Here is a 72,089-nt window from a genome sequence, read left to right as displayed (position 1 = left end):
ATGATAAGTACTTTAAATTGCTTGTATGTTTGGGAAAAATAAAACATGCAGAAAATCTCTGCAATACATGGACATCTCCCCATGTTATATGATAGTGATGATGTGCCGCACAGTGCGAAATAGCAAAAATGGCCTGGTCTTGAAGGGGGTAAAACCTTCCGGAGCTCAAGTGGTAATAGGAGAAGACTAGAAATAATTTAAATACAATGTCCAAAGACATGCAGATAGGTTAATTTGGCATCTGTCCAAAATTGGCCCTAGTATATGAATGGAGACCTTGGATTGTGGGTTCCTTGAGAGTACGGACCAATGTGAGTGTGCAATGTACAGGGATAGGGGCAATACTAAGTAATGTGGAACTGAGTATATGATTTCACACTTTGTTGATAGATATGCTGACCAAGAAGTTACAAATAGGGTTTACATACATTTTAACCCCTACATGGGCCAGTTGTGGTTGGCAAAGTAAACATTCCATTCCCCTGCTATAGACAGATACAAGTAAATTAATTCCAGTCTACTCTTCCTTCTATGAAAACAAGCAGTGCATACATCCAAACCAAATCTGTTTATCATATGCAAATATTGACTTTTGGGTACAATGATGGGACATGTGGGCTGTGATTGAAAGCCAAAGACCTCCTACACTATGAATGAAATTCTAGGATGAGAAGTGGAATTGAAGGTACCAAATTATTCTGGTATATTTCTCCAACTCCGTCAACATCTTCTGCCAACAGTGTTTAGGAAGGTTGTAAAAGAAAGGTTTGTTTTAAGTCTGTTGCAGAACTTACTTTCAAGTCATGTAGATGCCTCAATATACAGTATGCAGTATTTTCTAGCCATCAACTAGAAATCCAACATTTTAGAGTTTATGTACACTATGTTGCTGTTTAAGTGGCATTATATTACATCTTAATTTACTGTAAATCTGTGCAGTGCAGACTACCATGCTTACATTGTGTGTAGAACATGCACTTTTTGGGTTTGTTTAGTTAAAGGCAGTAGTATGCTTTGTACCTGCCATATGGGACTACTTCTGATCAATACCGGATCCTCCACAAGGCAACCTAGGTAGGAGGCTAGGGCTCCATGAATGTTCAGGAGGTTCAGCAAAAATATTCTTTATCCTGCAGTAAACCAGGAGGATAGTACAACTGGTCAAAGCTGTACATCAGGGTTACGAGGGCCAAAGTGTCTACCTAGCCAAAGGCCACGGGTTGCAGGAAAGAAATTTGCATGATTCCCCCATCAACACAGACATTGCTGACAGGGGAATATCTCCAGCTGAGCAATTCTGCTCCCGGGAGAAGACAGTGATTTTTGTTAGCGGCTGTAGCAGCCGCTAGCGATAATTGCAAGTGAATACAAATTGAACGATTGATCAACTTGGTACATTTAGCTTGCTCACACAAGGTTAAAATCTGCTGAACCGGCTGAGATTTGAATCGTCTATGACTGACCTAAGACCCCATTCTTCCTCAATCTGTTTTCTATCAACACATTTATAAACGGTGGATTGGTGAACTGTTATTCTCCCAGTGCCATGTATAAACACAGATCAGAAAAGCACCCTTGGGCGCCCATTACATCTGCTGGGCTCAGACAAAGCGTACTGAGCTGATTCTTTACTTTCTTATCCAAGCCAGTCCCTAGACAACATCATCTCTCTGATGAAACAAGTTGGTCATGGCTACGCCGCTACCTCATCATGCATGCTTGCTGACCGGTGGTTAGTCTGGTGCTGCCACGCAGCCTGCTGCACATGGGAGAACAATTATTTTGCTGTGTTTTACTGCTAAAGGCAATTTTTAAACCTTTTTTGATTTATTTAGGAATTAGTTTCTTACTGACCTGGCATTTTTTAATTTTTTGGGCATGTTTTATAACAGAAAAAAAGGGAACATATTTTTTTCCTTTTAAAGTAAAAAACAAAACAAAAAAAACACACACTATATGAGTAAGAAATAAATGAATAAAACACTAGTTCTAAAATACCACCAAAAGCCCCATATGTCTCAAAAAATGGTACAAAATTTATTTGGGTACAGTGTTGGAAAACTAAGAATTTGTCAGTCAAACTATCACAGTACTAGATAGTGAAAAATGGTCTGGTAATGAAAGCGTAATACAGGCTGGTACTCAAGTGGTTAATCCATATCTGATCCTGACTACCATCCTCTAGTTGTTGCTGGATATCTTGCATTAGCTGTAGACTTCCAGCTGCAGGATTAGTTTATTCCTAATCCCATTCTGTTTTATCCTCATGTTCTAGTCCTCAGGCAAGTCTGTAATGTGAGACTACTTTGTTTCAGCTTCAATAATCACTCTATAAATAGGTGCAAGAAATTCCCCTTTGTGGTATACTTCTATCCAAATTTTATCAGTATGGTGTTGTTATGTAGTTAAGATGCATACAGTATATCATTCATTTAAAATCAACTATATCAATAACTGATAGATGTGTTAAATAATAAACCTCTCCCATGCAGGGGGAAAAATGCATTTATAATACATTCTGCAATCCATGCACATTCCCCATGTTTACCATTTTAAAGACCCTGTGAAAAGTATCTATTGATCTGCCATAAATATACCCAGCTCCTGTTGTGGACTGACTGACAACACACAGCATTTTGTGGATCATGGTTTCCATCCCACCCAGTTATCTGTTGCTAAACTTCTCAAACGTTCCAACTTTCCTCATCCTTACAACATACGGTAGATACTAATTATTCCGAAGTCCAAAATAAGAACTAGAAGGGCTAATTAAAGGCCTTGAGATAACACAAGGATTGGACTTTGAACAGCTCAAATTTTTTATTCTTTTGTAATTAATGAACACGTTTAACAAAACACGTGCTATAATTAACTGACCAAAAGGGAGTTAATAAGATGTTTATTGTTAGTGTTTATTTACATGTGCTAGTGCCAAGAGATTAGTATTATGCTCTATATAAGGTTACATGACCTAATATTTTTATTTCACATCAACAAACCCCTACGGGGATGTACCAGCATATTTTAAAAGTACATGAACACAAAGTAAATGAAATAATAAGCAATGATAAATTGTACACTATATACCGGTGACAAGGCCACATTAGTCTGACCTCTAATTCTTACCGTAAAGTTTGCCAGTGCATGCAGTAAGTAAAACAATGTCTGTTGAAAGACATGAAAATCAGATGACCGGAAAATAGGAATTGCAATTAAAGAACGTGCAAAATAGCTGCAAACAAGTCACTCTGGTAATCATCCTTATGACAAACATTTCACGACCACTCCTTCGAAAATAATTATACATGAAATAAAATAACAGTTAAAGTGTCACCGTAGTCATTAGTAAAAAAAATAAAACGTGTAATTATCTAGTGAGAAGAATGTTGCAAGTGAAAAGTGACACGTTAAATATTGTCATCTTTGTACATGGGGTTTGTGTTAGAACTGCTCTTCTTCCCTTTTTAAATAAAATGAAATGCAAAAATAGAATAGAAAGCAACATTTTAAAATAATTAGGAAGGATACTTTAAAGTGCATGGGTAGGTATAGGGGGTGTGGCAAAAAAGTGGGTTTATGACTTTATGATTTGCAGTGTCTTTTTTTTGCCAAAATCTGGATGTGGGTAAAGAAAAAGTATGGCCAGACCACAGATAAAGCAGTACTTGGCCAAATTGCTTTGAATATTGAGCATGGCTTAACCACTTGAAGACAAAGCCTTTCTGGCACTTTTTGTTTACAAGTTTAAATAAGCATTTTTTTTTTCTGGAATATTACTTATAACTCTCAAACATTTTATATATATATATATATATATATATATATATATATATATATATATATATATATAATATAAAATATATTTTTAGCAGAGACCCTAAGGAATAAAATGGTGATCGTTGCAATTTATGTCACACAGTATTTGCGCAGCATTTTTAAATCACAATTTTTTGGGGGATAAATACATTTTAATGAATTGAAAAAAAAAAACAATTTTAAAATTATATGTGATAAAGTCTTGCGAGCTACCAAAAAAACAAAACAAATTTTTATTTTTCGTACATCACAGGACACAGAGCCACAGTATTTACTGAATGGGTTATATAGGCACCTCTAGGTGACCCTGGCACACACTAGACAGGAATTTTAGCTCCCTATATAACCCCTCCCCTTACTGGGAATACCTCCTTTTTTTTACCAGTGTCTAAGGCAGTGATTCTCAACCAGGGTTCCTCCAGAGGTTGCTAGGTGTTCTTTCAGCATTGGGCAATCCCTGCCTCTCAGATAAGTTCCCACTCACACCATTGAACTTTTTAGCTACCTGTAAGGACCACAAGTGTAAGGACCATTCTTCCTACTGACCATCACACTAATGTATCATGAGTTGTAGATTTCTAATTTTTAGAAGGGGTTCCCCCGAAACCAGAGAACTATTTCAAGGGTTCCTCTGTGTTGAAAAGGTTGAGAAAGGCTGGTCTAAGGTGTTGGTCACGAGTAAAGACGTACTGTGCTGAGCTCCGATCGAGAAATCTTTGTGTTTTTTTTTTCATCTATATTTTACTGGCGGAGTGCTTTACAGACCCAGGAGTGTGGATCCCCTGATAGCAAGGGGACCCAGTTCCTGAAGGTTTTTTAACGAAGCCCACCGTGAAGACATACCTGTTCCATGGTTGTTAGTCTTGCTCTGTGTCACAAGCTGCATGCTTCCTCTGAGCTCACGCTCCAGGCAGGATGTGGGAAGGGGGGGGTTCTTTTTAGGAATGTCCCCCCACACCTTTTCTTTCAGGCTTGAGGCCATGGGGCAGTTGGTATGCCGCCCCGCTCCCGCTGCCATTACAGTGGCTCTCCATCCACCTGCCCTCCTCTCTCCTCTGCCCCAACCCCCCCTCCATGTGCAATCCGGTCAGATCGGAGCCTCCGCGAGCGTGGCAAAGCGGTCTTTTTTTTAAAAAGATGAGGGGGCGAAAGGGGTGGTTGGAGGAGGGGGCGGAGCATAAGCGCGCCGTTGTTCAACGCCCACAAACACAGACCATACATAGCTATAAAGGTGCACTTTTTGCAGGTGCACACAGCTAAAGGACGGACACAGAGCAGATGGATGGCATGTGAGTGTGGGTGACACAGGCATTCCCAGGCACATTTACTTGGCATCAGACTGAGCCTTGATAGCAGCAGTTGCTGAACTATTTTGCTTAGCAGTGAGTGCATTTCTGGTAGTACCTCTGCATTTGTGCTTAGCACTATGGACAGAAGGGGAGGTACAAATACCCCGAAAAATAGGGGCTCAAAGGGATCTCCCACAGGCTCTGTGGACCCCCCCTCTGCAATGCCACCTCCCCCTGAAAGACCTAGGAATGCTGGTCAGAGTGAGCCGTTGAGGTCAGGGGCTGCAACTGCTTCCAACATTTCAGCCCTTGTATATATTACTCAGGAAGTTTTTTCCTCAGCCATGAGTGGATTAGAGGAAAGATTAGTGGCCTTAATTGCATCTTCACAAAGTGGAAGAAAATGCATTATGTCCCCTTCTACCACCCAGGACCCTCAAACAGAGTAACTCTGGGAAAGAGGAGACGAATCCCCCTCAGGGGACCAGGAAGAGACTGATGACCCCTCTTCCGAGGAATAAAATGGAGAAGAACCCTCTTCAGCTTCACAGGCTGCGAAATGGCTAGTGCATGCTCTTACTGAAATTGTCCACTCCATATTTAAGTTATCAGTAATTGAGTCGGTTGAAAAGCCCACTTCTTCATAGGGTTCACTGAAGCCTCCTCAAGCTGTCCATGCTTTTCCTGTTAATTCATTGCTGGAAAAGCTTATTTATTCTGAGTGGGATCACCCAGATAATATTTTTTTTCACTCCTAAAAAGTTTTCAACACTTTATCCTATGGAATAAAAATTTACAAAGATCAGCCTCACATAAGCATACCCTCCATACTGGCGGAGATAGACCGATTTGGAGATCACAGTAATTACAAACTGAACATCTCAAAAACGGAGGCACTGAACTTAGCATTGACACATAATGCCCTCACCTCCCTCAAAAATTATTTTTCTTTTCAGTGGCAAGCACAATCTATCTCTTATCTAGGAACAGCCATCCCAAGACACATCCCAGACATATATTCCCTGAACTTCAGCCCTCTACCTACAAAACTTAGACGCCTTACGGAAAGCCGAATGGACCTTCCACTGTCCTGGTTTGGCCGCATGCATGCCCTGAAGATGGACATACTCCCCAAACTTTTATATCTCTTTCAAGCTCTCCCCATTGCCCTCCCGGCAGCGTTCTCCTGCACCCTCCGTTCGATGGCCATCCAATACGTTTGGCAGGGGAACCACCCCAGATTGAAACACAAACTCCTATGTTCTCCCATTGCTAGAGGGGGTACCGGTTTACCGGACTTTGAGCTCTATCACACCTCTACAGTGCTCTCCCGTATCTTGGAGTGGTTCCCCTGCCCCCTGGTTAAAGCCTCCACCTTTGTGGAACAGGACCTATCCTCCGTCCGATCTTCGCACGCTCCTATGGGGATATGATCGAACACATAAGTCCCTAACAGGCCTATCCCCCTTACTAAAGACTCTTTGATGATTTGGTACCGCAAATGAGAGACCTACTCATTACCCTCCGAACTAAGCCCCCTTACTCCCCTGTTTGACAACCCGGCTTTCCCAGAAGGCATCTCCATCCAGACCTTAGATTACTATGACAGGTCCTCCTGGCCTATGACTCAACAATTTGTTAGCGACTCACTAGGCACCTTTGTAATGAATCAAATCGACGCTCCCTCCAAAATTACCTGGCTAACTCAACTGTACCTGATATCCTTTTGCAAAACACTCCATGACTCTAACCAAGTTCATAGACCCCTGTTGGGATACGAACAATTATGCATGCTCCCAGAGACACCTCGTCACACCCTTTCCCTACTTTACAAACTGATCCTGACCCACTCACATGGTTCACTACCTAAGTACATTAAAACCTGGTCAGAGAAACTTGGGAGAGACATAACCGATGATGAGTGGAGTAAGGCCTTTTTCTTTACCCACAAATCGATGATCTCTAGTTACGCACAAGAGAAAAACTACAAGCTGGTATTGAGGTGGTATCGGGTTCCAACCAATCTCAAAAAAATGTTTCTCTCTACTTCTGACATCTGTTGGAGATGCAACTCCGCAAAGGGTATGTACATTCACGTTTGGTGGGAGTGTGCTTTATTCCTACCGTTCTGGACACAAATCTTCCAGATCTACACAGATATCTATGAGAAATCGCTTGCGCCCTCCCCCTCCATTGCCCTTCTGTCTCTTCTCCCGGGCTCTATTAAATCACAGAAAAACAACTTACTAAAATTTTTCCTATGTGCAGGGCGACAGCTTATCCCTACACATTGAAAAACTACTACCCCCCCCCCCCCCCATCCTTATTAGAATGGGTGGATGAAATTAACAATCTGATGCTTATGGAGGAAATGTAAGCCAAGATACTGGATAAACAGGCTAAATTCTCCTTTACCTGGAGTATATGGAGGCATTACTCTACTTCAGACAAATTAAACCGTAGAATCTTAGCATTCAAATCAACCTGAGCAATTGAACTAGTTTCATTGGAAGACCTTGGGTCTTGCATACTGAATCTTTCAGTTTATACGAGGCTCGCTGTCTCTTTGCCCTGCCCCCCCCCCCTTCTGCCTTCCCCCCACCTTCTCTCTTCTATTCTATCCTATTAGGCCTCTCTTGGCCTTCCTACATGCTTACAGGCATCCTGGTTTCCCAATTTGTAACCCCTGCATATTAAAGTTTCCGTATGGACCTTGACCCATCGGTCAGGTTCGTCATCACAGACTAGGCATTAACGTCCGTCCTCCCCTGGTACTGGATGCAGCAGGTTCCCACAGGGGCGCCCAGTCCAGGGAGAAATTTACCCGTATTGTATACATTACATGCTTTATACTGTGAATATAGATGGGACCTCCAGTGTGCTACATGACCAAAACAGAATGCTGTATCCTTACCTGTAAAGTTTATACTGTGTTTAACATTGTTGGACCAGCTAGTCCATTGTCGGACTTCTGGCTCTGTTCCCACCTTATGTTTTCTTTTTTTGACTTTACAGTCCTTAATTGCTTATATTCTGATAAAAAATTATTAATAAAATTTATTGAACCTAAAAATTTACAATGATGTGAGGTATGCCAGCAATTGACACTGCTATATCCTCTGTAAATAAAAGTTTGACTTGTCCTGTTGACAACACTCAAATGCTTAGGGATCCAACCGATAAAGAAAATGGAATTCCTGTTGAAAATTTTATTTTTTTTTCCTTGGCAGGTTCAGTAGCTCAATCTGCAGTGGCAGCAATTGGGGTGTCAATCCTTGAGAGACCACTTAAAACGGGTGCTCAAGGTTTTCCCTGAACAGCAGGCCCAGGAGTTAGCCAAGCTGCCAGCGGCTTTGTGTTTTTCAGTTGATGCAATCAAAGATTCTATCCTTCAGACTCTCTCGCCTTACGCTTGGGTTGGAGCGCCATGCAAAAAGCTCCTGGCTGGTTTCCCCTTCCACAGTGTAAGGCTGTTTGGGTATGATTTGGAAAATTATATCCAAAAAATCTCAAGTGGGAAAAGTACCCTTTTGCCAGTTAAGAAAAGGAATAAGCATCCCTTATTTAAACAGGCTCTTTCTCCAGTGCCAGGGGCATCAGCCTCCAGGCAGTCACGATGGTCTCCACCGTCATGTTCAAGAGGTAAAACTCAGAGTCAACCCCAGGGACAAAAGATGTCCTGGGGGAAGAAATCTACAAGCCAGAACCCTAAAGTCTCTTTATGAAGGGGCGCCCCCGCTCATTCGAGGTGTGGGGGGGACTGCTACAGTTCTCAAGGGTCTGGCAAGAGGATTTTCAGATAGATGGGTGGTCGCCAAAATAACTCTAGGTTACAAACTAGAGTTCAGAGAATTCTCATCTCCTCGTTTCCTCAGATCAAATGTCCCCAAAGACCCAGAGGAAAAGAAGTCTCTCTTTCAAGCGTTGGAGGGACTTTTGTCGCAAAAAGTAATCATGGTGGTTCCCATGGAAGAGCGCGGTTGGGGTTTTATTGAAACCTTTTCACGGTGCCAAAGCCAAATAGAGATGTCAGCCCCATGCTAGATCTGAAAGATATAAACCGGTTCCTAAAAATTAGATCTTTTACCATGGAATCAATCCGATCAGTAGTCTCCATCCTACAAGGAGGAGAACTTCTGGCAAAAATAGACATCAAGGATGCATACCTGCATGTACCTATTTTCCCTGCTCATCAGAAATAACTGCGTTTCAAAGTGAAAAAACGTAATTTTCAGTTTGGAGCTCTACTTTTTGGTCTAGCTACTGCACCTTGGGTGTTTACAAAGGTCCTGGCCCCTCCTCTGGTCAGATTAAAGGCCCGGGATATAACGATTATAGCTTACCGAGACGACCTGCTCTTAATAGACCGGTCGGTAGCCCGCTTAGACCAAAGCTTGGTCACCACAGTCAACTACCTGGAATACCTAGGTTGGGTATTCAACCTAGAGAAGCCTTTTTTAAAACCAGTAAGAAGACTAGGGTCTGGTTATACATACAACCCAGAAGATGGTGTTTTTACCCCAGGCAAAAATCAGCTGGTTCAGGTAGTCAGGGCAAAGAAGGGTCCTTCTATTCCCCTTTGTATGAGGTTGTTGGGAAAGATGGTGGCTTCTTTTGAAGCGTTCCCTATGCTCAGTTTCATTTGAGGCTGCTGCAAAACAGTATCCTGTCTGCCTGGAACAAGAAAGTCCAGGCACTAGATTTTCTGATGCGTTTGTCGAAATTGTCGCCACTAGTGCATCAGAGCCTCAGTTGGTGGTTGGTACCCAAGAATCTGCAGAAAGGGAAATCATTCTTACCAGTTACCTGGAAGGTGGTAACAACAGATGCAAGCCTTTCGGGTTGGGGAGCAGTTCTGGAAGAGACGACTGTCCAAGGGAAATGATTTAAAACCGAGAGGACCTTACCCATCAACATTCTAGAGATTCAAGCAGCATACTTAGCCCTAAAGTCCTGGACATTCAGGTCACAGGGTTGTCCTGTCAGGATCCAATCCGACAATGCCACAGCAGTGGCTTATATAAATCACCAAGGGGTCACCAGGAGTCGTGCAGCCCAGGGAGAAGTAAACCAGATCCTAACCTGGGCAGAAACGCATGTGCCGTGCATATCGGCAATCTTCATTCCCGGTATGGAGAACTGGCATGCGGACTACTTAAGTCGCCAGCAGTTGTTCCTGGGGGAATGGTCTCTTCACCCCGACATCTTCCTGGCTATATGCCAAAGATGGGGGATCCCGTCGTAGATCTGTTTGCGTCCAAGTTCAACAACAAGATCGACAACTTTATGTTAAGAACCAGGGATCCACTCGTATGTGGAACAGATGTGTTGGTGACCCCGCGGGATCAGATCTCACTGATTTATGCATTCCCTCCTATTCTGCTGCTACCACAACTTCTTCGCAGGATCAAGCATGAAAAGAAATCAGTGTTTCTGGTGTCCCTAGCGTGGCCCAGAAGATCTTGGTATGCATAAATAGTAAAGATGGCGGTAGGGCCCCCATGGACCCTAATACCATGTCCATACCTGCTATCGCATGGACCAGTGTTCCATCCTACCTTACAAGTTCTAAATTTAACGGTTTGGCTATTGAAACTCACATTCTGAAGATTTGCGGGCTTTCAGGCTCAGTAATATCTACCTTGATTAATGCAAGGAAGCCAGCTTCCAGAGTCATTTATTATAGAGTCTGGAAGTTTCCTGAAGATATGTTTCCTGGTGTGAATCCAGGGGTTGGCATCCCAGAAAGTATGTCGTAGGTAGAATCTTTGCTTTTCTGCAAATGGGGTTAGGGATGAAGCTGGCCTTCAGTACTATCAAGGGCCAGGTCTTGGCCTTATCAGTATTGTTTGAATGTTCACTTGCTTCGCATTCTTTGGTCCGAAGCTTTATACAGGGGGTAAGGCAGCTTAATCCACCGGTTAGAGCACCACTGAACCCTTGGGACTTGAATTTAGTTCTGTCGGCAATACTGAAACAGCATTTTGAGCTGATACAACATATTCCCTTGGTCTTTTTGACAAGGAAGCTAGTTTTTCTGGCAGCCATTTCTTCTGCAAGAAGAGTATCTGAATTGGCGGCTCTTTCTTGTAGTGAAAGAGCCATATTTAATCATTCACAAGGATAGAGTAGTATTGCGTCCTCATCCTAGCTTTTTACCAAAGGTGGTTTCAGGTTTTCATCTAAACCAGGATATTGTGCCTTCATTTTTTTCCAGAACCCTGTTCTATGGAAGAAAAGTCACTATATTCTCTGGATGTAGTGAGAGCGGTCAAAATCGATTTAGAGGCAAATGCTCAGGTTTCAAAAATGGATGTTTTATTTGTGTTGCCTGCAGGTCCTAGAAAAGGACAGGCAGCGTCGAAATCTACTATTGCTAAGTGGATTTGGCAATTAATTACTTAGGTTTATAGTTTGAAGAGGAAAGTTCCACTATTTCAAATCAACGCGCACTCCACCAGGACTCCTAGTGCTTTGTGGGCAGCGCATCACCTGGCCTCCATGGCTCAAATCTGCAAGGCTGCAACTTGGTCTTTATTCCATACATTCACCAGATTCTATCAAGTGGATGTGAGCAGGCATGAGGATATAGACTTTGGGTGCAGTGTGCTGCAGGTCTGATTGCACCCTACTTTTTGTTTGCGTCTCCCTCCCCTCAGATAGCATTGCTCTGGGACATCCCATTCAGTAAATACTGTAGCTGCTCTGTGTCCCTGTGATGGAAAAAGAAAATAGGATTTTTATAACAGCTTACCTGTAAAATCCTTTTCTGCGAGTACATCATGGGACACAGAGGTCCCTCCCCTCTTCTAATACACGTATATTTCTTTGCTACAAAACTGAGGTACTTCCAGTAAGGGGAGGGGTTATATAGGGAGCTAAACTTCCTGTCTAGGGTGTGCCAGTGTCAATCACCTAGGTGCCTATATAACCCATTCGGTAAATACTGTGGCTCTGTGTCCCGTGATGTACTCGAAGAAAAGGATTTTTACAGGTAGGCTGTTATAAAAATCCTATTATATATGTACTAGAAACACAGTGTGTGTAAAAGGTATTCAAAAGACCAGCTGCTAGCACTGATCCCATCCCTATATGCATGCACACAAAAATCAATATATGAGTGCAGTGCTAAATCATGAAATATAAACAAATATCAAAAATCATTGAATCAATCAACATATAAAGTGCATAATTAAATGTCCATGCAAAAAAAGCCCATATTAAAACAGTGAAAATTCCACAATTGGATGTTGATTGATGAACAACTAAAAATAATGAAATCCCATTTAAAACTTCCAGACCACCACCAAATCACCTCACTCATGCTCCCACCAGAAGGCTATAGGCTCACCTCTGGGAGTGCGACCCCCAACTAAGCAGGGTCAGAAAATGCCTGTGAATCACCCTAGGACTCTGTGAGATATCCAACACAGCTGGCTCCTAAACTTCTCCCAAGATCTCCTCCTCAGTATGTCAGCAGCAGAGTATATGCAGAGAAAAAGACTCCAATAGTGCTTGAATTGTTTAAAACACTTAACATGCGTTTATAATTGTGAAATCTTGTATATAAAGCTTCCAGATCACCAATGAATTACCTCACTCGTGCTCCTCCCCAATGGGTATAGGCTCACCTCTGGGAGTGCAAGCCCCAACTAATCGGGGTCAAAAAAGCCTGTGAGCACACAATCCCAAGAAATTCTTTAAGTACATAAATGGTAAGAAAGGGAGGTCAGATCATATTGGTCCCATAAAGAACGATGAAGGGAATCTGGTTACCAAGGATGGAGAGATGGCGAAGGTATTGAATTTATTCTTCACGAAGGAATTCGGGGGGATTCAGTAACCAAAACTGCGATGTTTATCCTCATGACACATCACAGGAAGCACCCTCATGGCTAACAGAGGACAGATTTAGAAATAAACTTGAAAAACTTATTAATGTTAAGTCACTGGGACCAGATGGCTTGCACCTGAGGGTCCTTAAGGAACTCAGTCAAGTAATTGCCAGACAATTGTTCCTAATTTTTACGAACAGTCTACTGACTGGAATGGTACCAGCTGATTGGATAAAAACAAACATAGCACCAATATTTAAAAAAGAGACAAGATACATCCCTGGGAATTACAGACCAGCTAGCCCAACATCAATTGTATGCAAGCTCTTGGAGGGGATGATAAGGGACTATTTACAAAATTTTAGTAATGACAACGGTATCATTAGCAGTGATCAGCATGTTTTCATGAAGAATCGTTCTTGCCAAACCAATCTATTAACCTTCTATGAGGAGGTGAGCTGCCATCTAAATAGGAAGGCTCGTAGACGTGGTGTATCTAGATTTTGCAAAAGCATTTGATACAGTTCCCCATAAGCATTTACTGTGCAAAGTAAGGTTAGTTGGCATGGACCATAGGGTGAGTATATGAATTGAAAACTGGCTACAGGGGCGAGTTCAGAGGGTAGTGATAAATGGGGAGTACTCAGAATGGTCCATGGTGAAAAGTGGAGTCCTCCAGGGTTCTGTCCTGGCTGGTACCAATCCTATTTAATTTATTCATAAATGACCTAGAGGATGGGATAAACAGCTCAATCTCTGTATTTGCAGATTATACTAAGCTAAGCAGGGCATTCATTTCTCTGCAGGATGTGGAAACCTGAAAGAAGTTCTACATGGCAAATGAGGTTTAATGTAGAAAAATGTAAAATAACACAGCTGACGGAGGCATGTAAACTGACCACAATATCAGGGCCCAGCAGCCATGATAAACCATGGTCAGTTTACAGGGGGAGGGGAGAACCAGGCAGGATCAGTCAGGTTTTTTAGGCGATAGAAGGCACCAAATTACACAGCATAAGCACTGTACCGTTACTAATGCTTTAAGGGAACAGGATCGTTTTTTTTTTGGGTAACAAATGCTTTAACACCACCTCCAGAAGGCCCTATACCTATAGATACCTAGTTTTCAAAAGTACCCACTTATGCTAGAATTGCCCAAGATGCCGGCACTGGGGACCCAAAGACCAGTGAAGAACCAGCCCAGAACAGCGCTGGATCCCTGGACAGGTACGTGTCCATTAAATGTCAGCAGCTACAGTTGTTTGGCTGCTGACTTTAAATTTTTTTAAAAATGGGCTTTCGTGAGGCAGACAAGCGTCAGAGGTGTGGACCCAGAGGAATATGCATCAACTGTTGAGCTTGATTAGCAAGTGTGTGGAGGATATTGTTGTGTCTAGAACAATCACTATTTACCCAAGCCAGAAACCCTGGTTCAATGCAGAGGATTGTTCTCTCATTTCATGTTCAGGGCTGGCGATGCATTTTACACCAAAAAGTATCATTGCAAATATAAGGAGGGTGAAGGCTAACTATGCTCTCAAAAAAATCGGAGTCACTTTTCCACCAACTACCCACAGAGCCTGTAGAGGGGTATTAAAAGCATCATGGATTACACCAGAGATGTAGAATGTATGAGGGATCCTTGTCTTCCTGATGCTCTAACACTTTTATGCTCTTTGAGGATTTCAACACCTCCTCCACATAAACTGCCCCTCAGGATGACTAAAGTTAATCACCATGAATGGGACACACGGAAAACAATTGTTACCTGTGTGTCCCTGCAGTGACAGACGTTTTACAATGTGGTAAAACGTATGTTGCTGCATATAGTGTGAATTTGCCCTAAAGGTTTTTAAATGGATGACTGAATGACTGTTTGTGCCCCTTAAGTTTTAGCTTAACCCATGATAGAGAAGTGTGGACCCATTTGTTCTTGGACATTTATCTTAAAGTGGACTTTAAATGTAGTTTGGCCATCTAACAGGGATTAATTAGCACAAATATGTACCATGACCAGCCTTGGTCATAAAATGTAGTAAGGTTGATCACCTTATACCTTTACTTGTACAATTCATTCTACTGTCAATTTTTGTATCTTGACCTTTTCTATAATAAAAACCATTTGTAAACAAAAATAAAATGTAGTAAGGTTAAAAAAAAAAAAAAAATCTGCCTTTACAACCACTTTAACATGTCTGGCACAAGAAAGTGCTTACTCAGAGTGTCCTTTGGTCCTTATAGGTAAGCAAAAGCAAACCCACTCGAGGTTTACATATGGATGACTGACCGTCTGTGCTTTTTGAGATGCTAATAAATCTATGATCGAGCGGATGAGCAGCGTGGAACTTTTTTGTCTTGGCCTTTTATCTTTTGCACTGGTATCGTTCAAAGGTCCAGGACCAGTGATCTGCATCTGCCAGAGTGGATAATATATGGTGATCTCTGTTGCATCAGCAAGTTAAGTGTGTATATAGGTTCATTTTAAGCAGGGAGGATGAATGACTGCAGACACTATATCATGCCAATAAACAAATCTCTATACATAATGCAATAACAAAATAGTAAGGAATGAGTATGTAAAAACATGAGTCATAAAAAAATAATACTGTCAAGTAAATACTGCAATAAAACAGTGAATATTTACACTTTACCTTTAATCATTTGTTGGCAATTCCTTAAATAACATCACAATCATGTCAGTGTGTTGGCAAAGATAAAATTTTAAATAAAACTACCAATATTATCAAAAATAAATAAGGTGACAAAAGCTAGTGTGTACAGGAGAAGAGTGTAGGGGGTATGATGGGCCAGTATGTCCAGGAGAGGTGTAAAGTGCAGAGGTTATGACGTGCTTATGACAGGAGAGGATTTAAGGGGGTATGATGAAGCCAGGACATGTAGGAAAGAAGCCAATATGTGCAGGAAAGGATTGTGGGAAGTATAAGGCCAGTATGTGCAGGAGAGGAGTTTGGAAAGTATAATGAGGCTGGTATGTGCAGAAGAGAAGTGCAGAAGGGATGAGGCCAGTACGTGCAGGAGAGGAGTGTGGAAGTTATAATTAGGCCGGAATGTGCAGGAGAGGAGTGTGGAATGTAAAATGAGGGCAGTATGTGTGGGAGAGGAGTGTGGAAGGTATATTGAGGCCAGTATGTGCAAGAGAGGAGTGTGGAAGATACGAGACCCGTATGTGCAGGAGAGGGTTGTTGAAGGTATAACAAGGTCAGTATGTACAGGACGGGAGAGTGGAATGTATAATGAGGCCAATATGTGCAGGAAAAAATTATTAATGTGGCCTCTGGTAATAAATGAATTATAATTACAATAAAGACTGTACCATCATCCAGAAATGTAATATTAAAAAAACTTGGGAGCCTAATTCCCAGTTAGGCCACCTGGGAGGACAATTGGACTATCATGGTACAATAAAAAAACAAACAAAACAATACAGTTGAAAATCATAACAAAAATGTATAAAGATTTACAGATGATTTTATTGATGCCAGCAAAACAATCATCATTTACAAAATAAAAGCGTAATAGCAGTATATGAATTATCACCAGTGGATAATCACAATAAAGCAGTTGATCACAAATGTCATTTTCCTCAACTAGTTTCGCGGATATCAACCGCTTCATCAGGAGGTCATCTGTGATTGAATCAAAAAACATTGTCATAGTCAAGAGGTAAAGAAATTAAATCTTTTCATATAGCATCAAACAAAGAAAAAAATTATAATGAAAATAAAAAGGAGGGGGGGGGGGGGAGGGGCTGAGCTGCTTACCCATGTTCCAGCAGAAAACCAGCGTGGAGCGCTACCACCTAAAGTATGGTCTCCCCCGGCAACTCGGGGGAGCCATAAATGTTGTTATGTCATACAATGCCAAAAAATGTCATTATAATTATAATTTTTTTCTTTATGTTTGACGCTATATGAAAAGATTTAATTTCTTTACCTCTTGACTATGACAATGTTTTTTGATTCAATCACAGATGACCTCCTGATGAAGCGGTTGATATCCGCGAAACTAGTTGAGGAAAATGACATTTGTGATCAACTGCTTTATTGCGATTACCCACTGGTGATAATTCATATACTGCTATTACGCTTTTATTTTGTAAATGATGATTGTTTTGCTGGCATCAATAAAATCATCTGTAAATCTTTATACATTTTTGTTATGATTTTCAACTGTATTGTTTTTTTTTTTATTGTACCGTGATAGTCCAATTGCCCTCCCTGGTAGCCTAACTGGGAATTAGGCTCCCAAGTTTTTTTAATATGTGCAGGAGAGAGGAAGTTATGGCTTTTGCTGGCTGAACAAAAAAAAATAACCGTCTATGGCCAGCTTTAGGTAAAGATCTACACATATTCTGAACAATAGTAAACAATGAAACAAAAAGAAAGCTTCAAAACTTGTGTACACTTTTTTTATTAAAGAAAATGTATGAGTTTATTTCTAAATAAATATACATGTAGTTAACATAATAAAAACAATAAGTGTTTTTTCTTAGATGATAGCAAAGAAATGTTTAAGGTCCCAAAACATAAATACAAATGTTTGACTTGTAAAAGTCAGGCTCAATGTGTTATTTTTATTTTTTTGCATCATATGGATTTTTACCAAATCGCTTTTTCTTTAACAAACTGATACGTGTGGATCTGCGAGGCTATGTGTATAACAACTCAGACCCAGTACACAAACACACACAAAAAAAAAAGTGCATAAAAAGAAAAAGAAAAGCAAGCAGCATATGCATTAAAGTGTCAAACCATTTTAAGATTCATTAAATACTGATCAAAATAAAAATAGTCCACACAACAAAGAAAAAGCAACAATGAGCTGCACACTTTGCGAGTGACAGTCTGAGATATGCATGGCTAACAGTGCTTGAGCCTAATGGTGCTTATGTGAGGTACGTGGAAGAAGGCAGGAAAAATAAAAAGTGGCAAGTGACTTGTGCATGGAAAGGCTTGTGCACACACATCAGTATCACAATTTGGTTTTCATCTTTGCTTAAAGCATATCTAAAGCAAAAATTTAATATATTGCAGCTTAACAGCCCTTGGATGTAATGGCTGCATCAGTTTCCAAAACGTTTCTCCTTTATTTTCTGATGATCCTGTCCTAGGGTGACCATGATTATTCACTGTGCTGCATTTACAGAGGAACATTGTCACCCTAGGCTGCTCTCCTGATGTGGACTACAAACACCTCCCTTCTCCTCATCACCAGTACATAGAGACAAAGGGTTGTATAGCTCACAAAAGACAGCTTAGAAAGCAGAAAACATTGTTTGACATTTCAGTTCAGTATACAGAAAGGTACAAGGAGAGTGATTTTCTATCAGGATCAATAGGTGGTTTTATGTACTTGCAGAAATGTACCTAGCCTAGAAATAGAAAACAAATCAAACCATCATTTTTTTCTTGGGTTTAGATATACTTTACAGCCTGTTCACATATGTGCAGGCCGGCCGCAGTGCGATTTAAAAAGGAGTCCTGTGAAATTTCAGTCTGGTTCAGGTGCGTTTTCTAATCTTATACACTACAATTGGATTCACACCTGAACCACTGAAATTGCACCGGGCCGGGGTTTGAAAACGCACTGCAAATCGGCCCGCACATATGTGAACCGAGTCTTTAAGTGAGAATGCTGCCACTTTACATTTCCTTCTGAAAATTATACCTGTCTGGCTGTCATACTGGACTTTTTTGTTTTAAAAACCTTAATCAATGACCTGGAACCTTACTTTAACATGCACTTTCTGCACATGCTTTCCAGCTCAGTGACTTAAAAGTATTGAAGTCAGTGGGTCAGATTAACAGCCAGGCCACTAGAATTTGCCAAAGGAAGCTAGCAAAAGCAGCTCCAGGATTTCTCTTATTACAAGTTTAATTTAAAATAGAAGAGATGGAGGCCGATACCCATGAAATGATCATAAATTTCTCTGACAGAATTGCCCTCTTATACAAAGGTGGTTGCCAAATATTGGGGAAGTAATGAACAGAAGAGCCCCTACAGCATATTTAGCATAAGCCTTCCTCCCAGTCTGCTTTATAGAGACCTAAATGAAGCTCAGCTCCCAAGATACAATGGGTCATCTCTTTAGCCAGTGTGAGGACTTATTACACTGATGCAACAAAGAGAGGGACATATTTTGGATGTTATCAAATATTGCCGATATCTATTTTTATATAAAAACGGCACTCCTGAAGGAAAACGGGTAAAAATTTTGCTCATTTTACACACTGCATTTTATGTTAAAAAGATGTTCTTCTAAGGAAGGCTTCTTTATTTTACTATTAGGAGCATTTTCTAAGTGAGGATGCATGATCAACAAACTAGAAAATAAGTAAAAAAGAGTTGACCATGTATGTAAAGCTGGCCATAGGTGGCTTGAAGTTTGGCCAATTCCTGAAATTCGAGCCATGTTGGCTCTGTTGGCACCACCTGGCATGACAAAGTAAACTTAAAAATTGACTTAGCTGGGTGAAAAAATTGTCCAAACAGTGACTATATCTAATCAGATGCAGTCACTGTTTAGGTATTTAAGCAGGTGCTGCACCAGCCTAAATTTATTAGCTGGTATGGTGAATTTCATGTTTAGCGTGGATGAAGAAATCTATTAATTTTCTCTCGTTCAGCTTGTGTGATGGACAAGAGAATCCAAGACTGTATCGTCTAGCCCAGTGGTCTCCAAACTGCGGTCCTTTGCTTGCTTTTATCAGGGCCTTGGGGCACTATTCCTCCCACTAATACGAGACACTATTCTGCCAACTGACCTTGGCACGATTTCTCCCATTGACACCAACAATGGGGCACTCTTCCTCCACCTAATACCAAATGTGAGATTTACTCCCACTGATGCCAGGAAAATTTCCACCCCTCCCTAAAGTCTGAAGAACAAGAAACTGGCCCCCCTTTTTTTTTTTTGGAAAGTTTGGAGACCCCTGGTCTAGCCTAACCCTACTGGTATGGATTCTAATCCCTGTAGTTATATTCTGATTTTACCACCCATTAAACCCCATGTGGGTGCTATGATAAAATGTGGGTATGTTTTTTTTAAAGAAAAAATTTAAAGATACAAAAAAAGTCTACCAAATCTGTAGGGTTGCCCATTCCAGCTGGTATTTATCTGCAGTTTCCTGAAGGTTACAATTTACTAACCAGCTATCTGCAACTGAGGTTCAGTTTCTTACTGATGATGTGGGTGGTTCATAAATGGTGCTGAACTGGATGTAATGGTAGTCCCTGTTACAGGAGCATAAGATAGAGTACACTTATCTTTTACAAATGGTCTATCCAGTACCTATGTGCTTTATGCCTTAACAAAGCTATTTGTCTAAAATATGCATTAATGAAATTTGTGTTTTGCTTAGAGTTCTCTATTTGCTATAGGCAACTCATCCAAAATTATTTAAATCTATGGTTATATAATTAGCTATAATATAATGCTGTATTATCAAATGGCTTAAAAACACGTGTTAGGAGGAGATTAAGTATTACAAATAACCACCTCCTAGGTAATTACACCTAGTTTAGAACTTCAGTACATAAAGAACCTGCACTGTTGGGTAATAACTAGCCTAGATTTCACTATAAGTGATATGTCTGAACATTCACTGATGACCTTACCAATGCACTGTATGAAATTCTTAAACTTGGTATATGTAAGAACTAAAGGTTTACACCATTGCTTAATAGGCGATTTAAGGCAGATGATGGAAGCCTGTATGATTAAATATTATTACTTTAAATCTCCAATACAACGCATCATAAAAAGGTATTCGCCTAGTCTTTCCTCACAGTTAAGTGCTTTCGGATGTCAAAGGCACTTGAAAGTTTCTTTCAAGTTGCTTATAGCAACATTATTGCCCACAATGGTGAGCAGGAACAGAGCAGAGCACTCTTTAAAAAGCATGCCTGAAAATGTTTATGTTATGGTTAATAAACCACTTTCCTATTACAAAAAATGGCTGAAAAAAAAAAAAAAAAAAAAAAAAAAAAAAAAAAATCAAGGTGGGAAATTTCCAGCTCCTTCATTAAATGTTCTCAAGTATCCAGTCCTCATTGGAAAGGGTAGGTACAGTCAAAACAAGGTTTCCTTCCGAGTCTTCTCTACCACCCTTATGAAGGGCACTGGCTTCTTGGTAGTACTCTTCTTCCTCATCAAAAAATCCATTTTCCATCGCATATGAACATTCTGCACTGGAAGCAGCCTGACAAGCTCCTTTATATTCTTGAATGGATTCATAAAGGGAATATAGCTGGCACAGGAGAGACATGTCGAGTTGTCTTAGCCCAACCTAAAAGCAGAAAAGCACAGAAAAGCTCTTATAAAGTTGCAAGCATAGAGGATTATGACATAATCTTATGATCACATGAATAATGAAAGGAATGGGCAAGCAAAAAATAAATTTACGCTTTTCCACCAAATAAACACTTAAATATTAATGTTCTGTGCGCCTGGACTAGAAGTTTAAAAGATTAAAAACTTTGTCTTGTAGGGCTAAAACTTGTAGACAAAAGCTGAGGAATTCTGATTTCTACTTTCACAGCAAGCCTATATCCTACAATACAGCAAAAACAACATTAACCCTTTTAACCACTTGAGCTCTGGAAGGTTTTGCCCCCTTCATGACCAGGCCATTTTTTGCTACTTTAACTGACAATTGCATGGTCATGCAACCCTGTACCCAAAATTGGTTTGATTTATTATTTTTTTTTCCACAAATAGAGCTCTCTTTTGGCGATATTTGATCACCACTGTTTTTTTTATTTTTTGTGATATGAAAAAAAAAAAAAAAAAAAAAAAACGGAAGCCTGAACATTTAAAAAAAAAAAACTATATTGTTTTACTTTCTTCTATAAAACATATCCCATAATAAAAATCTTTTAAAAAAAATATCAAATTTCTTCCTACATTTTGGGCACAATGTATTCTGCTACATGTTTCTGATAAAAGAAATTCCAATAAGTGTATATTGATTGGTTTGCGTGAAAGTTATAGTGCCTACAAACTATGGGATGTATACTGGAATTTATTTTTTATTTTTTTACTGTCACTTAACGCCAAGACACTTAATGGTAATAAACATGCATGGTCACTGTACCAATGACACTGGCTGGGGCTTAACATCTAGGGTGATCAAGGGGTTAATTATGTGCCAAACTATGTGTAATGTGTGCTGATTTTACAAGGTGATCTCCAAGTTTCTCATCCCTGCTTTGCAGGGATTGGAGAAACAGAGGATTGTTCCCAGTGTAGAAAGCTCTGTGTTGAATGTCAACACAGAGCTCTCGGCTGTGAATGTATACAGCCGATCAGCACATCCCAGGGGTGAGTCAATTCCTTATACTAGAGCAGTCGGGACACACCATCCTACACCCGTAAGTAGACAGCGACATATGGGTACATTGCTTTGCCTACAGTGGCTGCTCATAGTTTCATAGTTAGTATGGTTGAATAAAGACACCAGTCCATCCAGTTCAACCTGAGTGAGTGAGTGTCTACAATTGTCCCTATCCCTGTACACTGCACACTGTCATTGGTCCCTACCCTCAAGGAGCCACAATCCAAGGTCCCCATTCATATACTACGGCCAATTTTGGACAGAAGCCAATTAACCTACCTGCATGTCTTTGGATTGTGGGAGGAAACCGGAGCGCCTGGAGGAAACCCACGCAGACACATGGAGAACATGCAAACTCCAGGCAAGTGGTGTCCTGGTTGGGATTTGAACCAGCGACCCTTCTTACTGCTAGGTGAGAGTGCTAATACTACACCACTGTGCTCATCCACAGCATAATGCAGGCGGGCGATTTCTAAGTGGTTAAAATGCCGCTTCAAATAGTCATTGATGCGAACTGAGCTGGAAGTGGGAGCGGGTACCTGTCAAAACCAGGTACCCGATAACCCCTTCCCCCAAAAAGGTTCCAATGTGCCAGCAGGGAGGAGGCAGATAAGTGAAGCTTCCCTTTTGGGCGGAGCTCCACTTTAAAGTCACCTACCCCTGCTGTAAGGTCTAGATGTCCCTCTTTTATATAATAGGGCACTAGTAACACTTCTGAAAATTAAGAGCCTAAATTAAAATTCTCGCTTAGAAAAAGGGTGTCCTTTTGACCTTCCTGAGCCACATTGGAAGAAGAGAAATTTATCACAAATATAGGTGAGGGCGAAAACATCACATGAATAAGGCACGATTGTGAAAAGTGAGATTTTTTTTTTTTTTTATACCTTCCCAATAAAAATAACAACCTTATATAAAGTCCAGGAAATAGACACTGTCAAATTATTCTTCGACTGCATATGTTCGCTAAGTGCAAACACATTTTTACAAAAAAAGTGTTTTTTTTTAAGTTTTTGATCTTGTATTGAGCCACATTCATAGTGGTCTTAGGCCGCATGAGGCCCATGGGTGCAGGTTGAACACTTCTGTCTTAGATAGTTATCACTGCTAAAATTATTATTTGCTACATTCCATGTTTCTCTAGCTTTATCATTGGTGTCAGTCTGTGCCATGACCACTACATCATCCACAGCTTTACTCAATAATAGCTCTATTATTCAATCCACAAAATGTAAAACCCATTTCATGGGGACAGATTACTCTGCCTATCCAACAACAGAATGCCTCATCACCACATTAGGCCTTTTTTGTACTTTTATTCCCATTTACAATGCAGCTGTTTTTCTCCTGGTTGGTAGATATGCAGCACAACTACCCTGCACTTACATCCCAAATCATCCAAATTAACATTTATTTGGGTGTGCTAATTTGGGGATTACCCTTCATGACGCATTTGCCCCGATGCTTTCTGCTAACTGTAACCCAGCTACACATCTCAAGATTTTGATCGCTCTCATGTCCACCCCCATATTCACTGGCTCAACCACTATTTACTTGGCTGGTTTCGAAGACCACTTTCAGATTTAACATTTAAAAAATAAAAAAAATAATATATATATATATATATATATATATATATATATATATATATATATATATATATATTTCTTAACAAATGTTATCATTGCATTCAGAATGAAATTTTACACGGTTTATTAGGTATCTTTACTACTCCTCTGTAAACAATATAGCAAGGGTTGGAAAAAATGGACAATAGGAGGGAATATCCTAGTATTTATCCTTCTGAATAGGAAAACAATTAGGTCATGCATTCTACGGATATCCTCGAGTTTTGCAGAAAGCGCCTCACTTAACATTTACAATGCCTGTGTCCTAAATATATACAGGAACTATGCTGAGAAAATGTGCCACTTATCTCACTACTGACACATACAAAGGATGTCATTGTGTGTTTGCTTTTTCAGCACATTACCTATATGGAAAGCCTTACCGATTGTAATTATGTCTGCTGTGTAATGAAACATTGTTATTGTTAGAAATGTGAATAGCAGACCATCTATTACCACGAACAAACACAGCCATTTGGATTTTATAAGTGAAAGTAGGCAGCTTTATTAAAAAAAAAAAAAAAAAAAAAAAAAATTATAAAAAAGGGATCATTTACATTCTTGTGGCATGTTAACGCACGTGATTTATGTCACACAAAAAAAGGTGCATTCATTTTGAATTGGCTGCCAAGTCACCCTAGTCTGTCCAAAATCAGACATCAACCATTTTTCTTAATGCAATGCACTAACTCCCTGCCATGAATTTTGAAGTCCTACAGACAGACCTATTTTGTACAGTGTGACAGAGCTTCTTTAAAGCCCACCCTGCTACTCACCTTCCCTGTCCTCTTTTGCCACTCTGTTACCCAATCAGGGACAGGCAAAATCTCCTTTACTTTCAGGTATGGGGTAGTATGTGACCTCCTCCTATGATGCAGAGCTCAGTCCTAGTATCATTGCCCAGCAATACATTTTTTTTTTTAAAGTGGAACTCCACCCAAAAGGGCATGTTCTGCTTGTTTGCACCCTTCACCCGCACATTTGCCATTTTTTCTTGGGGGGGGGTACCTGGTTTTGATAGGTACCTCCCACTTCTGGCCCAGATCGTCGCAGCAATCTGAGCTGGAAGTTCAGCCCTCCTTCCCCTGCAGCCTTCCGGGACACATCACAGGTCCCAGAAGACTACGGGATCATTCACAAGGCGAAGCACAGCTCGCGCATGCGCAATAAGAAACCGGTTGTGAAGCCACAAAGCTTCACTTCCTGCTTCCCTTACTTGAGATGCTGGTGCTTGCACCCAAAGCCAATAGAACATTCTTCAATTAAAAAAGTCAGCAGCTGCAGTATTTGTAGCTGCTGACTTAAAATTTTTTAGGGGGAGCCTGGAGCTCCTCTTTAAATGTTGTACCCTGCACTGGAATAGGGGTAGCTGGAAGATACAACACAGAACATTTCCGCTACTTTTGAGGGTTATATAGTCTAAAGCTGGATACACACTATACAACTTTTGTTTTTAGATTTACCTTTAGTATGTAGTACAAGGGCCTGCCTGATTGCATACATTTAGGTTTGACCTCATATGGTTTTGGTAAATCTAAAAGAAAAAAAATCTGCAGAAAATGTTATATATAGTGTGTATCCAGCTTTACAGATAATTTACAAAATGATCCCCGTTTAAAATGCGTCAGTACCGTTGTCACAGGCTGACAGCACAATTTACTGTATTTTTCTAGTTCACTTTCGTAGTCTCAAGATTTCAAGTCCACCTGTTCAAATAAAATGGGAGAGTTGGGTCCATCATGTATAAACAGACAAGTTACTAGAACAGAGACTGTGGATTCTGATCTTAGAAAAATGATGGCGAAACAGCCAGCTGCTTCTGCCACCTCCTCAACAAGCCAAGTCACTAGATGTCATGAAAACCCAAAATTATTCAGAGCACCAGGCCTGGCAGAAGAAAAACAGTCCTGGATTTCTTTAAGTATATCCGAAGCGGGTTCCCTTTTCTTTTTGAAATGCTTTACTTATTGTATTAGATTGAGAAGCATTATGCTAATTTTATGAAGTCCTATCTCTTTGCAGAAAGACTGTCAGTTTTACTGTGGGCTAAGGGTCTGTTCTACAGCATCGGTAATAGAAAATCTCCCTTAAATTAATTCAAGCAAGCAGGGGGAGCATGGAAAAGATGATCAATAAAAGGTATTTTTTTCACTCATAGGACCAACTCATATCCAAAGTCTCATTCTGCCTTTTTTTCCCCAAATAAAGCTTTTAAGAAAATTTGGTAACTTGCATCAAACTGATCAATGAACAAGATATTTAAAAATAGACAAACTAAGTTAAGTAGAGACTAGTTTGAAACACTTATGAGATAAAATTTTAAATTCCTTTTAAATTCTGACCTCCATTTGACACACATTAAGGCTGCCTTTACTTTCCCACCAATGCCGAGAACCTAATGGAGCTTCCCCGTAATTTCCTCTCACTACCATAATTTGGGTATTTTATCCAGAACACTGTACATAACCAGAGTCCCAGATGAACCCTGCTGAAACTGAATGCCAGGATTCTGCTAATTAGTAAGAAAAGTGGAGATTATAAACACAAGTGGTAAATCTTATGCAATTTTAAAAGCACACTTTATACTGGAAATCTTTCAGTTGAAATAATTAACTTCTATTTTTGACCTCCCTTTCATAGACACTTTGGTTTAAACCATGGGTGCTCAACCTGTGGCTCTCCAACTATTGTGGAACTACAAAAGCATTGCAAGCCACTGACAGTTAAAAGCAGGACTCCCAAAAGCAGAGGCATGATGGGACTTGTAGTTCCACAACAACTGGGAGGTCCACAGGTTGAGCACCCCTGGTTTAAACTCTGATCAGAATTAAGTATTGATAAGGTCTGGTGAATCTTCTCTGACTTTTATTTGCTGCATGCTTGTTCTAGGTTAGGTCAACTCTCATATTTCTCTTATGATAGGTGCAGATCAAACCTTTATTATATACTAAATAAATGAATATAAAAAAAAACATAATTTTAAAGTATTTTTATACTGTATATGCATGGGATCAGTCCTTTTCTCATTCAGAGATATATTCAGCATGTTTTTAGAATTAATTATAGTAAAGTTTCACTTGTATAATAGCTTGTGAAGCCTTTGTATATGAATGCCAAAGGGAAAGCTCTAGGTGCATTCCTGGTGTGTTCAAAATAGAAGGCTCAGTCCAGGTGAATACCTGGCAAAGCATTGTTTTACTTTGAGCTTTAAAAATGTGTGAAAAGGCAGTTTCTGTTCCCATTTTATCATCCAATTGCTGCGGGCTTGCTGCTGGGTAAGCTTTGTAATGCCTGCCATTGTACCACAGGCATTGGGTATGGAACACTTCTCTCTCATTGCTGCTCTTGTGGCAACTATACATTTTGTTTTTTTTCCATCACATTCTATTCTGGTCAAAAAGAGGGTGAATCTTCACGGAGGGGGTCACAGATAACAAATTTAAACCTGCTAGAGATAAAGTCCATGATTTCTAGTTTTTGGATAAAGTTTTGGCTTTAGTAACAAGGTATTGTAAATCTGTGTTGTATTTTTGTCAATACACATTTCAGGTTATTTTGGCAACATTAATCTCATTTTAAAGGTTTGCATCTGCATTGTTCTATGATTTAATGGTCACATACAAGTTTGTAGATTTCTCCCTCTAGACGTGGTCAGTATATAATGGAGTATGGTCACCATTGCTTCTGAACAACCACTAACTGCCAGCCTGAGTAAATGATACACTTGCATTAAGGGATAGGCAAAATGAGGCACCTAAGTGTAGAGATTGCATTAGTAAGCTGTTCTTGTGAACTCTCAATAGGAGATCCAAAGAGCTGTCAAAACAAGTAGAGCAGGTCATCACTGGGCAGAAAAAAAACCCATCTGACAGATGGAAGAAACATCAGGAGTGACCAAATCAATCATTTGGGACATGCCTAAAATAATACATTGAGGAGCTCAACATCAAAGACCTGAATGACCAAAAAAAAAAACATTTTGGAAGATTTCAGAATTCCTGGTGGCGTAAAACGCCTTCAGAACATCTAGCTAAGTTATGAACACTCTCCAGGATGTGGGAACTTCATTAAAGTCTACAATCAAGAGAAGACTTCAAGAAAGTAAATACAAAGGGTTTACCACAAGGTGCAAACCACTATACAATTAAACTTTGCCAGCAAAAGGACATCTAAAAATCCTGTTCAGCTCTGGAGTAGCAAAGTGTTAGCCATTGATAGTTTTGGAAAATTAACATCATTAACAGTTTGTTTCTTTTTCCAGTGTGGTTTCATATGAATAAATGAAAAGTGAGATACTTTATTCACACACACACACACACACACACACACACAGTGGACATCAAAGTCAAAATGACTCCAGGCAAAAAAAGCAGAGATGTGAAATAGACACAAATAGTGATGGAATTTCATTTTTTATCTGATCTGTCTAGAAGCAACACAGTTGAGTACGGTCTGTACTACTTTATTTGCATTACAGTTACATTTTCAGGACAAGGAGGGTCAACCCTCTTTTAGATTCTTTTTTTTTACCAAAGCTGCAAGATTTTCAGTCCGAATTTGATACAACTTTGAAGTGATTTTGATAAGACTTTTACACTCTCTGGCATTGAAGTCATGTCAAAGTGGGATCAAAGTAGTGCAGGAACCTCTTCTGAAGTTTCAGCAACTTAAGTAGCATCACTTGGAACGGCACTCATAGAGATACATGGAATTTCACATGCCCTGTGGCTTGAGGTCTCGCAAGTCAGATCCCAAGTCGCAAAAGTGTGAAAGGAGCCTTAATGTCCATGCAGAGACCTGTGATCTACATGAAGATGACAGCTTTGTCAAAGTGGCAAAAAAACAAAACAAAAAACCTTTTGCCCCCATTGTGGCATACATTGCCTTCATTTATATTCCCAGTCCTTCCTTTCTCTGCAGTTCTCCAAACATGCATGTGCATTTCATCAAATGTCTCTTCCCCTGATGACGTCATTTTTGACGAAACCTACATGGGTGGAAACGCAAGTCATGTCACCAAGCATGCGCGGCCACCATTTGCATTGCAATTTGCTGGGGGCCAATTGTTGTCTACACACTTGTAAGTGATTTTAACTATTAAAATAAAATTTTACACTATGGGGGTGATACTCCCTTCTTTTTTGGAGCCTTGGTTCAAAGATGTCTGCTTAGACTGGAGAAGTGTCTGTAATTCCTCACATATTCAGAGTCACACTGTTTCTGGTAAGCTCATATGTGTGGTCAAAGAGAGCACTGGGTGTTCCACATAAGAAGAGTACTTTAGTACACAGATTGCTTTTTTGCGGTTTAAAGATTCACTTTCACGGTATATGGACTTTTATTACCGCCCTTTTTGATGGCTTACCTTTATTGGTAAATCGGAAAAAAAAAAAAAATCTGAAAGGGGATATAACCCTCCCTTACTCTATTCAAAATGAATAGTATGACGTTTTTTCAGCCTTCTCTATATTTTTGGCATCCACAGATTAAAATCTCCAACCTACGGGGGCCCAAAGTCCATTAGCCTGCACTTTATACTTAACTTAACTGCTTGCCGACTGCCTCACGCTGACATACATCAGCAGAAGGGCTCGTACAGGCAGAATCACATACCTGTACATTGCCCTTTAAGAGGCGGCCAGCGGGCGCACGTGCCTGCAGCAAGCTCCGTGAGTCGGGTCCAGCGGACTCGATCGCCTCACGGGGAGGAAGAATTGGGAGATGCTAATGTAAGCAATGCCTAGTGACACTGTCACAGATCTCTGCTCCCTGTGATCGGAGCAGAGATCAGTGACGTGTCATACACAGCCACGCCCCCCCCACAGTTAGAAACACGACCCTAGGACACTCTGAACCCCTACACTGCCAGCGTCATTTACAAAGGAATCAGTGCATTTGTATAGCACCGATTGCTGTATAAATGACAATGGTCCCAAAAATGTGTCAAAAATGGTGTCCGCCATAATGTCGCAGTCACGATTAAAATCGCTGATCGCCGCCATTAAAAAAAATGGCATAAAACTATTCCCCATTTTGTAAATGCTATAACTTTTGCGCAAATCAATCGCTTATTGCGATTTTTTTTTACCAAAAATATGTATAAGAATACGTATCGGCCTAAACTGAGGAAAAATTTTTTTTTTATATATATATTTTTGGGGGATATTTATTACAGCAAAAAAGTAAAAAATAAATAAAAAATAAAGGAAATTTTCCTGAACTAACTTTGTTTTAGCTCATGGTTACTGTGAATGCATCAATGCACTGCATGTTAGCTCAGCTGGCAGAGCTTGGACTCATTGAATGAGTTTATCAAAAAATGTAAATTTTGCTGCATATACAGCCTCATGCTACATAACTAAGCTCCATTTCATGCTGAATAAACTAAATTATTAATGTAGCTTAAATAGAAAACTATCTTTGGTAGATTCTTTTTTACTCCAAAAGCATTTTATTAAAATTAATTTAATAAAAAAAAAAAAAAAAAAAAAGAAAAAAAAAATTAAGATTTTGATTTAAAATGGCTTTTTTTTATTATTATTATTAAATTAAAGCGATTTTAAATCAAAATCTGTTTTTTTTTTTAAATTCTTTTAATCATTGATTTTTATCCACCCTGGGAAGGATTTACCCCTTTAATGACCAGGCCATTTTTTTGCGATACAGCACTGCGTTACTTTAACTGACAATTACAGTAGTTGTGCGACGCTGTACCTAAAGAAAACGTATGCCCTTTTTTCCCCACGAATAGAGCTGCATAGCAGGAAGACAAGATCCTGGGTCATCTCCTGTCAGAACGGAGATCTGTTTTTGTTTACATCGGTAGATCCCCATTCTGTCTCTGTGGGGATGATCACCGGCAGACATTGCATCCGCCAGATCCTCCGATTAGCTCCTGTGCTGGCCAATAGGCACTCTTGTGTGTGCTCACACAGGCTAGTGCACGAAACAACGTACCAGTACGTTGTTTCACGCAGCCGAGCCACCTTGCTTCAGTGTAACTGCGGTGGGTGGTTGGCAAGTGGTTAAAACACTTTAGGGGTCCTTCACACCAGAAGTGTTGAGCTAAATGGATCTGCATTGATCAATTTAGGAGTATATAGAAAACAATTGTTATCTAGGTGTTCTGTTCATTCAATACATGCACGTTTGTATGCATTGCATAAAAAGGCAGTATGTCTGCATTTTACGTAGCATACTGCAGTGCTTATGTATGTGATGTAATTTTAAATAAAGTTTTTAAAGAAAAGAAATGCAAACAGTAAAGTGTGTTGTAACAACACATCCCATCACCCCTACGGAATGCATACCAGCTTTTGGTCGTTAACCACTTCGTCCCCGCAAGAATTTACCCCCTTGTTGACCAGAGCACTTTTTGCGATTCGGCACTGCGTCACTTTAACTGACAATTGACGTCCCTTTTTCCCACAAATAGAGCTTTCTTTTGGCGGTATTTGATCACCCATGCGTTTTTTTTGTGCTATAAACAAAAACATCAATTTTGAAAAAAACGCATTATATCCCATTGTTTTGCAAATCTATGTACACTACAAACTGTATGATTTAATCGGTTCTGATATCGTGGTTTAACCGAGACCCCTTTCACACCGAGTCGCCCTGGGCGTCAGCGGTAAAGTGGCGCTATTCGGTCGCTAGCGGGGCGGTTTTAACCCCTGCTAGCGGCAGGAAAGGGGTTAAATCTGCCTGCAAAATACCCTGCGGGCGCGCTTTCCCGGCAGTGTAGCAGCGCTGCCTGATTGTTTTCAATAGGGAGGAGCAGTGTATTCACCGCTCCTACACTGCTGCAAAGAAACTGCTGGCAGGATTTTTTGTGACGCCCTGCCAGCACAGCACCCCAGTGTGAAAGCACTAAGGCTTTCACACTGGGTTTGCAGCTGAGGCTTTTTTCAAGCGCTTTACAGGAGCTATTTTTAGTGCTGTAATGCCTGAAAAACGCCTCAGCGTGAAAGGGGTCTAACCTGACAGCTTATTATTCTAAATAGGAAACCTTCCTTTTGTTTGCAATACTAAAGGTTCTAACTACCAGCAAGAATAAGTCCTTACATTTAAAGAGCACCTGTTATTTCAGATCCATCATGGCACTGCCCGTTAATGGGAATCCACTCACCTGCTGCCGCCACGTCCCTCAACCTGTTGGGTCACTGCCGCATCACCAGCTGTCCCATTAAAGTGAATGGAACCGTCGGTTAGTCAACAGCGGGTCAGAGGAGGAGCCAGAGATGACAGTTGCTCTTTAACCAGTTGCCGACCGCCGCACGCCGATGTACGTCGGTAGAATGGCACGGGCAGGCATAAGGACATACATGTACGTCCCTTGCCTCCCGCGGGTCGGGGGCCCGATCGGGCCCCCGCCCGGTGCCTGCGGCGGTCGGTTTTCGTCCGGGAGCGATCCGGGACGAGGGGGCGGCCATTCATTCATGGCCACCCCCTCGCGATCGCTCCCGACGAATAGAAATCCCCGGTGACATCACTTCCTCTCCTGTAATGTAAACACAGGAGAGGAAGTGATGTATTCTCTCCTCCGTGTCGGTATTTTTCGTTCCGACACGGAGGAGAGCGGATCAGTGAGTTGCACCAACACTCTACACACACAGTAGAACATGCCAGGCACACTCACACCCCCCCTTTACCCCCCGATCACCCCCCCAATTACCCCTGCCCCCCAGTCACAGTGACACCAATGTCATTTATTTTATTTTTTTTTGCATTGGTGTCATTTGTGACTGTAATAACTGTTAGGGCAGTTAGAGTTAGCCCCCTTTAGTTCTAATGTACCCCCCTAACCCCCCCAATAAAGGTTTAACCCCGTGATCACCCCCCGTCGCCAGTGTCACTAAGGCTGGGTTCACATTGCAGCGGTTTGAGAACGAATGTGATTCGCACTGCACTGCAGTGCAAATCACATCCGATCTCTGTGCGATTCGAGTTCAGCCATTCGCCGCACCCACCACACCCGCCGCAAATTCGCACGGGACCCTTTTTTTGGCCCGCAGCAGAATCGGATCGCATGGGTGTTCACACCATGCGATCCGAGTTTGCAGATCGCACTGCGATATGCGAACTGATCTGGGGGTGTCAGTAACATTTCACTGACACTCCCAGCAGTTCGCATAGGGCAGTGTGAACTGCCGCCGGGAGGCATGCGATGCGGGAACCCGCATTCGTGGCGTTCCCGCATCGCTCCAGTGTGAACCCAGCCTAATAAGCGATCGTTTTTATGATCGCTGTATTAGTGTCACAGGTGACGCTAGTTAGGCAGGTAGGTATTTAGGTTCGCTGCAGCTTTTTATAGCGCCAGGGACCCCCATATACTACCGCATAAAGCCCCCTAATTGCCCCCTAGTTAACCCTTTCACCAGTGATCACCATATAACTGTTACAGGTGACGCTGGTTGGTTAGTTATTTTTTTATCGTTTCAGGGCACCCGCCATTTATTACCTAGTCTCACTAGTGTACCCCTAAATTTAGGGGTGTCTACTTTCCAAAATGGGGTCATTTGGGGGGGGTTTGTGCCATCTTGGCATTTTATGGCCTTCAAAACTGTAACGCCCTTAGAAAGCCTGAAGGCGGTGCTTGGTTTTCGGGGCCCCGTACGCGGCTAGGCTCCCAAAAAGTCCCACATATGTGGTATCCCCGTACTCAGGAGAAGCAGCAGAATTTATTTTGGAGTGTCATTTCACATATGCCCATGGCATGCATGAGCAATATATCATTTAGTGACAACTTTGTTAAAAAAAAAAAAAAAAGTTTGTAATTTTCCCGCAACTTGTGGCAAAATATAAAATATTCCATGAACTCAACATGCCTCTCAGCAAATAGCTTGGGGTGTCTACTTTCTAAAATGGGGTCATTTGTGGGGGTTTTGTGCCATCTTGGCATTTTATGGCCTTCAAAACTGTAATAGGTAGTGAGAAGTGAACTCAAAAATTTACGCCCTTAGAAAGCCTGAAGGCGGTGCTTGGTTTTCGGGGCCCCGTACGCGGCTAGGCTCCCAAAAAGTCCCACATATGTGGTATCCCCGTACTCAGGAGAAGCAGCAGAATTTATTTTGGGGTGTCATTTCACATACGCCCATAGCATGTGTGAGCAATATATCATTTAGTGACAACTTTGTGTAAAAAAAAAAAAAAAATTTTTTTTTTGTCATTATTCAATCGCTTGAGGCAAAAAAATAAAATATTCAATGGGCTCAACATGCCTCTTATCAGTTTCCTTGGGGTGTCTACTTTCCAAAATGGGGTCATTTGGGGGGGTTTTGTACTGCCCTGCCATTTTAGCACCTCAAGAAATGAGATAGGCAGTCGTAAACTAAAAGCTGCGTAAATTCCAGAAAACGTACCTTAGTTTGTAGATGTGACAACTTTTGCGCAAACCAATAAATATACAATTATTGACTTTTTTTTTACCAAAGACATGTGGCTGAATACATTTTGGCCTAAATGTATGACTAAAATTGAGTTTATTGGATTTTTCTAATAACAAAAAGTAGAAAATATCATTTTTTTTCAAAATTTGCGGTCTTTTTACGTTTATATCGCAAAAAATAAAAATCGCAGAGGCAATCAAATACCATCAAAAGAAAGCTCTATTTGTGGGAAGAAAAGGACGAAAATTTTGTTTGGGTACAACATTGCATGACCGCGCAATTACCAGTTAAAGCAGCGCAGTGCCAAAGTGTAAAAAGACCTCTGGTCATTTACCAGCAAAATGGTCCGGTCTGAAAGTGGTTAAAAACAATGATTTAAAATCATAAAGATGGAAGAACCGCGCTATTCAGCACCAGGAGTAGGTAAACACAAGCCTAAACCGGCTAGTATACCTATATGTGAATGATTCTAGGTTGCTGCCCCCCCCACAAAAAGAGAATCCCCTTGCAAGGGTTTCTTTCAAGAGTGGAAACAATATAACAACCGGGGAAACTGGCGCTACCTATTTATCATGAACCAAAACAGGTACTCATTCCACCTAAAATAATAATATAAACAACAACTAGGGTTTACACCCAAAAAACCCTAAGGCCGCGTACACACGGGCGGACTGTTCGCCCAACCTTGTCCGCTGAACAGTGTTTGGGCGGACAGTCCGCTCGTGTGTGGGCTTTCAGCGGACAGTTTCAGCGGACAGTTGGACGGACAAAGTCTTTCGGAAATTCCGAAAAACTGTCCGCTGAAACTGTGTTTGAGCGAACAGTCCGCCCGTGTGTGGGCTTGTCCGCTGTACTTTCGAAATGAGCGGACTGTTCCCGCTCGGAAAGTCCGCCCATTTCGAGCGCGTGTACAGGTAGGCGGGGCCCGCGAAGGAGACGTCGCGGGCTCCGCCGCCTGGAATGGGCTTAAAGGGGAACCCCAACGCCGAAAAAAATCGGCGTGGGGGTTCCCCCCAAGTCCACACCAGACCCTTGTCCGAGCACGCTACCCGGCCGGCCAGGAAAGGGGGGCGAGCGAGCGCGCCCCCCCTCCTGAGCCGTACCAGGCCGCGTGCCCTCAACATGGGGGGGTGCCTTGGGGAAGGGGGGGGCCGCGCGGCCCCCCCACCCCAAAGCACCTTGTCCCCATGTTGATGAGGACAAGGGCCTCTTCCCGACAACCCTGGCCGTTGGTTGTCGGGGTCTGCGGGCGGGGGGCTTATCGGAATCCGGGAGCCCCCTTTAAGAAGGGGGCCCCCGGATACCGGCCCCCCACCCTATGTGAATGAGTATGGGGTACAATGTACCCCTACCCATTCACCTGTGAAATAAAGTACAAATAAAAACACAACACAGGGGGAAAAAATATTTTATTGCACAGCCGGGGGTCTTCCGTCTTCGGGGGTCTTCTCGCCGGACTCCTCCGCTATGTGTGTGTAGCTCTTTTGCCAGCGGAGGAGTCCGGCTTTCTTCTTCCCCGCCGCCGGCCTCTTCTCCCGACTTCGGGGGTCTTGTCCCCCTCTTCGGTTCTTCTGCCGGGCCACCGCGCCTGGTCCGGTGGCCCGGTCTTCTGTCGCCGTCTTCCGTTCTTCTGTCGCCGCCTTCGGTTCTTCTGCCGGGCCACCGCGCCTTCTTGTAGCTCTTTTACAGGCGGTGGCCCGGTCTTCTGTCGCCGTCGCCGCCTTCCGTTCTTGTTCTTCTTGTTCTTCTCCAGGCGATGTTGACACGTCGCTCCCTCCGGCCGGAATGCCAGAGCCGCCCTGCGCTGTGACTTATATAGTGACAATGGGGCGGGGTCACATGGTATATGTCACATGGGTTGATGTCACATGGTGACCCCGCCCCCTTACGATGTCATAGTCCCCATGTGACATCAACCCATGTGACCAACCCATGTGACATATACCATGTGACCCCGCCCCATTGTCACTATATAAGTGACCGCACAGCGCGTCCCCGGCATTCCGGCCGGAGGGAGCGACGTGTCAACATCGCCTGGAGAAGAACAAGAAGAACAAGAACGGAAGGCGGCGACGGCGACAGAAGACCGGGCCACCGCCTGTAAAAGAGCTACAAGAAGGCGCGGTGGCCCGGCAGAAGAACCGAAGGCGGCGACAGAAGAACGGAAGACGGCGACAGAAGACCGGGCCACCGGACCAGGCGCGGTGGCCCGGCAGAAGAACCGAAGAGGGGGACAAGACCCCCGAAGTCGGGAGAAGAGGCCGGCGGCGGGGAAGAAGAAAGCCGGACTCCTCCGCTGGCAAAAGAGCTACACACACATAGCGGAGGAGTCCGGCGAGAAGACCCCCGAAGACGGAAGACCCCCGGCTGTGCAATAAAATATTTTTTCCCCCTGTGTTGTGTTTTTATTTGTACTTTATTTCACAGGTGAATGGGTAGGGGTACATTGTACCCCATACTCATTCACATAGGGTGGGGGGCCGGTATCCGGGGGCCCCCTTCTTAAAGGGGGCTCCCGGATTCCGATAAGCCCCCCGCCCGCAGACCCCGACAACCAACGGCCAGGGTTGTCGGGAAGAGGCCCTTGTCCTCATCAACATGGGGACAAGGTGCTTTGGGGTGGGGGGGCCGCGCGGCCCCCCCCTTCCCCAAGGCACCCCCCCATGTTGAGGGCACGCGGCCTGGTACGGCTCAGGAGGGGGGGCGCGCTCGCTCGCCCCCCTTTCCTGGCCGGCCGGGTAGCGTGCTCGGACAAGGGTCTGGTGTGGACTTGGGGGGAACCCCCACGCCGATTTTTTTCGGCGTTGGGGTTCCCCTTTAAGCCCATTCCAGGCGGCGGAGCCCGCGACGTCTCCTTCGCGGGCCCCGCCTACCTGTACACGCGCTCGAAATGGGCGGATTTGCCTCCTCCTTACGTGGGCGAGTCCGTTCATTTCAAAAGTTGAGCGAACTGTTTGCCCAACCTTGTTCGTCAAACAGTCCGCTCGTGTGTGGGCAAGTCCGCTCATGCAAATTTCGAGCGGACTGTTTGACAAACTGTTTGCCGAACAAGGTTGGGCGAACAGTCCGCGCGTGTGTACGCGGCCTAAGACTTTCCTGCTCCTATTGCTATTGAGCCCAGGAAGAGATACAAAAAACAGCTCCGCCCAGAAGATATTAAATCACACAATTTGTATAGTATGTCTCCAAACCAACGCAAATTCTGTAAGAGAAGCTGAATATCAAGAAATAATAATGCTAACTGCGATTAATCGCAAAAACGCATCGGTGCTAAAGTTAGCCACCAAACTCCCCACTAGAATATAATGTGACAACCTTAATTTCAAAAAGAAACCATCCAGTGAAAACCAGAGAGAATTATCATAAAGGTACCAAGTGTAACAAGCTTAGTATGTGACTCAATGCGATTATAACTTAAAATCGCATATATGCAAAAATATTAATAATACTGGCACAATTATCTTTTTGCATATATGCGATTTTAAGTTATAATCGCATTGAGTCACATACTAAGCTTGTTACACTTGGTACCTTTATGATAATTCTCTCTGGTTTTCACTGGATGGTTTCTTTTTGAAATTAAGGTTGTCACATTATATTCTAGTGGGGAGTTTGGTGGCTAACTTTAGCACCGATGCGTTTTTGCGATTAATCGCAGTTAGCATTATTATTTCTTGATATTCAGCTTCTCTTACAGAATTTGCGTTGGTTTGGAGACATACTATACAAATTGTGTGATTTAATATCTTCTGGGCGGAGCTGTTTTTTGTATCTCTTCCTGGGCTCAATAGCAATAGGAGCAGGAAAGTCTTAGGGTTTTTCGGGTGTAAACCCTAGTTGTTATTTATATTTATTATTTTAGGTGGAATGAGTACCTGTTTTGGTTCATGAATGATTTAAAATCGACTTGGATTTAAATCAAATCCACCCTGGTCCTTAAGTGGTTAAACCCACATCATAAAAAACTATTAGTACATGCTGTATTAAATGCTGCTCATACCCAGTCACTATGAGATTCATTTACTGTATTTTACAAAAAACCTGGTTGATCCTGCTGCTCTCTATGTCCACATTCTGTTCATGTACCCAATTCAGCCAGGGATTTTGCAGCTGTGGTGGCAACTCTGCACATGCTCAGTTTTCAGTGAGTATTACCTCCCTAACACATCTGAGCAGCCCATATGACTATAGAGCCACATATGTGGGTGTATAAACTCCCTCCCTCCTCCTCCTCGATGCCCACTAATCAGCTAAACACAATGGGGTTGGGATATTACATGTAGAATGATGGCTTTACCTCCCTCCTATTCTAAGACACTGGATGGAGCAGCGTGACGCAGCCTGTGACTGGTAGAAATCTGACCACACCGTTTTATTGCCATAAATAATAAAGATTTGATTTCAACTATAGATTTGTATGCCAATTTAAAAAACAGTTTATTGATATTATTTAAGTTTATTCTGTATCTCATAAGGCATTTTTTTTTTTAACATGTGAACTGCAGCAGAGGACTAGAAGCTCCTCCTGCTTATGGTTCTCTACAAACAGGCTTGGAAAGAGCTGAGTCAAGCGACAGCTGTACATCGATTGTTTTTTTTAATTAGATTAATTACAGTGCCATCATCCTCATACAGAAAGAGAAGGGACATTGTTTGTTTGGTATCACTTGTGCCTCTAACTACTGGGTACTGTAGCATATGGGGACATTTTAATTTTCAGCTCTGCTTTTCAGGATGTCAAAGTAGGCATCTAAACTGATCAGCTCCCTTTTTGATGAAGTGAAGGTAGCAGGTATTTTGCAGACACAGATGTACATTATTCCTTTCCATATCATTAGCAACTGTGGGAGGTTAGCACGGCCTCTCTGCAGTAGCAAGCTGCACTAGCTGGCCCGTCAGTTAACACTTTGCTAATAAACCCCCCCCCCCCCCCCTTACAGAAATGCATGCGTCAGAGTCAGGAATCACTACCACTGAAAAATGTTATGTCAGCTTAATTTGTGCAATTATGATAGCATAACACATATGCCTGCCACTGCATATATGGCCAGCTTAAGCAAAATCCTGACACACCATCTATGAAAACATCACTTAGGGTGCATTTATACTAAAAAATGTTTTTAAATGTTGAAGCCATTAAAAAAAAAATATATATATATATATATATATATATATATATATATATAAATTTATGTGTGAATCTTGTATAACAGTCTAAATTTGCTGTCCCCTCAAAATATCTCAACACAGCCATTAAATGCCCAAAGCGCTGGCAATAAAAGAGAGTACACCCATAAAAGCAAAGTTGTCCAAATTGGCCCAATTAACCATTTTCCCTCCCCGGTGTCATGTGACTCGTTAGTGTTACAAGGTCTCAGGTGTGTTAAATCTGATGTTATCACTTTCACTCTCTCATACTGGTCACTGGAAGTTCAACATGGCACCTCATAGCAAAGAACTCTCTGAAAAAAATAATTGTTGCTCTACATAAAGATGGCCTAGGCTAGAAGAAGATTGCCAAGACCCTGAAACTGAGCTGCAGAATGGTGGCCAAGACCATACAGGACTTTAACAGAACTGGCCTCACCATGGTCGACCAAAGAAGTTGAGTGCATGTGCTCAGCATCATATCCAGAGGTTGTCTTTGGGAAATAGACATACGAGTGCTGCCAGCATTGCTTAGGTTGAAGGGGGGGGAATCAGCCTGTCAGGGCGCAGACCATACACTGCGTCAAACTGGTCTGCATGGCTGTTGTCCCAGAAGGAAGCCTTTTCTAAAAATAATGCACAAGAAAGCCCACAAAAAGTTTGCTGAAGACAAGCAGACTAAGGACATGGACTACTGGAACCATGTCCTTTGGCCTGATGAGACCAAGAAACTTATTTGGTTTAGATCGTGTCAAGCATGTGTGGCGGCAACCAGGTGAGGAGTACAAAGACAAGTGTGTCTTGCCTACAGTCAAGCATGGTGGTGGGAGTGTCATGGTCTGGGGCTGCACGAGTGCTGCTGGCACTGGGGAGCTACAGTTCATTGAGGGAACCATGAATGGTGACATGCACTGTGACATACTGAAGCAGAGCATGATCCCCTCCCTTCAGAGACTGGGCCGCAGGGCAGTATTCCAACATAACCCCAAACACACCTCCAAGAGGACCACTGCCTTGCTAAAGAAGCTGAGGGTAAAGGTGATGGACTGACCAAGCATGTTTGCAGACCTTAACCCCATTAAGCATCTGTGGGGCATCCTCAAATGGAAAGTGGAGGAGCGCAAGATCCTTAACATCCAGCAACTCCGTGATGTTGTCATGGAAGAGGACTCTGTGGCAACCTGTGAAGCTCTGGTGAGCTCCATGCCCAAGTGGGTTAAGGTAGTGCTGCAAAATAATGGTGGCCACACAAAATAGTAACACTTCGGGCCCAATTTGGATATTTTCACTTAGGGGTGCACTCACTTTTGTTGCCAGCAGTTTAGACATTAATGGCTGTGTGTTGAGTTATTTTGATGGGACTGCAAATTTACACTGTTATACAAGCTGTATACTCACTACTTTACGTTGCAGCAAAGTGTTATTTCTTCAGTGTTGTCATATGAAGAGATAATAAAATATTTACAAAAATGTGAGGGGTGTACTCACTTTTGTGAGATACTGTATATACACCCACCAATGTTTTCTTGGAAAGTTGTGTACAGTATCCAACAACCTAATTCTATGCATGAGCAAGTACTGAGCCATTAGGGCTATGCAAAGCCAATACAAGTATTCAGTTTGTTCAGTTCCATGAAAAACTGCAGAAGGTTCTGAAAATACATTGAAAAAGCGGTAGAGGTCAGCTTGTCCATCATTCTTGTGGAAACCTCTGCCTGTGGCCAGGGTATGAAAGGACAAAGCCAAGTAAACACACACAAAAAATAAATAAAAATCCTAATCTAATAAAAAAAAGGTCCGCTGTTGCATATTTTTTTATGAGACTTGGAAGGCTTTCCATTAAAAAATAAAACAGAAAATAAAAGTCAACTTACCATCTCTTTCCTAAGCAAAGCCAATGCAGCATCAAGGTTGGGCGGCTTTGGTACTGAATGAGATATGCCACCTGAGCCTCCACGACTTAAGTCATCCTGAATACGGGACTTCTGTGCATACACTCTCTCCAGATCTCTCCACCCCGAACCACCACTTGAATTGAGCAGACCACTAAGGCTCTTTGGCAGTGGAGGCAGGCCTTCCATACAAGGTGTCAAAGGAGCAATGGCTGCATGGGAAGCACTCATCACTTGCTCTATGAAACTTCAAGGTCTCAACCAAAAGCACTCCCTAAATAATAACAGAAGACAGAATGCATTAGGCTTTTAAAAAAAAAAATTACAACAAAGCATAACAAAAATGGTTACAGAATCTACTCCTTACATTACTGATATTTATGATTAGGAAGGCATTTATATAAAATAAAAAATGTATAGGATTTTTGTAACAGCTTATCTGTAGAATACTTTTCTTTTGAAGTACATCACGGGACACAGAGCCATAGTAATGACTATGTAGGTTATAGTCCACCCTCATGTGCTGGAGACTGGCACACCCTAAACAGGAAGTTGCCTCCCTATATAACCCCTCCCACTACTGGGAGTATCTCAGTTTTGTAGCACAGCAATACACGTGTATACTAGAAAGAGGGGCGGGATCTGTGTCCTGTGATGTACATCAAAAGAAAGGATTTTACAGGTAAGCTGTTACAAAAACACTATTTTCTTTAAATCGTACATCACGGGACACAGAGCCATAGTAATTACTATGTGGGATGTCCCAGAGCAATGCCAACTGAGGGGAGGGAGACGCAACAAAAGTAGGGCACCATGAGACTAGAGGATTTATACTGCTGCCTACAGTACACTGTGCCCAAAGGTGAAATCCTCATGTCTTTTTACATCCACCAGAAAGAATCTTTTAAAATGTATGGATTGAAGACCAAGTTGCAGCCTTTAAAAATTGAGACATGTAGGCTTGGTAATGCACTGCCCACTAAGCACTAACAGCCCTAGAGAAGTGCACTTTGATTTGAGAGGGTAGAACTATCTCTTTAACCCATAAGCTTGAATGATTACTTGTCGAATCCATTTAGAAATAGTAGTTTATCGATGCTACCGGTTCTCTTTTAGGACCTTCAGGCAACACGAACAAAAACATATTTTTTCCAAATCTGAGCAGTCACCTTTAAGTAGACTATGACTGTTCTCAGCACATCAAGAGAATGTAGTGATTTTCCTTCCATAGAACAGGGTTCTGGAAAAATGAAGGTAGAACAATATCCTAGTTTAGCTAAATACCTGATATTAGCTTTGGTAAAGAGTTAGGATGAGGATGCAATACTACCTTATCCTTGTGAAGGATAAAAATATGGCTCATAAGAAAGAGCAGCCTATTCTGATACCCTTCTTACAGCAGATATGGTTACCAGAAAAACTAGTTTCCTTGTCAAAAAAATATGTTGTATCGGCCCGAAAAAAGGCTGTTTTGTAATGCCGACAAAACTAAAAATTCAAGTCCCAAAGGTTACCTAACCGGAGATTAAGCTGCGTTACCCCCTGAATAAAGTTACGAACCAAAGAATGCGAAGCAAGTGGTCATTGAAATAATACCGATAAGGCTGAGCCCTGTCCTTAGAAAGCACTCAAGGCCAGCCTTATTTCTCACCCCATCTGCAGAAAGTCAAGGATTCTACCTTTGACCTATTTCCTGGGGTGCAGCTCCTGGTTTCACACCAGGAGACATATGTTTCCCAGACTCCATAATATATAATTATGGAGGCCGGCTCCCTTGCATTAACCAAGGTAGAAACTACTGAACCTGACAGCCCACACTTCTTCAGAGTGTGGGTCTCAATAGCCAGATCATTAAATTTAGCGTTTGTAAAGTAGGATGGAACACCGGACCTTGCGAGAGAAAGTCTGGCCGAGATAGTAGGATCCATGGGTCCCCTACTGCCATCTTTTACGATCTCTGCATACAAAGATTTCCTGGGCCTCGCTGGGTGCCACAAGAATCAACAACTTCCCTTCCTGCGAAGAAGTCGTGGACGCAGGCAGAATAGGAGGGAATGCATAAATTAGTGAGAACCGATTCCACGGGAACCTGGACGCAAACAGATCTATGTCTGGGATCCCCCATTTTTGACATATTGACAGGAAGATATTAGGATGAAGGAACCATTCTCCCAGGAAAAACTGTTGGCTCATCTAGGTACTAAACCAGGCCCAACCCTGCTCAGCCTCAAAGATCAGACGAGATCGGGCGCCATCAGGCTTCTGTGACACAGCGTGACTCTGAGCAAAGCATGAGAAGGTACGTGCTCCATACAGCCTCCAGTGGTGACTCTTAGGCATGACAACATTTAAAGGAGACATTTCATAAGAAAATTTAAAAATGCCTTAGAAAAACTCCTTACTTTTCCCGCCACAGGGTTTTCTGTGGTAAAACCAACAGACCCAATCTTCACCCTCCACGGTGGATTCTATTAACAAACCTTCAGGAACTGGGGACCCTCAGGGAACCCACAATCCTGAACCTGTAAAAAGCACCCCGCCCGTAAAACTTTATGGCCTTAATACCAAAAGTACTGGATCCCGGAGTCCAGCTCTCTAAAAAGAGAAACGTTACAGGCAAAACCTTGTTTCTTCAGATACGAGGCCTGGGTACCATTCAATTCGGCCTAAAAGACACTTTGAATGTATCCGGGTACATAGCTAGCCCCAGCAAGGATTGCTCCAGAGGAGCACAGCACATCTTCACTTGTGACCAACACCTTAGACACTGACGAAAGAACTGAGATACTCCCAGTAGTGGAAGAGGTTATATAGGGAAGCAACTTCCTGTTTACGGTGTGCCAGTGTCCAGCGCCTGAAGGTAGACTATAAACCACATAGTAATTATTATGGCTCAGTGTCCCGAGATGTACGATTAAAGAAATCGTAGTGCCATGTCATCATTTTCCTGTAGACCACTGAATGTTAAGTGGCATTAAACACCCCATTTTTTTAAGCACTTTCCCCAGCTGATTTACCGAGTATGCAGCTTCTTTATTTTTTAATCCTTGCAACAGTTTCAAGAGGAGCTCCAGGATCCCAAAATATTAAATGGCAGCAGCTACAAAAAGTGTAGCTGCTGACTTTTAATATACAGACACTTACCTGTCTGGGGACTAGGCAAAGTCCTCAGCTGAGCTGATTCTTCAATTGTGTTTGGGTGCTGGCATTGTAAGTAAGGGAAACAGGAAGTGCAGCCTTGCGGGTTCACAGCGGTTTCCTACTGCTTATGTGTGAGTCGTGGTGCACTTTGTGAATGGTCCTTCAGTCTTCTGGAACCTGTGAGGTCTCCCAGAAGGCTGAAGGGGAAGGTGGTGTGTGAAGTTCCAAATCAGATCACTGTGACGCATCTAACCGTAAGTGAAAGCGGGTACCTGTCAAAACCAGGAACCCGCCCCCCCCTTCCTGTCTCCCCTCCCTGGCAAAAAGTGGTAGTGGGGAGGGGGGGGGGGGGGGGGGAGTAAAAACAAGTGAACTTCTGCTTTAAGTTGATGACAGGTTTCCCGTTTCAGAGTGGTTTCTTTCTCTTACAGCATTCTATGAAGTCCCCCTTGCATGCAGGGGCTAGAGTTTTGTCTTCCTACACCGTGTGCATCAATAGAAACACACAACTGTGAAACAGAAAACAAAATTCATGAACAAACCTTAAAGCCTTGCACATTACAAAATTAAATAAAAAATAATAAATCTGGAGCACATAGCAGAAAAGGGCTTCCACGGAAGTTCAAATATATATTTATAGAAAAAGAAGAAAAACATAAAAATATAGGACGGCACAGTGGTGTAGTGGTTAGCACTCTTGTCTAGCAGTAAAAAGGGTCGCTGGTTGGAATCCCGACCACGACTCTACCTGGAGTTTGCATGCTCTCCCTGTGCCTGCATGGGTTTCCTCCGGAGTACTCCGGTTTCCTCCGACACTCCAAAGACGTGCCGGTATGTTAATTGGCTTCTGTCCAAAATTGGCCCTAGTAGATGAATGGGGACTTTGGATTGTTGTCTCCTTGAGGGTAGGGACCAATGTGAGTGTAGGTTGAACTGGATGGAATGGTGTCTTTATTCAACCTTACTAAATATGTAGATCGGACTCTTATGTAGCTAACTGCTACATTCACACCAGCGAATAGGGCCGGTGCGAATAGTAGTGGCAGGAATCAGAGATTCTTGCTGCGGCCGCCAGCCCTATTCACTAGAATGACAGGTCGCCAGTGGTTGCAGCTGTTCAGTAATCTGCAGTGATCACTGCTGGATGCCCCGGTAATCACGAATAGCTGTGGCTGCACGTAGCCTGTCATTATAGTGACCAGGGCCTGCGGCTGGAACTGCCACTATAATCTGCAAAGAGCAGTGTGAATGTAGCCCAACATACATATTTTAGTACATATAAAAAGGAGTTACAAAAACGCAAAACAAAAAAACGTAATATATCAAAAAGGCTTATACCAAACATATTATATATAAATAAAAAGGATATAGCAATCATAGCGGTGATGCTGGTATACCTTTGTTTTTAACTTGCGTTTTGTGTCTTTATATGTAATAAATTCTGATTGGTAAACAGTTAGCTGCATAAAAGAGTCAGATAAATATTTATTGTTTTTTTTCCCTTTCTATAAGCATACTGCATTATTGAACTTCCATGGAAGCCCTATGAAAGTAGAAACACACAGCCCTGTAGCCTAGGGTGGCAAAGCACTCTCTGCTCCTCCCTCCTCCCCTCACTGCACTTTCCTGTGAAGGTCATAAATTCAGGGAAGCAGCACTGAGAGCAGATGTCAGAAGCATTGAATGTTGTAAATGGAAAGGGATGGCATAAGAATTTTAACAAATAGTTTACTGGGGAATTTTTTTTTTTTTTTGCACAATGTGTTAAGCTACGAAATGCTGAGGGTTTAATACTACTTTAATACAATCCCAATTATTAATACAGGAATTCATCCGAATACTTGTGGTTAGGATTGTGTGTTACATTACTTCTGCAGAGCGTCCATCAGAAACAACGTCTGATATCTATACATGTTATGTCCGATTACAACAATATAAACAGACACTACAAATGAGGTTAAGACCTCTACGGATGACTAACACCCAGCAGGCCTCTTGCAGTTGATTAAGGCAACCACTGCAATTCTGTGGACACTATGTACGCTCCTGAGACATCTGACTAACAAATCTCAGAAAAAGACTTCTCATCCGGATTAGATATTCCTGGCTGATCAGTAATGAGATCAGGCTGGTGCTAGGGAGGTCTTCTCAGTGCACAACAAGGCAATACTGGGCTGAAATAAGCAAGCATGTTTATGTCCTGATCCTTCAGCAGAACTATCCAACCGCCGGCTCAAGTCTTCAGGTACCTTGAAGAGAATTCATGTTTTGTGTATAATATATTATATTATATATATATATATATATATATATATATATATATATATATATATATATATATATATATATTATGAAGTATTAACAATTAATATTACAAAGTCTATTAACCAGCCAGCAGATGGATCAGTTTCAAGTAAACCTGTAACTTTGCCCATTCACTCCTCTCATTCCTCACTACCCTGTTCGTCAGCCAGTGTTCTGTCAAAATAGTCAATTCATCAAGATCTCCAATTACGTCACTTCCTGTTACTGTAAACCATTAATAATTGGAGAATTTGACGACTTGCTGTTTTGTCACCACACAGGAAAATGTATACACTCTTGTACACTTTGCTGTTTTGACACAACAGCGGGTAACTAGGAAAAAAGGTTGTCGCCGCCTCAGAGGCGGCCATTTTGTTGGTTAGTTTCGGAGCGGACCTACCATGTCCACTCATAATACCGTGTACCGGAGTGCATATGGTTGCCAGTGTTATGTCAAAACAGCAAGTCCTCGAAATCTCAAATTACTGATGTTTACAGTAATGGGAAGAGACGTGATTGGAGATCTTGATGAATTGGCTATTTTGACAGAACACCGGCGTCTTTGGAAATAGTCCATACTTCAGGGTGGGAAGGAACGTGTCCTTTTCCTCCATCCACTATGCAGGGCCTGAGCACTCTCACATGGGGTAGAGGAAAAGAGGAACTGCAGTCTGCTCACATAAATTTGTAATAAAAACATCTTTGCCATTCTGAAGCTTCCCTCCAACCACTTTGCATATTATTTAAAGCGGGGTTCCACCCTAAAGTGGAACTTCCGCTGATTGGAACCCTCCCCCCCTCCGGTGTCACAATTGGCACCTTTCAGGGGGGAGGGGGGGTGGCGATACCTGTCAAAGACAGGTATTTACCCCCACTTCCGGGCATAGACTCCCGTGGGAGTCTATGCCTCTTCCTGTCCTGCCGCGCTGTCTGCTGGGACACACGCGGGTCTCAGAGACAGCGCGGACAATTCCTATTGTGCTACGCGACTTGCGCATGCGCAGTAGGGAACTGGGAAGTGAAGCAGATTCGCTTCACCTCCTGATTCCCTCACCTAGAATGGTGACGGCAGCAGCCGAGAGCCGAGCGATCGATCGGCCTCGCTGGACCCCGGGACAGGTGAGTGTCCATTTATTAAAAGTCAGCAGCTGTAGTATTTATAGCTGCTGGCTTTTAATATTTTTTTCCCCAGTACAGGCCCGCTTTAATATATACTGTGATTTTGTACTTGCCAAATATGCTGAAGAAATCTCCCTCCACTAAGTCTGGCTGCAACCATTGTAACTGTGGGCAGCTGAAGTTGCTGCCTGTTCACTTCCTGGATTTACACAGACACACCTCCAGCTCTGCAGCTTTCATTGGCCCTCTTATGACTCACCCACCCTCCCTTCCTGGCTAACTCTCAGGAGAGTGAGAGAGAGCTGTGCATGAAATTATAAGCCTGGGTTTTTTACTAGACAGGAAACAGGAAGTGGGTTGTATAAGATATTTACTGTCAGAAAAAAAAAAAATTTTACTATCCAAAGTTAAAACAACAACAAGGACAGAAGATTTAATAGATGTAAAGTTGAAAAAAGGTCTGCTTTAACTCTAACCTCAGGGGCAATGGGGGAGTGCAGAGAAAGTAAGAAGAACATAAAAAGTAGTCACCACTAACATGGCTATCAAAAGAACCCATCTTCTTGTCCTGAATTGTCAAAAAGTGGTACATTTATATCCCTCATCAGGTGGCAGTAATCAGCTGTGTTGTCACTTTAGATAACCCACAGTGCTATGTGAATCCTTTGTCACATATTTGTAAAACAATTGTGTTTGATTATAAAGTGGTTCTTAATGCATTCTATTCATTAAGGTAAAAAACATTCTGCTGAAGGTAAAAAAAAACATTTCTGGGTGCAGCCCCCCCCCCCCCCCCAATTATACCAACCTGAGCCCCAGCTCAATCCAGCAATGTGCATGAGATCTGCGACTTTCTTGTCTCTCTGTCCTCAGTGGCTCACACAGCAGCGGGAGTCATTAGCCCCTGCTGCTGTCAATCTCAGCCGGTGAGCCAAAGAGGAGAGAGAGTGGGGACGGGGCAGAGCCCCGCTCTGTGTGTGAATGGACAATGTCCATTCACAGAAGCATGGCTTGAGAGCAAATCTGCTTGACTGCCCCATATCCAGAAGCTACTGGGGGCACTCGGCAGGGAACCAAAAAGAAGAGAATTTTGGCTTCTCTGTGCAAAACCATTACACAGAGCAGGTAAGCATAACGTATTTGTTATTTTTAAAAAAATGACAACGTTTAGAAGCACTTTAACCCTATATTTTACTTTCTAAGGAAAATATCCAATTCATAAACGAAATTCTGACACACATGAACTGGCTTTTTCTATATATTGTGCACAAGCCATAACCTTGCAATCTGGAACTCAGGGGGATTCTGTGTACATACAGTATAAAGAAATCCTCCAAACATTCTGTTCCTGCTTGTGAGTCTTTACTGAGCTACAAGGGAAATTTATGACACCTTTTGCAATAGGAAGTTGATTTTGCTGAGATACTTCCTAGGGCCAACGGCAACATTTTTTATTACACATGGGGGCATATTTATACAGTAGTGAATGTCATTTTCAACAAACTTTCTCTGATGGTGAATCAATCACAGTCAAACACCAGGAGGATTCACCTGCAGTGAATGTCTGGTAAATGTCAGATGAATTGCTTTATAAATATACCACTTAAACCGATCAACTGGATCCTCCCATTCAGAAATCAGTGAGGGCTCATTCACACTAGTGGTTGGGGGCAGCAAAACCCTGCGGTTGAGCCGCCCAACCGCTTCCCCTTTAACAGCAGAGTCAGTGGCCAGGGTTGTAGACATGCCACAGCAGGATATATTCCTTGTGACTTTTGGAAGGCACTAGCACTGTTACTTGTAATGGGCCAATCGTCTACAACCCCTGAGCTGTGCTTATACAAGGGGCGTGTATATGTGCAATTTCTGGGCAGGGAATGCTTCTGCCATAGATGATTGGCTCATTACAAGTGACAGCTTTTGGAGAGCTCAGCCATGTGGGTTTGGAGGAGCCAAACAAACATACTCAAGCTCAGCTTCTGACAAAGTTTTACCAGACAGGAAGTGGGAGGGGCAACACATTTCTTCTAAAATAGGGGAAGGCTAGAACCCCTGTCAGGTTTTTCTTTTTATTCCTATCTGTGGTGCAATGTACAGGCATAGGGACATTTGTAGACACTCACTGAGGTTGAACTGGATGGACTGGTGTCTTTATTCAACCTTACTATGTAACTATGTGGCATTTGTTGTGAGAGATACAGACTCACTTTCTGTTTGGTAAAAATATTGTCAGCAGGATAGGAAATGAGGGTAAATCTCTCTATAGCTGGGTATACACTGGGAGTTTTTTTTTTTTCCTGTTCAACCAACAGGTTGAATGTGCTGTGCAAACTGTTGGCACTATATAAAACCTGTATAATAATGGAAAAAATAAATAAAATCACTGTTACCTGTATCCACACGAGCAAGGTGAATGCAGTGATCTCCCCTGCTGCACTCCCCCTGTCAGAATACAATGATCAGAGCTGCAGCCATTGGCTTCAGCAGCTGTTCAAATGCTGGTTTTCAATCTGGACCATTTGAAATAAGGTGGTTTAATGATCAGCTTCTGTAGAACATAGAGAATTAGGCTGGTTCACACTGGTGTGGCATACGCTCCGACATTGGGAGCACATGATGTGTACGAATCAATGGTTCCCTATGAGAGCCGTCTTAAGAGCCCTTTCGCACTGGGGCCGCCGAGTGTTAGCGGTAAAGCGCTGCTCGTTTTAGCGCCACTTTACCAATGTTTAAGCCGCGCTTTTAACACCGACTAGTGCCCGAAGAAGGGGTGTTGATCACTTTTCAGGTTCTTTTTAAGCGCAGCCCATACAGCACTCCCAAACCACCCTAAAGATGCTGCTTGCATGACTTTTCCTAACGTCCCACAAGTGCACCACCCAGTGTGAAAAGTCACATGAAATGAATGGGAGGCGGTTTTCAGGCGCCATTTCTAACGCTAAAATGCCTGAAAACTGCCTCCGTGTGAAAGGGGTCTAACTGGTCCAACACAAGTCGGTCCGACTTTTAAAAATGTTCCTGCACTACTTTGGTCTGTTTTCAGCCCATTCAATATCATTGAAGTCAGATCCTTGTCCTAACCATATGACTTGTGACATCCGACATGATGATTACAGAGGCAGGAAAAAGGAATTCATGTCACATTGGGATTGTTTTGATTGATCAAAAGCCAAGTTGGACTATCTCAAAATGGTATCCAGTTCATTTAAGTCGGATCGACAATTGTACAACAGTCGTGTCGTACCAGTGTGAACTCGACCTGACACATAGATCAAAATTAGCCTGCTTCCTGCTGCCATGGCCACATTTCGATACCTGTATACCCAGGTTTACAGACCCCCGAAAGCAGTAAAAATCCATTAGGAGGTTTTCAAATCTTGCTCACTCCAAGTAGAAAAATAAAAATCGGTATGACATAAAATTTTGTGTATGTAAGCCCCAACAATGAATTTCTCTTATTTGCCCCCTTTTTTTAATATGCCTTAAATCTGAGTAATATTACAGTGCCTTGCGAAAGTATTCGGCCCCCTTTAACTTTTCAACCTTTTGCCACATTTCAGGCTTCAAACATGAAGATATAACATTTTTATTTTTTGTGAAGAATCACCAACAAGTGGGACACAATTGTGAAGTGGAACAAAATCTATTGGATTTTTGAAACTTTTTTAACAAGAAAAATGAAAAGTGGGGCGTGCAAAATTATTCGGCCCCCTTGCGTTAATACTTTGTAGAGCCACCTTTTGCTGCGATTACAGCTGCAAGTCGCTTGGGGTATGTCTCTATCAGTTTTTCACATCGAGAGACTGAAATTCTTGCCCATTCTTCCTTGCAAAACAGCTCAAGCTCAGTGAGGTTGGATGGAGAGCGTTTGTGAACAGCAGTTTTCAGCTCTTTCCACAGATTCTCGATTGGATTAAGGTCTGGACTTTGACTTGGCCATTCTAACACCTGGATACGTTTATTTGTGAACCATTCCTTTGTAGATTTTGCTGTATGTTTGGGATCATTGTCTTGTTGGAAGATAAATCTCCATCCCAGTTTCAGGTCTTTTGCAGACTCCAACAGGTTTTCTAATCTAGAATGGTCCTGTATTTGGCTGCATCCATCTTCCCCTCAATTTTAACCATCTTCCCTGTCCCTGCTGAAGAAAAGCAGGCCCAAACCATGATGCTGCCACCACCATGTTTGAGAGTGGCAATGGGGTGTTGAGGGTGATGAGTTGTGTTGCTTTTACATATCGTTTTGCATTATGGGCAAAAAGTTTGATTTTGGTTTCATCTGACCAGAGCACCTTCTTCCACATGTTTGGTGTGTCTCCCAGGCGGCTTGTGGCAAACTTTAGACAAAACTTTTTATGGATATCTTTGAGAAATGGCTTTCTTCTTGCCACTCTTCCATAAAGGCCAGATTTGTGCAGTGTATGACTGATTGTTGTCCTATGGACAGACTCACCCACCTCAGCTGTAGTTCTCTGCAGTTCATCCAGAGTGATCATGGGCCTCTTGGCTGCATCTCTGTTCAGTCTTCTCCTTGTCTGAGCTGAAAGTTTAGAGGGACGGCCAGGTCTTGGTAGATTTGCAGTGGTCTGATACTCCTTCCATTTCAAAATGATCACTTGCACAGTGCTCCTTGGGATGTTTAAAGCTTGGGAAATCTTTTTGTATCCAAATCCAGCTTTAAACTTCTCCACAACAGTATAACGGACCTGCCTGGTGTGTTCCTTGGTCTTCATGATGCTCTCTGCGCTTTCAACAGAACCCTGAGACTATCACAGAGCAGGTGCTTTATACAGAGACTTGATTACACACAGGTGGATTCTATTTATCACCATCAGTCATTTAGGACAACATTGGATCAGAGATCCTCGCTGAACTTCAGGAGTGAGTTTGCTGCACTGAAAGTAAAAGGGGCCGAATAATTTTGCACGCACCACTTTTCAGTTTTTTATTTGCTAAAAAAGTTTAAATTATCCAATAGATTTCATTCCACTTCACAATTGTGTCCCACTTGTTGGTGATTCTTCACAAAAAATAAAATTTTTATATCTTTATGTTTGAAGCCTGAAATGTGGCAAAAGGTTGAAAAGTACAAGGGGGCCGAATAGGCACTGTATACATAATTTATATAGTGCCATAGTAACACTTTCTGCAGCACTTTACACCCTTAGGGCAAACGGAGCCCTGCTTGTTAGAGCTTACAATCTAAAAAGGGAGTATGACAAATCCTTGTTCTGTAAGGAGACAGATCGTGAGTTCCTAATAGATAGGAACCACGATCTGTAATTCCCTCTAGTCAGTCCCCTCCCCCTACAGTTAGAACACACAGTCAGGAAACACAGTTAACCTCTCGATCGCCCCCTAATGTGTACACCTCTTCTCTGCCAGCGACATTTATATAGTAATCAGAGCATTTTTATAGCACTGATCGCTGTATAGTTAATCGTATCCGATATGTCCGCCATAACGTCACAGTCATGATAAAAAATAAATAAAAAAAAATTAATATCACAGATCAACATTACTAGTAAATATTAAAAAAAAATATATATATATTATATATAAATAATAATAATAATATTATTAATCACCTCGCGCCCGCCCTATAGCCGAATGACGGCTGTAGAGCAGGCGCGTTCGTCCGGGTGGCCGTCCCTGGACGTCCTAATGTTTACTTCCGCGATGCGCGCCCGCGGCGGCGCATCGCGGAAGTTCTGTGTTCGCTGTGTCCCCCGGGGACAGGCAAACACAGATAGCTGTAAACGGCCAATTACAGCGGCCGTTTACAGCGTGATCGGCGTGTCCAATGGGAGATGATCTCATATGTAAACATATGAGATCATCTCTCAGCGCCGCTCTCTCTCCTCACACAGACAGTGTGAGAGGGGAGAGATGAACGGCTGCAGCGGCAGCCATTCTGCCTCGAGTTAAAAAAAAAAAAAAAAAAAAAAAAAAAAAGTGCCATCCTCCCCCAGCAGTGCCACGTATAAGTGCCATCTGTCATCAGTGCCACGTGTCATCAGTGCCACGTGTCATCAGTGCCACGTGTCATCAGTGCCACGTATTAGTGCCATCTGTCATCAGTGCCACGTGTCAGTGTTACGTGCCATCTGTTGTCAGTGTCACGTGTCATCAATGCCACTTATCAGTGCCATCTGTCATCAGTGTCACGCGTCATCGGTGCCACGTATTAGTGCCACCTGTCATCAGTGCCACGTATTAGTGCCACCTGTCATCAGTGCCACATATTAGTGCCACCTGTCATCAGTGCCACATATTAGTGCCACCTGTCATCAGTGCCACATATTAGTGCCACCTGTCATCAGTGCCACATATTAGTGCCACCTGTCATCAGTGCCACATATTAGTGCCACCTGTCATCAGTGCCACATATTAGTGCCATCTGTCATCAGTGCCACATATTAGTACCATCTGTCATCAGTGCCACATATTAGTGCCATCTGTCATCAGTGCCACATATTAGTGCCATCTGTCATCAGTGCCACATATTAGTGCCATCTGTCATCAGTGCCACATATTAGTGCCATCTGTCATCATTGCCACGTATCAGTGCCATCTGTCATCAGTGTCATTGTCCTGGTGCTTCAAAAGTGTAATAAATAGTCAACAAGTTAGATGTGTAATTTATGTTCCTAGAACACATTATGGCGCTACCTGCATGTTGGGCCTCTCTATGTGGCCAGGCTGTGAAAAAGTCCCACACATGTGGTATTGTAATACTCAGGAGGAGTAGCAGAATTTTTTGGGGGGTGTCATTTGTGGTATACACATGCCACGTGAGAGAAATAACCTATTACAATGACAATTTTGTGGAGAAAAAAAAAAATGAATAATCTTAATTTTTGCAAAGAATTTGGGGAAAAAAAATGACAACATCAAAAAGCTCACTATGCCTCTTACTAAATACCTTGGAATGTCTACTTTCCAAAAAGGGGTCATTTGGGGGGTATTTGTACTTTCCTGACTTGTTCGGGTCACAAGAAGCGAGATAGGCCACCAGTACATCAGATGTGATCAATTTTGTGCGATTCGCACTACAGCTTGTAGACTCTCTCACTTTCACAAAGACCAAATAATATCCACTAATTTGAGTTATTTTTACCAAAGATATGTAGCAGTATAAATTGTGGTCAAAATTTATGAAGAAAAATTAATAATTTGCATAATTCTGTCACAGAAACAAAGAAACATGCGCTTTTTTTCAAAATTTTCGGTCTTTTTTCATTTATAGCGCAAAAAATAAAAACCCCAGAGGTGATCAAATACCACCAAAAGAAATCTCTATTTGTGGGAAAAAAAGGACAAAAAATTCATTTGGGTACAGTGTTGCATGACTGAGTAATTGTCATTCAAAGTGTGAGAGCACCGAAAGCTGAAAATTGGTCTGGGCAGGAAGGGTGTTTAAGTGCCCAGTAAGCAAGTGGTTAATGCCATAAATATATCCCCTATTTTGTAGACGCTTTAACTTTTGCGCAAACCAATCAATATCCGCTTATTGCAATTATTACCAAAAATATGTAGAATACATATTGGCCTAAACTGAGAAATTTTTTTTATAAATTGGGGATATTTATTATAGCAAAGTACAAAATAGTGTTTTGTTTTTTAAATTGGGGCTTTTTTTTGTTTATAGCGCAAAAAATAAAAACCACAGAGATGATCAAATAACCACCAAAAGAATGCTTTATTTGTGGGAAAAAAAGGATGTCAATTTTGTTTGGGTACAGCATTGCACGACCGGGCAATTGTCAGTTAAATCGACGTAGTATCGCATCGCAAAAAATGCTCTGGTCATTGAGCAGCCAAATCTTCCAGGGCGGAAGTGGTTAAAATTAAATGAATCTGAACAAGCCATACTATATTTTCTGAGTCATAATCATCTCAGCCCTTACAAGGACTTTAGTAGAAAACAGTTTCATCACTAGAACAAAAGAATAGCATTATTAATGCTACATGTCATCATTACTGAAACTCTGAACACCCTGGAAATACCTCTTGACCTAAATGAGGTTGGACCAGGCTGGCCTTGGTTGCAGCCCGTATACTCTGCCCTAGCTGTGGGCAACGATCACTGGAAGGAGGCCATTCATAGTCTAGACACGCCACCACCGGTGACTGCTCCTTTTAAGACCACTCACTGCTCATTGTGAGGAATTTGAGTCATGTTAGATTAACTCAAGTGCAGCAACCATAAGAGAGGAGACACGGGAACATATCCGGAATAAAGATGAACTCCAGGCAAACATCCAATTTGATACTTGAAATACATACATAAGAGCGCTTTTACCTGCCAAATGATTTCTATTTTCTGTCTTTACAAACCTGATAAGTCCCTGTATGGCAATGCAGCACAAGAGGATTATCATTACATTCTGTGTTTTTTACATTCTATGCATTTTGGAAAAAAATAATTCTTTGGTGCAACAATGTGTAGTTTGGGCTTCCAATCAGATGCAGCAGCTTTTCGGGTATTGTCATGTTTGCTTGGTTTAGCCCTCAATGCAAACGATTGATAAGTGTATGGCGAGCTTTAAAGTATATTGACTGATTCAAGCGTAAACAGGGCATATAAGGCTATATCTAAGCTGGCCATAGATGGCTTGTTTTTTTCAGTCCCGACTTCGTGGGGGGGGGGTTTGGGGGATTTCAGAGACCTCTATGCAGGTTGTTGCACAGATGTCTATGGAAATCGCACCCCAAAGTCTCCAAAAGTAGTACAGAAACTACTTTTGGGAATCTGTGCGGTGCTGTCAACGTGACACCAATTTGGATGGTGCCATTGCCAGCAACTGCCGCTGATTAGAGCAATTTGGCATGTCAAATGTGAACCGGGGCTTACACTCCATATTCAACCCGGACATTTACACTGAACCCGTCAAGGAAAAATTGCCCAGAAAGGTCCAACTGCAAACCAGAGCAAATACTCATCTCTCCCACTGCCTGCACTGATACACTCCTCTGGAATCTGTTGAGAAACTGAGACTTCTGTTGCATACAGAGTTCAATTATTTTAATTTTAAATAAAGTTAAAAACAAAAAGAAAAAGTTGTTGCAACAAAGCATTGCTGTAAGTATACATGCCATCGCATGATTAATATCATACTACGCACTGCCTGATGTGAATGGCCCCCTTAGAACCTCTGTCAGGTTTTTATTGCCATCTATTTCCCTATTGGAGGAGATTCACACTATCCATCCTGCTGACCATTGCCACCAGGGTTGAGCCTCGGGTTTACACTGTTATGGTGTGGGAAATTGCAAGTGATTCAGACAAGAGTCACACCGCATTCCAGTTCAAATAATAGGTGATTCATTGCAGCGAGATTCGAGCCATTAATTTTGTATGGCTCAAATCACATGGCACCCGCACAAAAAAAAAAAATAAAAAAAAAAAAAAGAAGAAGAGAGGGCACCTTTTATTTCTCGGACTGGAATCGGAACACATGTGATCCAATTCAGTCAATCGCACTGCATTTTGCAAATTATTTTTGGGGTGTTGATCACATAGACACCTGAAGTGATTCGTATGAACGGAGTGCGATGGTGATGCGTTGCGGGAAACGTTGCGAATCCCGCACCGCATTAGTATGAACCGTCACTGGCAAGCGATTGAAAAATCCAAAACTCTGAGCTGTCAATAGACCAGGAAGAGAGGGGAAATCTTCCAATAGGGCACCTTTTCTGGTCACAACTGTCTAAAGCTGGTAATACACATATAGATTTGAACAGAAGGGAGGAAAAAAAATAATAAAAAAAATCTGATTCTTTCATCCATGCTTTAGGCCCTATTCACACTTGGCAATATAGAAACATGGGCAAAAATCGCTGCAATTCTGCCCGCTATTCCAAATTGTACGGCAATTGCTTTAAAATGACATGCGTTGTGACAGAACTGCACTGCAATCGCGGCAAAACGTGCCTTTAAAAAATAGCATGAAGTTGGTCACCCAAAAAGGAGCAGGAGCTTCTTTTGGGCAACCTATTGAATTCAACGTGCTGCCCTATGAGTGGTGCGCAAACATCACAAGCGGCAATGCGAGTTCCTGCTACGTGAAATGTGAATGTGGTCTTAAAGCATGGGTCGATGATTCTGCCGCTGCAGCTATTGATTTTTCTATGCCGGCTGTCAAATAACCCGGAGTAGCGGCAGCAACAGATTGGAAGTTAGCATTGTACCGCCGATAGTTTTCCACCTGGTCCCTTCGATTTTTCAACTGAAGGATGTCGGGCGGGTGGCGGCCCATAGGGCCACTCACTGAGCGGATTTCAGCTGGAACTGGATAAAATTCAGATAGTGTATGGCATTTTTAGAAAAAAAAATGAAAAGATGAACGAACACTGTACACCCCCCACCCCCTGGTCCCTGCTGTACTTACCTCTGTGGGAGATGTCAGTGCCCATGCAGCAGTCTTGGGATTTGAAATCTTCTCTTCTCCCTGTATTGCTATTAGGCCAGATAAGAGAGTTGCTTGGTGCCAGTGCCGACTAGAAATAAGCTCAGGCGTGTTCGCATGGTCCACGTGCAGAGCCCGTCAGGAAGCCGGCGCAGCACGGCGCTAATCACAGGCAGTGAGACATTGCCCCGATGTGCGGCTGCAGAGATCGGGAAATGTCTCACTACCTGTGATTAGCGCCGTGCTGCGCCGACTTCCTGGCGGGCTCTGCACGTGGACCATGCGAACACGCCTGAGCTCATCCCTAGTGCTGACCAATGAGAGTCGCTCTGATCTGTCCTGGAAGCCCTGCAGAGGGAAGAGACCAAGGAGCGGGGGATTTTAAATCCCGGGGCACTGACAGCTCAGCACCCACGGAGGTAAGTACGATAGGGACCGGGGGCTGGAGAGGATGTACAGTGTTATTAAAAAAAAAAAAAAAAAAAAAAAAAAGAAGGGGGTGAAAACTTTAAAATACGATTTCCTTCACTTTTGCAGAGATTAACTCTCATTTCCTGTTGTGTCCACAGAACAGGAAGCAAAGAGAAATCTCCCAAACTGGACACAGATGGCAAAAAAAAAAATATATATATATATTATAATAATAATAATAATAATAATAATAATAATAATAATAATAATAATAATAATAATAATGATTTAACACTTCCTTACTTAAAACAAAGAAATAAAAAAAAAAAAGTTTTGGCTTTTGATAAAAACTTTAAAAGCTGCACAATCCAATAGTACATAGCGTTCCTCGACTTTTCCCGTTGTAGCGCAGTAAACATCAGGTTATGTCAATGTTGCGCTGTATTTATGGGACCTTTTTATTGCTTTGTAAATTCCTGGCAGAAGGCTGTTTGGATTTCTCCTGGCCCACAGATGAAGGATCCGCCAGAAAACAAAACATGTGTTTCCTACTGTCACCAGGATCCAACCAACACCTTATGACACGTCAGGAGCCAGCTGAGCCCAATGATCCTCCTTACTACACCGATGGATTCTAATGACCTGGAGCCCACCTTCATAGTAATGGGAGGATGGGGCGCTGTCACCAGGACACCAAACCCCTAAATCAGCATTCTATAACCCAATCCCTACACAAAGCCAGGCGTGCTGCCCTTCTGTGATGGACACTTACAGCTCCTCCTGGACACAGCTGGGCAAGGCAGATGGATTGGCTTTGTCTGGGATCCTCTGAGGTTGGGGAGATCGCTGTCTTGTATCTGCTCCTTCTTTAGTCCTCTTTGTCCTCCTTCTTCCATCCAGCTCTTCCTCTCTCCTCCTCTGTCCTCACCCTCATCCCCCGGTGTCCCCTGTACTTGTAGGACACAGCTTGCTGTGTTGTCTCTGCTCACTCCTCCAGTCTGGGATGTGTGTGGAAGGAGGAGAGCTGCTGATGTGTGTGGAATGGGGGAGGGAGGGAGGGAGTGTGCTGAGCTCCAGAGGGTGGGGGACTGAGCTGTTGGTGCAGGGAGGAGGAGGAGGAGGAGGAGGAGGGGTGGACTGTCTCAACTCCAAAACCCAGCCAGCAATACTCTCTACAGTGCTGGACATGGAGGAGACACTTCTCACATATACAGTGCTGGACATGGAGGAGACACTTCTCACATATACAGTGCTGGACATGGAGGAGACACTTCTCACATATACAGTGCTGGAAATGGAGGGGACACTTCTCACATATACAGTGCTGGAAATGGAGGGGACACTTCTCACATATACAGTGCTGGACATGGAGGAGACACTTCTCACATATACAGTGCTGGAAATGGAGGGGACACTTCTCACATATACAGTGCTGGACATGGAGGAGACACTTCTCACATATACAGTGCTGGACATGGAGGAGACACTTCTCACATATACAGTCCTGGACATGGAGGAGACACTTCTCACATATACAGTCCTGGACATGGAGGGGACACTTCTCACATATACAGTGCTGGACATGGAGGAGACACTTCTCACATATACAGTGCTGGACATGGAGGAGACACTTCTCACATATACAGTCCTGGACATGGAGGGGACACTTCTCACATACACAGTGCTGGACACGGAGGGGACACTTCTCACATATACAGTGCTGGACATGGAGGAGACACTTCTCACATATACAGTCCTGGACATGGAGGGGACACTTCTCACATACACAGTGCTGGACACGGAGGGGACACTTCTCACATACACAATGCTGGACATGGAGGGGACACTTCTCACATATACAGTGCTGGACATGGAGGGGACACTTCTCACATACACAATGCTGGACATGGAGGGGACACTTCTCACATACACAATGCTGGACATGGAGGGGACACTTCTCACATACACAGTGCTGGACACGGAGGGGACACTTCTCACATACACAGTGCTGGACATGGAGAGGACACTTCCCACATACACAGTGCTGGACATGGAGGGGACAATTCTCACGTACACAGTGCTGGACATGGAGGGGACACTTCTCACATACACAGTGCTGGACATGGAGGGGACACTTCTCACATACACAATGCTGGACATGGAGGGGACACTTCTCACATACACAGTGCTGGACACGGAGGGGACACTTCTCACATACACAGTGCTGGACACGGAGGGGACACTTCTCACATACACAGTGCTGGACATGGAGGGGACACTTCTCACATACACAGTGCTGGACGTGGAGGGGACACTTCTCACATACACAGTGCTGGACATGGAGGGGACACTTCTCACATATACAGTCCTGGACATGGAGGAGACACTTCTCACATATACAGTCCTGGACATGGAGGGGACACTTCTCACATACACAGTGCTGGACACGGAGGGGACACTTCTCACATATACAGTGCTGGACACGGAGGGGACACTTCTCACATATACAGGGCTGGACACGGAGGGGACACTTCTCACATATGCAGTGCTGGACACGGAGGGGACACTTCTCACATATACAGTGCTGGACACGGAGGGGACACTTCTCACATACACAGTGCTGGACATGGAGGGGACACTTCTCACATACACAGTGCTGGACATGGAGGGGACACTTCCCACATACACAGTGCTGGACATGGAGGGGACACTTCTCACATACACAGTGCTGGACATGGAGAGGACACTTCCCACATACACAGTGCTGGACATGGAGGGGACACTTCTCACATACACAGTGCTGGACATGGAGGGGACACTTCTCACATACACATTGCTGGACACGGAGGGGACACTTCTCACATACACAGTGCTGGACATGGAGGGACACTTCTCACATATACAGTCCTGGACATGGAGGGGACACTTCTCACATACACAGTGCTGGACATGGAGGGGACACTTCTCACATACACAGTGCTGGACATGGAGGGGACACTTCCCACATACACAGTGCTGGACATGGAGGGGACACTTCTCACATACACAGTGCTGGACATGGAGAGGACACTTCCCACATACACAGTGCTGGACATGGAGGGGACACTTCTCACATACACAGTGCTGGACATGGAGGGGACACTTCTCACATACACAGTGCTGGACATGGAGGGGACACTTCTCACATACACATTGCTGGACACGGAGGGGACACTTCTCACATACACAGTGCTGGACATGGAGGGACACTTCTCACATATACAGTCCTGGACATGGAGGGGACACTTCTCACATACACAGTGCTGGACATGGAGGGGACACTTCTCACATACACAGTGCTGGACATGGAGGGGACACTTCTCACATACACAGTGCTGGACACGGAGGGGACGCTTCTCACATACACAGTGCTGGACATGGAGGGACACTTCTCACATATACAGTGCTGGACATGGAGGGGACACTTCTCACATATACAGTCCTGGACATGGAGGGGACACTTCTCACATACACAGTGCTTACTCTTGACACATACAGTGCTGGCACTACAAGTGTTTACCTGACACAACAGACACACAGGATTCATTCATGATTTATTTATAAATATTTTCTTTGAGAATATTACAATACACAGCAGTAGCAGTTCACTGTAAGCTGTAAGGGCTGCTCACACATGCTTTCAGGCCCAGCCCCCGTTCACACCAGTGTGCCTTTTCATGCGATTTGACAGTTCCAATTTTTGCCAACAAAACGTTTAAAATTAGCGTGACTCCAGCCTTGCGGTGCTGCACAGATTCGAAAAAAAAAGAAATGTTCCTGCGCTATTTTTGGCAATTTCACAAAGTCACCGATGTCAAGCAAGTCACACCTCACATTACACTAACCTGCAGCTTCAAGTGAAGTAGCAGGATTTCAAAGTCACATTCCGTGTGAAGCAGGGCTCCTTCACGCTCTGTAGGGTGACCTGCACTTTTCCTCACTGGATAGATGCAGGTCATGAAAAAAACATACTGTTTACACCACAGCAAGCTCACACTTACTAAAAATAATAACACTAAGCCCTTGCAAACGCGGTCGGACATTCCGACGGAAAATGTCTGATTGGAGCGTGTTGTCGGATAATTCGACTGTGTGTGGACACCATCGGACTGTTTCCGTCGGGAGTATCCGATGGACAAAGCTTTAGAGCTGGGCTATAAAACTTTCTGACAACATGATCCGATCGGACTTTGTCCGATTGTGTGTAGAGAATTCCAATCGGACAAAGTGCCACCCATGCTCATATCAAATTCCTAGACCAAAGCTATTGGCTACTAGCCTGAACGTAGTCCCGTCGTAACGAAATAACGTCATCACGTTACGTACGATCTGATTTTCCGACAACTTTGTCCGACCGTGTGTATGCAACACAAGTTTCGGACAAAATCCGTCGGACAAAATCTGACGGATTTTGTTGTCGGAATGTCCGACCGTGTGTACAAGGGATTACAGTAACACAAACCAACACACTAATAGCGTTAATACACGATTTTGACACATTTCTCATGCATTTAAAGGGGAGATAGAAAAAAACGAAACCTCAAACAACCGCCAAATGATTTTATTTCCACCTCAATGATATTCCACTTTCCACCTCATTGATATTTAATTAACACTTGTCAAACGCACTACAGGTGTGTTTATGATGCCTTATTGTAGACATGAATGGAAGGAGCTGACAAGCTTCAACTCCTCCCAGACTCGACATGTAGCTTCATTTTTGAGGCATAGCTACACAAACGCTAGATGGGTTTTTCAAATGGTAACAGCTCCATCTGTGCATATTATTCATTGCAGGCTGCTTTGCTAGGCATTTGAGGAGCAGCAAAAGCGTTCTTCAAACTCACGTTTCTAATACCAGTCTGAACAAGGCCTAGGTTGTTGATACTTGAAACAGACTAACAGGAGAGGTAGTGGATCAGTCAACAGTAAGGCCGCGTACACACGCGCGGACTGTTTGCCCAACCTTGTTCGTCAAACAGTTTCGGCAAACAGTCCGCTCAAAATTTGCATGAGCGGACTTGCCCACACACGAGCGGACTGTTTGACGAACAAGGTTGGGCAAACAGTTCGCTCAACTTTTGAAATGAACGGACTCGCCCACGTAAGGAGGAGGCAAATCCGCCCATTTCGAGCGCGTGTACAGGTAGGCGGGGCCCGCGAAGGAGACGTCGCGGGCTCCGCCGCCTGGAATGGGCTTAAAGGGGAACCCCAACGCCGAAAAAAATCGGCGTGGGGGTTCCCCCAAAGTCCACACCAGACCCTTGTCCGAGCACGCTACCCGGCCGGCCAGGAAAGGGGGGCGAGCGAGCGCGCCCCCCCTCCTGAGCCGTACCAGGCCGCGTGCCCTCAACATGGGGGGGTGCCTTGGGGAAGGGGGGGCCGCGCGACCCCCCCACCCCAAAGCACCTTGTCCCCATGTTGATGAGGACAAGGGCCTCTTCCCGACAACCCTGGCCGTTGGTTGTCGGGGTCTGCGGGCGGGGGGCTTATCGGAATCCGGGAGCCCCCTTTAAGAAGGGGGCCCCCGGATACCGGCCCCCCACCCTATGTGAATGAGTATGGGGTACAATGTACCCCTACCCATTCACCTGTGAAATAAAGTACAAAAAAAAACACAACACAGGGAAAAAATATTTTATTGCACAGCTCCGGGGGTCTTCCGTCTTCGGGGGTCTTCTCGCCAGACTCCTCCGCTATCTGTGTGTAGCTCTTTTGCTAGCGGAGGAGTCCGGCTTTCTTCCTCCCCGCCGCCGGCCTCTTCTCCCGACTTCGGGGGTCTTGTCCCCCTCTTCGGTTCTTCTGCCGGGCCACCGCGCCTTCTTGTAGCTCTTTTGCAGGCGGTGGCCCGGTCTTCTGTCGCCGCTGCCTTCCGTTCTTCTGTCGCCGCCTTCGGTTCTTCTGCCGGGCCACCGCGCCTTCTTGTAGCTCTTTTACAGGCGGTGGCCCGGTCTTCTGTCGCCGCCGCCGCCGCCTTCCGTTCTTGTTCTTCTTCTTGTTCTTCTTCTTCTTCTCCTGGAGATGTTGACTCGACGAGCTCTCCGGCCGGAATGCCAGAGCCGCGCTGTGCGGTCACTTATATAGTGACAATGGGGCGGTGTCACATGGTATATGTCACATGGGTTGGTCACATGGGTTGATGTCACATGGGGACTATGACATCGTAAGGGGGCGGGGTCACCATGTGACCAACCCATGTGACATATACCATGTGACACCGCCCCATTGTCACTATATAAGTGACCGCACAGCGCGGCTCTGGCATTCCGGCCGGAGAGCTCGTCGAGTCAACATCTCCAGGAGAAGAAGAAGAAGAACAAGAAGAAGAACAAGAACGGAAGGCGGCGGCGGCGGCGGCGACGACAGCGGCGACAGAAGACCGGGCCACCGCCTGTAAAAGAGCTACAAGAAGGCGCGGTGGCCCGGCAGAAGAACCGAAGGCGGCGACAGAAGAACGGAAGGCAGCGGCGGCAGAAGACCGGGCCACCGCCTGTAAAAGAGCTACAAGAAGGCGCGGTGGCCCGGCAGAAGAACCGAAGAGGGGGGCAAGACCCCCGAAGTCGGGAGAAGAGGCCGGCGGCGGGGAGGAAGAAAGCCGGACTCCTCCGCTAGCAAAAGAGCTACACACAGATAGCGGAGGAGTCCGGCGAGAAGACCCCCGAAGACGGAAGACCCCCGGAGCTGTGCAATAAAATATTTTTTCCCTGTGTTGTGTTTTTTTTTGTACTTTATTTCACAGGTGAATGGGTAGGGGTACATTGTACCCCATACTCATTCACATAGGGTGGGGGGCCGGTATCCGGGGGCCCCCTTCTTAAAGGGGGCTCCCGGATTCCGATAAGCCCCCCGCCCGCAGACCCCGACAACCAACGGCCAGGGTTGTCGGGAAGAGGCCCTTGTCCTCATCAACATGGGGACAAGGTGCTTTGGGGTGGGGGGGTCGCGCGGCCCCCCCTTCCCCAAGGCACCCCCCCATGTTGAGGGCACGCGGCCTGGTACGGCTCAGGAGGGGGGGCGCGCTCGCTCGCCCCCCTTTCCTGGCCGGCCGGGTAGCGTGCTCGGACAAGGGTCTGGTGTGGACTTTGGGGGAACCCCCACGCCGATTTTTTTCGGCGTTGGGGTTCCCCTTTAAGCCCATTCCAGGCGGCGGAGCCCGCGACGTCTCCTTCGCGGGCCCCGCCTACCTGTACACGCGCTCGAAATGGGCGGACTTTCCGAGCGGGAACAGTCCGCTCATTTCGAAAGTACAGCGGACAGGCCCACACACGGGCGGACTGTTCGCTCAAACACAGTTTCAGCGGACAGTTTTTCGGAATTTCCGAAAGACTTTGTCCGTCCAACTGTCCGCTGAAACTGTCCGCTGAAAGCCCACACACGAGCGGACTGTCCGCCCAAACACTGTTCAGCGGACAAGGTTGGGCGAACAGTCCGCCCGTGTGTACGCGGCCTAAGGGTCAATTCACACTATGTGCGGTGACAGACTTTTTACAGCAAAAACACCTGTCACCGCATGGACACGCGGGAAAAAATTGTTTCCCATGTGTCCGGGGGTTGCTACCTCATCCCTTTAAACCCAAGTACATATGAATTACCCAGGTTCTAAGGCTAATTTAATGCAGAAAACGCACTAATGGCCAGTTCACACCAGATGCAGCTCCATGTTCTTTTTTCTGCACTAAAAATGCATGCACAGTGTTTTCTATGTATTCCAATGGCTTTAGTTCACACCAATGCTGGCAGTTCCAGTCAGTTTCTGGTGCAGAAACTGACCAAAAACTGTCTGGAACTGACTGCATGGTGTGAACTAGAGCCATTGGAATACATGGAAAACACTGTGCATGCATTTTTAGGGCCAGTTCACACCACAAAAATGCACTCCGGATACGTTCTGAATCAGCTTTTGCTTACAGTTTACACAACACGCAGTTCCAGTGCGTTTTTGATACAATTTGCTAGGTTCCAGTGCAGTTCTGTGCAGAAAAAAATGCAGCATGCTCTACTTTATTTTCTGCAACAGAAACTGACTGGAACTGACTGCACTGGTGTGAAGTAGAGCCATTGGAATACATGGAAAACAATGCATGCATTTTTAGTGCAGAAGAAAAGCGCATGGAACTGCATCTGGTGTGAACTAGCACTCAGTGAGTTTATTTACCACCTTAATCAGCCACAGAACCTGTGTAATTATTATGTGATCAGTTTTAAAGGGATGAGGTGGCAACCCTATGTGTCCCATTCACGCTGCAACGCAACGTTAGGTTGGATTCACACCTATGAATTTTTAGTGCTTTTTTGCATTTTGCAGATTTGCACTACAGAACGTGTTCCATTGGAAACCATGTTGAATGGACTGTAGTGCAAATCTACAAAATGCAAAAAGCACTAAAAATGCATAGATGTGAATCCAGCCTAAAGGCCCGTACACACGGTCGGACTTTTTGACAACAAACATGCAAATTAGCTGTTTTGGAGCAACATCCGACTGTGTGTACGCTCCATCGGACAAACTTTTTCTGTTTTCATCGGACTTTTGTTGGCTCTGCGAACGGACAAACTTTTTGACAACAGAAGTCCGATGGAGCAAAGTCCTACCGTGTGTACGCAAAAGCATCGGACTTTTGTACAAGGTACAAACACGCATGCTCAGAACCATTGCAAACGATCAGACTACAATACAGAAGTTGACCAAAGGTGGCGCTGGAGTCATTGAACGTCCTCTTTTGAAGCGGCGTCAGTACGTTGTGACGTCATTACGTTCGTGTTTGTTGTCAAAAAGTCCGACCGTGTGTATGCAATACAAACTTGTGGACAACACACTTTGTACAAAAGTCCACGGAAAAGTTTGTACAAGTCCGACCGTGTGTATGGGGCTTTAGGGTTGCCACCTCATTCCTTTAAAACCAAACACATAATAATTACTGTAGCTGAATAAGGTGGTAATTAAACTCACTTACTGCCTTATTCGCATTCAATTAGCCTCAGTAAGTTATATGTGTTCTGGTTTTAGCCCAGGTTCACACTGACAGCGTGAATGAAATCGTGCGAGTTCAGCTGAACTCGCAAGATTTCATTACCACATGTCAGTCCCGACTTCGAGGGGTTATTTCAGAGACATGTCTTTGGAAATCACACTCCGATATCGACAAAAGTAGTACAGAAACTACTTTTGGGAATCAATACGGCGGCACAAATGCGGTGCAATTTGTGCTGATTTGGCGGACATGTCAAATGGCATGCCAAGTTTGCCAATTTGGTGGACATGTCAAATCGTTCCAATGTGAACCAGGGCTAAAGGGCAACTCTACACAGTGTGCTGCAATAAAGTGTAGACATTTTAGTGAATGAAGTGTATGTTTTGTAAACTTCAAAAAAAGCTCTTACCACACTTACCTCTCACCACACTGCCCCCTAACGCACCTGGCATCAGCGAGCTGTCGCAGAACTACAGCGCTGTGGCAGCTCCCCTACTAGTGTGAATTCACCCTAAGGCCCCTTTCACACTTGTACGACTTAATGTCTAAACTGCTGGCAACAAAAGTGCGTCGGAATTTGTACAGACGATCGGAATTTCCGTTCGTAACTTTTTCCGCACGGAAAATAGGGAACCTACTCTCAATCTTTTGCTGGCTGGAATTCTGCCAGCAAAAGTCAAATGGAGCCTACACACGGCCGGAATTTCTGACCAAAAGCTCACATCCGACTTTTGCTGGCAGAATTTCTGATTGTGTGTATGGGACATTGCTGCTCTTTCATTTCTACGAATTAAATGTCAGTTCTAATACAATTGAAAAAAATACAGTGCAACGCATTGCCACTCACATCATACTGCTTCCAACACTGTGCTAGCCTGTGCGGTAAAACGCTGCATCTTCGGGTTCCTTTTTTTAAAAGTATCCTGAGCGCATATACACTAGATTTAATATTTACCAGTCATCCTAGTTCACTCCACATTGTTCAGTTCCTGTGCTTTCAGAATGAGTACAGAAGCGTGCATTTTGCACCGTAACCCATCAAGCGGAATGCACAGAAATAAAATTAAATAAATAAAAGAAATGAAAAAAAAAACACACTGGAACTCATTACAAATTACTTTAAATGAACACATGGAAACTCGCACTGATCACTGGGATTGTGGTGTAAATTAGCCCTAAGAACTAGCCCATTCATGCTGCCCACATACCAAAACGGAATAGTTTGAAGATCCCTGGTTTAGAGAGTGCGGGCAGCTGCCAGTTCCGTTTTTTTTAAGGTTTTTTTTTTGTCAAATTTATTTGTAGTGCACATCATTCCACTCATCTTAAATGACACCGATGGCAGCGTAGCACAAAACACTTATGCCGTGTACACACGACCGGACTTTTCGACGGACTTGGTCCAGCGGACTGGAATCCCTCGGACAATTTGATCGTGTGTGAGCTCCAGCGGACTTTTTCTTCCCAAAAGTCTGGCGGACCTAGAAATAAAACTTGGTTTAAATCTTTCCGACAGACTCGAGTCCGGTCTAAAAATCCGGTCGTCTGTGTGCTAGTCTGACGGACTAAAACCGAGGCTAGGGCAGCTATTGGCTACTGGCTATGAACTTCCTTATTCTACGTCATCGCGTTCCAATCCGTCAGACTTTTGGAGTGATCGTGTGTGGCCAAGTCCGTTCGCTTGAAAGTCCGGCAGACCTCAGCTGCAAAGTCCGTTGGATTGTCCTCCAGACCAAGTCCGTCGAAAAGTCCGGTCGTGTGTACGTGGCATTACAGTTTTAAGCACCGCAGTGTACAGATTGTGTCGTAATGTTTGATTATCCTGGCGGGCCCATGAAAGTAAAAGAAATTTCCATGCCACCCAAAATGATTATAGAATGTCTAGTAGTTTTCAAGAACCTGTGCTTTGCAGAAAAATTTGTTCACTAAAGTAAAATCTAAAATATTTCTAGTATCCCTTTTGTCCTCTTAGCCCCTGTACACACGGTCGGAGATTTCGACAACCAAATCCGTCGGATTTTGTCCGTCGGATTTTGTCCATCGGATCTTGTCCGAAACTGTTGCATACACACGGTCGGACTAAGTTGTCGAAAAATCAGATCATTCAGAACGTGATGACGTAATTTCGTTACGATGGGACTACGTTCAGGCTAGTAGCCAATAGCTTTGATGTAGGAATTTGATCTGAGCATGCGTGGCACTTGGTCCGATCAAAATTCTCTACACATGATCGGAGTATGTCCGATCGAACCAGTTGGTCGGGAAATATTTCCAACATGTTGGAAAATTGGGTCTGACGGATATTCCAACGGAATCAGTCTGATGCATACCACACACCGTCGGATTATCCGACGACACGGCCCGATACATTCCGATGGATTCTCCGACTGTGTGTACAAGGGCTTAAACAACATCTTGTATCCAGATGAGTGTAATGTTGTGATTGTGTTGCAGCTTACCAGTACTGAAATAGTCCTGTACTCAGAGAGCTGATCTAAGTAATAACAGTATGATTGGCTGCTACAAGCTGCTGCTCGTCTGAGACTAGATCTGATCTGAGAGCTGCATTTTTATAAATTGTGTACTTAGGAAGCAGAGCGGTTAAAGAATTTTTTTTTTTTTTTGTGATTTCACTTCCACTAATAGGATAGGGAAAGGGTTAGAACCCTTGTCAGGTGTTTATTGTTATCTGTGTTCTTCCTGGGCAGATTTAGGCTTACTTTTTGTCCTGGTGACACCCTGGCAAAGAGTGTCAGTAGCAAAGGAGTAGAGGAAAATTTCCCTAATGGGCACAAAGCAATAAAGATCAAAAAGAAGACCCTGCCTGTCATTTGACTGGCCCGAAGACTTCTGAAAAAGGTAAGTACATAAAAAGTAAAACATAAAATACTGCATCCAATTTAAGTTAAGCCGCGTACACACGGGCGGACTGTCTGGCCAACTAAGTCCGTCAGACAATCCGACAGACAGTCCGTCCTACTTTTGAATGAACGGACTTGACCACACACGATGAACAGACAGTCCGTTGAAAGCTTGCGCGATGACGTGTACAGCACGTATGACGGGACAAGAAATACGACGTCCAATACACTGCAATGCAACCTTCGGCCGTGTAAATCCTTTCTGAGTATGCGCCATACTTAGTCCGTCCAACTTGCCTACTCACGAGCGGACTGCCTGCTGAAACCAAAGTTGGACGGACAATATTACGGAAATTCCGAAAGACTTAGTCCGCCAGACTGTCCGCTGAAAAAGTCCGCTGAAGCCCACACACGAGCGGACTGTTCGCTGAAATGTGTTTCAGCGGACTAAGGCCGCGTACACACGGGCGGACTGTCTGACGGACTTGGTCCGCTGAAACGTGTTTCAGCGGACAGTCCGCTCGTGTGTGGGCTTCAGCGGACTTTTTCAGCGGACAGTCTGGCGGACTAAGTCTTTCGGGAATTTCCGTAATATTGTCCGTCCAACTTGGGTTTCAGCGGACAGTCCGCTCGTGAGTAGGCAAGTTGGACGGACTAAGTATGGCGCATGCTCAGAAAGGATTTACACGGCCGAAGGTTGCATTGCAGTGTATTGGACGTCGTATTTCTAGTCCCGTCGTACGTGCTGTACACGTCATCGCGCAAGCTTTCAACGGACTGTCTGTTCATCGTGTGTGGTCAAGTCCGTTCATTCAAAAGTAGGACGGACTGTCTGTCGGATTGTCTGACGGACTTAGTTGGACGGACAGTCCGCCCGTGTGTACGCGGCCTAAGTTGGACAGACAGTCCGCCCGTGTGTATGCGGCCTTACTGTTAGTAAAATGTTTTATTTTGTTCCTGTAAGTCTCTGGTGTCATTACTCCCTTGCTGAGCACCTCATTGCATGTACAGTTCATTTTCAGAGTTGATCCGAGTGCCAGGAGAGGCACACAGAGGTGAAAAGCTGCTTGCTTGCATGTAACCTAAAGCCTAGTACACACGTTCAGAAAATCAGACGAAAAATACCGCTTTCAAAGGGATCGTACTATAAAATGGTCGTTAGTTCACAGCTTTCGAGAGCGAATCACAACAGTTCATCCAAAATAATCTGAAGGGACAAACATAAAAAACAATTTCTCATACAATAGCAGGTTGTACGATTTGTTTAATCGGTACAGTTTTCATCCAAAAAATTAATAAAAAATCGGAAAGAACAACATTACGTATGCTTGGAAACAAATGACTATATTACTATGTGATACAACACATTGCATCATTTCTGAAGTTGTATTCTGTCGTAGCAAAATTTTTGTAAATTGAGTAACCTTTTCATTTTTGATATGAGACTAGCACGCAAAAAAAACGGGCAATTATTTGTTTGAT

General features: G+C 43.4%; 1 protein-coding gene across 1 annotated transcript; it reads right to left on the bottom strand.

Annotated features, from left to right (window-relative positions):
• Positions 1 to 17,355: 17,355 nt before the first annotated feature.
• FAM89A (family with sequence similarity 89 member A) lies at positions 17,356 to 59,785 on the bottom strand. Its single transcript, XM_077486389.1, has 3 exons — positions 59,508 to 59,785; positions 41,332 to 41,623; positions 17,356 to 21,249 (listed from the first exon to the last, which is right to left on the bottom strand). Exons 2-3 carry the CDS (start codon positions 41,578 to 41,580, stop codon positions 20,986 to 20,988), a joined length of 513 nt encoding a protein of 170 aa, XP_077342515.1. The 5' UTR covers positions 41,581 to 41,623; positions 59,508 to 59,785; the 3' UTR covers positions 17,356 to 20,985.
• Between the last annotated feature and the right edge of the window lie 12,304 nt (positions 59,786 to 72,089).

Source organism: Lithobates pipiens, unplaced genomic scaffold (assembly GCF_037356315.1).
Source record: "Lithobates pipiens isolate NorthernLeopardFrog02 unplaced genomic scaffold, aLitPip1_a1.2 Scaffold_18, whole genome shotgun sequence".
Lineage (NCBI taxonomy): Eukaryota > Metazoa > Chordata > Amphibia > Anura > Ranidae > Lithobates > Lithobates pipiens.
The sequence above is the reverse complement of the archived record's forward strand: the minus strand, read 5'-3'. Positions and strand labels throughout refer to the sequence as shown.

Bases quoted from the DNA above. Each gene is read 5' to 3' on its own strand.
- FAM89A (XM_077486389.1), bottom strand. From the start codon at position 41,580: ATGAGTGCTTCCCATGCAGCCATTGCTCCTTTGACACCTTGTATGGAA. The intron at 21,250-41,331 runs GTAAGTTGACTT...TTCTGCTTTTAG, and splicing joins CTTTGCTTAGGAAAGAGATG to GTTGGGCTAAGACAACTCGA.